This window comes from Lytechinus variegatus, chromosome 9, assembly GCF_018143015.1.
Source record: "Lytechinus variegatus isolate NC3 chromosome 9, Lvar_3.0, whole genome shotgun sequence".
In the NCBI taxonomy this organism is placed as follows: Eukaryota; Metazoa; Echinodermata; class Echinoidea; order Temnopleuroida; family Toxopneustidae; genus Lytechinus; species Lytechinus variegatus.
In genome coordinates, this window is record NC_054748.1 from 28,217,219 (window position 1) to 28,289,307 (window position 72,089).

Genomic DNA, 72,089 nt, shown 5'->3' on the forward strand with positions numbered 1-72,089 from the left:
TATCATAACCAAACTTAGCTATTGAAATGCACTCATTAGAATTTTATGAAAACGTGCATGAAATATGACGAAATGCCTACCTGTTGGAGAATGCCAAGTCAACTGTTAATTCCTCTGGACGAAGGTGAGAAGGAATCCTTCCACTTTGGAAACAATCTTGGTTATGACAGTCGAATTGTCGGCTGCTTGATATATCCTAACTTAGTTTGGACGCACCCGCGCGCGTTAGGTTTGAAATCCGGGTACTATCATACTACGAAATCTACTTGTATACGCCTACGTATGAACAAACAGGCGCGGATCCAGAATTTCGTAGGGAGGGGGGCCCAAATTCGACCTGATTTTGGCGCCCCTGTGTACTTTTCGGAAAAATGGCGGTCCCTCCCTCCCCCAGGCAATCATAAGTGCCTTAAATGCATGTTAAATTATCTTATTTCATAGGCACATGAATCAGGGGCGGATCCAGCCTTCTGAATTTTTTTTCAGCCATATTTTCCCCGATCGGCCGCTCGAAGATGTTTTTTTTTTGTTTGTTTCTTTGAAGGGGGTAGTTCTTAGCTTTATTCTCTAAATCAACATAAATGTATACTATCATAATCCTTATTTTATAATGCCTGCGCGAAGCGCGAGCAATTTTTTTTTGAAATTGTATTTATTTTTTCTTAAAATTTTAACATTCTGAAAAAAGATGTGCCTGCAATAATTACTGCGAACGCGAAGCGCGAGTAGAAATTTTTGATAAACGTTTTGAACTGATCGGAAAGCTAGGCCTAACAGTCCTGTTAAAGATTGCATACAGTTAGCCATGAAGACGTTATATATTTCAACAATCAAAATTTTTTGACATCTCTACATAAAGAATGGAAAACTTTAATCAATGTTTGTAATCATGAACAGGATAGCTATACAGTATAACTAAACAATTTTATGCGAGCGCAAAGTGCTAGCGGAAAAATTCTAGATTTAGACCTAGAACGGGACACTCTATTCATGTTTCCTAAATCATGAAAAAGAGGGGATCTTCCCACATTACTAATGCGAGCGCAAAGCGCGAGCAGAAAATGTTTGTATACGTTTTGAACTGATCGAAAAGTGCCTTTTAAGGACTGCTTGCATTTAGCCATGAAGACATGACATATTTCATCAATCAAATAATGCGAGCGCGAAGCGCGAGCTGAATTTTTTTGACATTTCTACATAAAGAATGGAAAACTTTAATCAGTTTTTGTAATCATGAACAGGATAGCTATACAATATAACTAAACAATTTTATGCGAGCGCAAAGTGCGAGCGGAAAAATTCTAGATTTAGACCTAGAACGGGACACTCTATTCATGTTTCCTAAATCATGAAAAAGAGGGGATCTTCCTACATTACTAATGCGAGCGCAAAGCGCGAGCAGAAAATGTTTGTATACGTTTTGAACTCATATAACTAAACAATTGATGCGAGCGCGAAGTGCGAGCGGAAAAATTCTAGTTTTAGACCTAGAACGGGACACTCTATTCATGTTTCCTAAATCATGAAAAAGAGGGGATCTTCCTACATTAATAATGCGAGCGCAAAGCGCGAGCAGAAAATGTTTATATACGTTTTGAACTGATCGAAAAGTGCCTTTTAAGGACTGCTTACATTTAGCCATGAAGACATTACATATTTCACAATCAAATAATACGAGCGCGAAGCGAGAGCTGAAAATTTTTGACATTTCTACATAAAGAATGGAAAACTTTAATCAGTTTTTGTAATCATGAACAAGGTAGCTATATAACTAAACAATTGATGCGAGCGCGAAGTGCGAGCGGAAAAATTCTAGTTTTAGACCTAGAACGGGACACTCTATTCATGTTTCCTAAATCATGAAAAAGAGGGGATCTTCCTACATTAATAATGCGAGCGCAAAGCGCGAGCAGAAAATGTTTATATACGTTTTGAACTGATCGAAAAGTGCCTTTTAAGGACTGCTTGCATTTAACCATGAAGACTTTACATATTTTACAATCAAATTATGCGAGCGTGAAGCGTGAGCGTAAAAAAAATCGAGATTTCGACCTTGAACGGGATACTCTATTCATATTTTGTAAATCATGAAAGGGATGAGAAAGGGGATCTTCCTACATTAATAATACGAGCACAAAGGGCGAGCAGAATTTTTTGATACTGAGATCTGAAACTGGATAACTGAATGAAAATGCGCGCGCGTGTTTCAGATTTAGACCTAGAATCTAGGCATTCTAAACAATCTTTTATCATGAAAATAAAAGCGAGCGCGAAGCGCGAGCTTAAAATATTTGAAATTCCGATCTGATGTTTCAAACACTTTGTAGGAAACTTGTAAGGTGGATATAAATCGCACTTGATAAAGAGCTGATATGTTTCATTATTACTTTAATTTTGAGACATAGGACCGTGACATCCTTAGGACATGTTATCATATGAATATGATGACTATATATCTTCCTATTCATCTTGCTAAGCGCGAGATAAAACAAAAGTGACAATTTAATTATTAAATTGATATATTAGTATTAATGCATAATGAGGGCGCGGAATCTGATGATATTATGGCCTGAACACTGAACATTTCAAGCACCTTTTTATTTATGAATAGGATGCATCATTAATTAGTTGATATATTTTTAACTATTAATGCGAGCGCAAATCGCGAGCCGAAATTTTTGATAAACTGTCATGAAAAGGGGGATTTTAAGTAGTTTGTTATACAATCAATATTGAGACATTCATAACCCGCCAATCAAAAATGCAAGCATAGCAGCGCTAGCTGATGCGTTTTGACAATCAGACCTGAAAAGGGATATTTTGAAAACTTTATGGAATACATGAAAATAATAGGTACCCGATACATCACAATTCGCGAACGCGCAGCGCAATTGGAAAATTTTAATATTCAGACCATAAAACTGACATTTTTACAGAGCACTTTTTAAAAATCAATATATAAGTCACAAAAATTAATGAAAGTTCGATTTCCAAGGAGAAATATGTTTTGTATACTGACTTCCAAACTTGATATTTAAGCTCCGTGTTGAACAAGATATGTGGATCACTTAACAGGCAATGCGAGCGCTAAGCGCGAGCGAAAATTTTATATAGTGACATAAAATATTTTGTCCAAGTCTTCCTCTCATCTTATTTTATTAATTCGTCTTCCTCCTTTCCTTTTTTCTCTTTTCTTTTCCTTCCTTTTTCTTTCTTTCCCACCTTTTTTTTGCTCTACCCATAGGGGGGTCCGGGCCCCTCGCGTCCCCACCTGGATCCGCCTATGCATGAAGAAGAGGCAATTGAATAATGGTTTTAAAATGATGTGTTCATGAATAAATGTAATATCACTTTAAAAAATAATCAATGCGAGCGGGAAACTCGATCGATTTCTATTTTAACAATTTGATGCTTTCAATTTCGTTTAAATTCTCATCAGAGTAGGCCCTGCTAGAATTATGTTTCAAAATTGAACACTGCGGTTGGGATTCAAAACTGCACCCCTAAATTTCAAATTGAACCCCTAGGGGCGCAATTTTGAACCCGCAGGATGCAAAAATGAACCCCAACCGCAGGGTTCAATTTTTGAACCCATAGGGTGCTGATTTTGCATCAACCTTTCGGGGTTCAATTCTGAACATTTATTTCTTAGTGTGTGCAAGTAAACTTCAAAATTTCTGTAAATAATATCTGTCAATATATCCATCAGTGTTGTAAGTCAAGTCTCAAACCTCCAAGGCCAAGGCTTTAATACCCAAGACCAAGGCTTTAATCCCCAAGGCCAAGACCAAAACATGGAAACCCAAGGCCTAAAAACCTCAAGGCCAAGGCGTTTCAAACTTTCAATATATGGAACAATGAGCCAACAACAAGGCGGCAGTTCGAATATCAGTTCGGCGCCCCTACATGTAGGTCGATCATCAATTTGCCCCCACCCCCGTTCGAACATCAATTCGGCCCCCAGTTCGAACATCATTTTAGCATCCCTTCTAACTCAATTTGCCTTCCCTAGTTCGAATATCATTTCGCCTCCCTAGCTCGAGTATCAATTTTGCGCCCCCTAGTTTGAACATCGATTCGGCGCCCCCTAGTTTGAGTATCAATTTGGCGCCCCCCTACCTCGAACATCGATTCGGCCCCCCTCCCTAGCTCGAGTATCAATTTTGCGCCCCCCAAGTTTGAACATCGATTCGGCGCCCCCTAGTTTGAGTATCAATTTGGCGCCCCCTACCCCGAAAATCGATTCGGCCCCCCTCCCTATAGTTCGAGTATCAATGTAGCGCCCCCACTTCGAACATCATTTCGGCGCCCTCCTAGTTCGAATATCAGTTCGGCGCCCCTACATGTAGGTCAATCATCAATTTGCCCCCCCCCCCCGTTCGAACAATATTCGGCCCCCAGTTCGAACATCATTTTGACATTCCTTCGAACTCAATTTGCCTTTCCTAGTTCGAATATTATTTCGCCCCCCTAGCTCGAGTATCAATTTTGCGCCCCCTAGTTTGAACATCAATTCGGCGCCCCCTAGTTTGAGTATCAATTTGGCGCCCCCCTACCTCGAACATCGATTCGGCCCCCCTCCCTAGTTCGAGTATGAATTTGGCGCCCCCACTTCGAACATCATTTCGGCGCCCTCCTAGTTCGAATATGAATTCGGCGCCCCTACATGTAGGTCCAACATCAATTTGGCGCCCCTACATGTAGGTTGATCATCAATTCGCCCCCCCCCCCGTTCGAACATAAATTCGGCCCCCAGTTCGAACATCATTTTGGCATCCCTTCGAACTCAATTTGCCTTTCCTAGTTCGAATATCATCCCCCCTAGCTCGAGTATCAATTTTGCGCCCCCCTAGTTGGGAACATCGATTCGGCGCCCCCCCCCCTAGTTTGAGTATCAAGTGGCGCCCCCTCCGCAGTGTGAGTATTAATTTGGCGCCCCCCCCAGTTCGAACATCATTTTAACATCCCTTCGAACATCATTTCGGCGCCCTCCTAGTTCGAATATCAATTCGGCGCCCCTACATGTAGGTCTAACATAAATTTGGCGCCCCTAGTTCGAATATCAGTTCGGCGCCCCTACATGTAGATCCAACATCAATTTGGCGCCCCTAGTTCGAATACCATTTGGCCCCCCCCCCTAGCTCGAGTATCAATTTGCCGCCCCAAGTTCCAACATCAATTTGGCGCCCCTACGTCGAACATCAGTTCGCCCCCCCCCCCGTTCAAACATCAATTCTGCCCCCAGTTCGAACAGCATTTTGACATTCCTTCGAACATCATTTCAGCGCCCTTTTGGTTCAAACATTTTCTTTCCTCTTCTTCCTCTTTTTTTCCTTCTCGTCCTTCCCCTCTTCCTCTCATCTTTTCTTCTCTTCTTTCCCCTTTCTCTCTTTCTTTTTTCTTCTCTTCTTTCTTCCCTCTTCCTCCTTTTCCCCTCTTCCTCTCTCTTTTCACCCTCTTCCTCTTTTTTTCTCCCCTCCCCTCCCTTTTCTTCTCTTTCTTCCCCCAATTCCTCTTTTTTTCTCTTTCTTTCCCCCCTTCTTTTCTTCTTTTCTTTCCCCTCTCTTTTTCCCCTCTTCTTTTTTCCCTCTTCCTCTCTTTCCTTTTTTTCTCCTTTTCCTCTCTCTTCCCCCCTCTTCCTCTTTTTTCTTCTCCCTCCCCCTCCCTTTTTCTTCTCTTCCTTCCCCCTCTTCTTTTTTTCTCTTTCTTTCCCCTCTTCTTCTCTCTTTTTTTTTCTTTCCCTTCTTCTTTTCTTTCCCCTCTCTTTTTTCTTCTCTTTTTTTCCTCCCTCTCCCTCCCCCTTTCTTTTCTTCTCTTCCTCCTTTTCTTTCCTCTTTTTCCTCTCTCTCTTTTTTCTTCTCTTCCTTTCCCCTCTTCCCCTCTCTCTCTTTTTTCCTTTTCCTTTCCCTCTCTTTTTCCTTCTCTTTCTTTCCCCTTTCCTCTCTTTTTTCCTTCCTTTCCTTCCCCCTCTTCCCTTTTTCTTCTTTTCTTTCCCCCTCTCCTCTCTCTTTTTCCCCTCTTCCTTCCCCCTCTTCCTCTCTCTTCCTTTTTTCTTTCCCCCCTTTTCCTCTCTTTTTTTCTTCCCTTCTTCTTTTTCTTCTTTTCTTTCCCCTCTTTCCCTTTTTTTCTCTTTTTTTCCTCTCTCTTTTTTTTAGCCGAAGGGGGGGGCCAAGGCCCCCTCGGCCCCCCCATGGATCCGCGCCTGTTAACAAAGACATGACAATGAAAGGTGGCATGCTATTGCACTTCAGTTTTAAGTTTTCTTGTCAGCAAAACGAAGAACCATGAAGCAGTGGCGTACTTAGGATTTTCCACAGGGGGGGGGGGGCAAAAACGTCCGCCAAAAAATTTGAGAAGCAAAAAAAAAAAAGGTCTTCAATCACAAATAAAGGATTTCGTACCAGAACAAAATTGACAAGCAAAAAAAAGGGGGAAAAAAGAACTTCAAGCTCGTCAGGGGGGGGGGGGCAGGGATACGTTCTTTGCATGGTTGGATTGTGGCTCGTCAGGGGGACAGACTGCCCCCCCCGTAGGTACGCTAGTGTCATGAAGATACATCATAACATCTAGAACCATGGTCGAATGATGTAATTCGTTAACTTGTGCGTTCCAGATTCGTACACATACCCCTTTTTACATGTTTAATAATGGAGATGGGGGTTGATTTTTGACACCCTAATTTGGAATGAAAGCCATGAGCATTCTTCCCTGCCACTACACACTGGCTTTGATGAAGACAAATGAAGACAACAAAATCATGCCTCTTATCACATGAAAGATGTTAGCAAAATTAGCCCCTGAATTTCATTTTTTTTGAAATATTGGTAAAATATCCCTGAATAATAAAAATAATTCAGAGAAAATATTTTAAAAATCCCTTTTCTATTTCTTTTTATTTATCATTTTTCATTTATTCATTTCTTTCTTTCTTTCTTATTTATTTATTTATTTATTTATTTATCCATTTATTTATTTACTTATTTATTTATTTATTTTATTTCATTTATTTATTTATTAAAGGGGGATTTCTCTCAAATGAACTCCTAACTATACCCTTAACCGGAAACTCAGAAACACAATTGCAGTTCACATGACCACCTCAGTGTGTGTTCGTGTGGTGGAGTGTATGTATTAGGGCCAAACTATTCCAGTAAAAAAAAAGAAGCTTTCTGGTGAATAAAGCGTTTTGTAGATCCTGTAAGTCACCCGTCACCTTGGCAACCAACACCTTAATAAACATTGACACGCATTTGAATGAACATTCTCAGATTATAGAAAAATGGCAAATCTTGATCACAGGGGGCTAATTATGACTGGATTATAAGATGATCTGCTTTGCGTGGCTTGTATACAATTACGATGAATGTGTTCCTGATTGAAAATAAACTATATGCATGTATTTGAATTCCCAAGCATATGTCATTCTTGTTTAAATATTGCTGTTTGGGCATGTACATGTATTTCGTTTACTCATTATCGGTAATTTTTATTTTGTTTCATTTATTTATTGTTATTATTATCATTATTTTTTACTTTATTTAATTTAATTTTTTATTTATATTATTATTATATTATTATTAGTTATTATTATTATTATCATTATTATTATTATTTTATTTGGGGGGGGACAATGATGATTTCTGCGTTACGTCTGGTGAAAAAAGGTGTTTATATACCTTTCTTGGATCAGTACGTGTTAATCCAATTCATTTTTTCTTTATCTCTCCCACGAGCAGATACATATCTACTTAAGTCAAAACAGAATATGGCCTATTAGGTATGATTTTTCTTTACTAGCTTCCCAATTTAATAATACACATCGTTAAAACAGCATCGCTGTATGTCTGTCAATATCTTATTAGTTTGAGGATGAGAAAACCTCATGAGAAACTCATGAGAAAATAATAAAGATTGTAATAGCTATACAATATATATATTCAGAAATGACACTTGGGCCCCTTCTTACAAAGATTTACGATTGATCCTATCAATCGCAACTATGGACGGCTAGCAACGTCAGCATCTATTATGCACATCTGTTCAAAATATTTTCTAGCTATGATGTATATAGGAGCGCCTTGAGCACCTAACAAGTTGGATATGTGCGCAATATAAATAACCTATATTATTATTCATGCATTCATTGTTTTCTTGAAAATTCACTGCGCTTCTCTTTGCATACTAAGGACATTGTGCAAATTTTTCTTTAAAAAAATTATGACACTGATGGATTTCCATAGAGTTACGATTGATCAGATCAATCATAACTCTTTCTAAGACGGAGCCCTGATTAGCCAGGTTTTGACAAATGAGGGCGGTGAATATTGAAAAAAAGTTGGAAGTGCAGAGTTAACGTGACGGATAGAAACATGAAAATCTTAATATGCCAGTGGGGAAGAAATCTAATATGTAGTTTCCTTTTATCCTACATTCAAATTAATTGAAATGGTTTTGTCATTTTTGTGACTGTTTGTGCCGTAAAGTGAATTTGGGATCCTACAGAGCGTCGGAAACAAAGGAAAGTCTAAATGTACCATTTTTCTTAAGAAAATAAGTGAAAAAAAAGGGTAATAGAAAAGTTGTCATAGGCTAACAGAGATTAGTTCACTGAGTGACTGTAAATTCCCAACAAAAATAATATAGAAAAGGTATATTTGTAAAGATCATTTTTGACACTTTTCATATTTTTTTTTTCAATATCCAAACTTATTTTTGGGTGATATTTGCCACGATACTTCCCGTCATTAAGACGGTTAAAAATAAACTTATCTCTTTATTCGCCTTTAATCCATCATCATCTATTTTTTTCTTTTCCACTTTAACTGTATCAATGTTATGCATTTTCTAAAAAGAACTAAGATTATTATTTTTTTATTTTATTTTGAAAATTATGAATATAAATATCAATATATGATTGACAATAGATATATATTTTTTCGTGTCTGCCTAGGATAGGATGTGTTTATCAAGCTGACTTCCGCATTTTCTGTACCCTGGTAGCCAGTCTCCTGGAAGTTTCTTTTCATATATCTTGTTATTTACCGCTATAACAGGAAACGGAGGAAATAGTGAAATGAAATTTTACAATCACTGTCTTGCATACTTTAGTTAACGCAAGTTAGAATACATGCATTAATAAGATTGTGAAATAGTTCCGCAATAATTTTAGAGTTCACCTAACACCCCCACGCGCCAGCCCAAGCCACTCCCACACTCGCACACTTCAAGCACACGGTCATTCTTTTTTTCTCAAAATATTCATATTGGAGATTTCACTTTAACAGTTACATCCACCGTAATGTAAATGACTCCACGCAAACCAAACAAGAATTTCGTGAAGAATCACAGGCAATTAAACCCGTTCACAGAATTGCGAACAAATAGACTAGTTCGTAGTTACTTCATGGGCAATTTTGGTTAAATGACCTTTCTTTTCTTTCATCATAATAGGCATATTTCAAAGCAAGATATTACGTAAGCTTGCCTTACATAGCAGGATGAAGAAATTGAATAGACCAGGTGACTAGAATAGCACACCAATGAACACTTAATGAAGGTATTTGTGCATTCCTATTTTGAATGCATATCTTAGCATGTTGCACAATGTACTTGACAACTGTGAAATACCAGTCGTTCGTGGAAGCATTGTTGTTTTTTGTGGATGTAAATGAAAACGACGATTCAAAAGAATATATGAATATTCAAGACATCAAAGTTGTTGCTTATCTCATTAGATTTTAAAGCACCATGTCACTTTAGTACAAATGACCTTCTTCTGATCATGCGCAGAAAGGAACTACGCACTGGCTTATTGGAATAGTGAAAGAAATTAAGTAAAATAATGAAACATGAATAGTCCCTCCACATATACACTCCCTTGTTCCTCCTTATACTCTTATATCTTGTTATTCTTTTGTTGAACCCACTTTTATTGCTTGCCCCCTTCTCCTCTCTCTTCCCAAGGCCCACTAGCGTACCTACGGGGGGGGGGGCAGTCTGGCCCCCTGACGAGCCACAACCGATGCAAAGGACACATTCCTGCCCCCCCTGACGAGCTTGAAGACCTTTTTTTTGCTTGTCAAATTTTTTTGGCGGACGTTTTTGCCCCCCCCTGTGGAAAATCCTAGGTACGCCACTGCCAGAGCCGCAGACTGCTTTTGAATTGTGTGTGTGTGTGGGGGGGGGGGGGGGGGGGGGCTAGACTAGAATAAAATGAAGTTAACTCCTTTTTTGCCTCTGATTGAAAAAAGTCATCTTTTTATGTTCCTCAGAATGATGAATACGAATATCAATATATGATTGATATCGATACATTTTGTTTCTTGTCTGCCTAGAAAGACGATATGTTTATATAGCTGACTTCCGCATGCCTGATACCCTGGTAGCAAATCTGGATACTTTTATTTTCTAAATTGTGTTATTACCGCAGATGCAGGAAGCGACGGAAAAGCGAAATCAAATTTTACAAAATAATATTGGCTGGCTTAGGTAGTGCAAGTTCCTGCATTAAAATGACTGCAAAGAATTAAAACAGAAATATATAATTCAGCAATTTATTGTTTAACCTTTCACATGAGATACACACACAAACCCACACCCTGCCCTACAAACACACCCATGCACGCGCACCCACGTACACCAACAAACGTACGCACACATTTCCACCCACCCTTTTCGCCCACAATCATACTTCTTTTTGCCCCCCCCCCAAGTATACATATTCACAACAATAATGTAAACTATTAGATAGCCAAGACAGATAGCCAAGCGCGATTGATCCATAGCGCGTCGAGTGATATTACACTCTAAAAATGAAGTGCTAATTCAGCTCTTAAAGAGCGTGTATAGTGACTGCACTTCGGAGTGCTGATTTGTCTAGTTCAAATTTGAACGAGAAAAATCAGCACTCCGAAGTGCAGTCACTATACACGTTCTTTAAGAGCTGAATTAGCACTTCATTTTTTTAGAGTGTATGATCGAAGTCAATGTATTTTCCCAACCGGTCCACCTTCCATAAATATATTGACCAACCGGTCCATGAATATATTATTCTACTTGTATGGCGCCCTCTTGTGGATTAGATGTTACCATCTACACGGAAATAAAATATGTGAGACTGAAGTAGCGAATCGTTTGCAATCGATCAACACTGGATATCAATTGGTATCAATCAATTCATTTTTTTTTTTTTTTTTTTTTTTTTTTTTTTTTTTCTTTTTTTTATTACCATTATTATTATTCTTTATTTGTAGTTTATGGGGGTAGGGGGGTTAAGTGTAGCTAAGGGTCTGGTTTTAAGTTGTGTGTATGTTTTTTTATTAATATAACTTCCTCATTAATCAGTTTGATTGAAGAGTATGGAGAATTTTGAGTTTTATATACAGATTATAAGTTTATTTCCGTAATTTAGATTTTTGCTGTTGTACCCGGATTCTGTTCTGTATTTATCCCTTCGTGATTATAAGTTGTTAAAAAAATTTGAGCAGATTAATTTTAAGTTTACATTTGAAATTCATATATATTCCTTTTCTCACCATGTTAAAATGTTAATGTGTTAACTTGAAACAATTAAGTTTTAATGTCATGTTATATATATATATATTTTTTTTTGTTTTACATGTGATATGAGGAAGAAATAAATATGATTTAAAACAAAAAAAAAATTCAAGGGGGTACCATTTTTTCCGGTGCGTGTGTATGTGTCACAAGGGCGGATCCGACTTTCGCCAATAGGGGATGGGGCCCGAAATTATTTTAACCTAGTAGGTGGAGATAAGACAATATAGAGTATTTCTAAAGCGCCAAATCCACATTGAGTATGTGCTCAAGCTAGCGCTGAAATATACTTGGTATATTATTACTTTGGCTGTAGCTGAGCGGTCATATAGGCGCTAAAGCATTCAAGGAATAAATCTTAAAAGGGTATCCATTTACCTCACCTTGGTCGAGTGCAGGACAATGTGGATAAATTTCTTGCCGAAGGAAATAACGCCATGGCTGGGATTTTGTTCTGAAAAGTTAATGTGCTTGGCAATGTTATGTGTGATCCTGAATAAGAATCGTATGTAACTAGATGGTTGCTGCGAACGCCAAGCGCGAGTAGAAATTTTTAATAACTGTTCTAGCATTATCGAAAAGGGACCTGTTAAGGACTGCTTATAGTTACCCACGACGACGGTATATATTTCAATAATGCGAGCGCGAAGCGCGAGCAAATTTTTGTTGACATTCCGACCAAAAAATGGTCATTCTAAGCACATTTTGTATTAACAATTGGGATAGGTATGTAACTAAACAATTGATGCGAGCGCGAAGCGCGAGAGGAAGAAAATTGAGATTTTAGACCTAAAAGCGGGACACTCTATTCATATTTTGTAAATCATAAATAGGATATAGTTAATTGGGTATCATTAATAATGCGATAGTGAAGCGTGAGCAGACAATTATTGATATTCTAATTTGAAACCGGATAATTTAAGTACATTTAGAATAAAGAACATGCAGGCTATCGCGCATGCTTTAGATTTAGACCTAGAATCTGGGAATTCTGAATACATTTGTTTAATGGAACATCATGGAATACACGTAGACAATAGGAACTTGGCAAATCAAACAATGTGACCACGCAGCGTGAGCTTAAACATTCTGATATATAGACCACAAAACGGACATTTTACAGAGCACTTACATTTGTAAATGAAAAAAAAATAATGAAAGCTCGATGTCCGAGCTAAAATATGTTTTGTATATTGACTTCAAAACTTGCTCCATATCAGCCTATTGAGCAAGATATGAATCTCATCGAATTGGCAATTCTGGCACGAAGCGCAAGCAAAAATTTCATATAGTAACATGAATTTTTTGGGGGGCAAGTCTACCCCTCACATTTCCTCTTCTTTTTTCTTCTGTCTTTCTTCTTCTTTTCCTTTTTTCTTTTCTTCTCCCTTTTTTCCTTTTTTTTGCTCTGCCATTTTTTTTCAGGGGGGGGGCACTTCATATCATAATTATATACCCCAAATATCAACAACAATATCAAAGAAACAAACAAATAGTGGGCTGTTTGTTTGTTATGTTGATTCGAAATTGTTATTTTTTTAATTTAAGAAAACAAATCTTGATCCTCATTTGTTTTCGCTGGCAAAGCCTGGTATGATTCACAGCATTGTAAAACGAAAATGATTATGATTCCTTTATTCAAGCGGGAGAAGCCTGTTGCAGACATAACAAAACTACAAGTTCTAGAACATAACTACATCACTATAACATTATCGAATGTTTTATAGTAATCAATGTTTTATCCTGAGAACTATTCAACACCGCCCTCTCACGCCGACTAAACCTACCCAAAATCGACTGGACGTTGTGGCGTGCGCCTGTAGTAATCCAAGCTGTGGGGAAGTTACAAATTGATGCAGAAGTTCGAGCCCTGGTCACGTCTTTCGGATGGTGACGTTAAAGGTCGGTCCCAGACGTAAATAATCATATCTGATTGATACACTTCTGACAAACTCAAATACACACACACACACATCGACCAATGGTTTGTCAGTAGACCACTCTATCAGACCAGCAACAGCGGAGCCTCCATGCACTTATCGTATCTTGTATACATGTTTTTTTTTTTCGTTGGACGAATATTTTCCTTTTTCTACCATGAGGAATGCAAAACCAGAAAAATAGCATTCTAGCGGTTGTTGCTGGAAACTTGGCTGGCAAGGGTGCCGGAAGAGGGGAGGAAGGAGGGAGGGGGGTAGAGAGGGCCACCCCCGTCCAATTGTTGATAATTGACTTATACAGAGTGAGAGAGAGAAAAAAAAGGAAGGCATCTTCTCGTCTATACTAACTGGAAAGTGAAAACTATCCTCCCACCTACAAGTACACTTAAATATAAATTTAGTGTATAGATGGTACTAGCATCGTGTACTTTGACAAGTATGACCCATGGCCCCCTTTCATTTTCATTTCCTTCTTAGTTTTCTAGCAATATAATCTTTTCTAAAGGAATTTAAAATATGCTTTTTTTTCAAAGATATCATGATTTTGATAAAGATTTGTTATAAGGGGTTATTCTCACCAGCGAAATGATATAATATTGTATTTGATATTACTACTAATAATAGCTTGATCTATATAGCGCTTTTTGCCTGAGGATACAAAACTGAACTATTATCACCTAAGCCTTTAGCTAGAGCTATCACTTTTTTGACAATCAAGGCACTAATCCTAACTAACATTTATCACCTCACCTTGTGGGTAAATTTCTTACTAAAGCAAGAGCACGCCACATTTTGGTATTCAAACCTATCTCTTCTGCTTAAAAAAAAACAATCGAGAGTAAGAACTACTTTTACTTTTTATGCATCGCATATGAAGAGTTTAGTTGCAAAAGGGACTAGGTCCACTTCTTACCATTCCGAGAAAAAACATGTTTTTTATTCTCACTTAGTGCAATACTCTCATGAGAAACTAAATTGTCGTGATGCACTACCCTATCAGGTGAACATAAAATTGGGTATATAAGAAATCTACCTGTCTTCAATTTTTGTCTATATCTTCTTTTAAAAATTATCATCATGGACCTAACCCCTTTTGCTACTAAACTTGAATGAATCCAATCTATTTTGATTAAAAAGGTGATATTTTTTGCCACTTTTGTCACGCTTTCATGTGAATTTCAAATTTTCGTTGTTTTCATCAGAACGACTAGAAATTTAAGAGATTTGAGACAGAAAATAATAAAAAGTTATGAACAATGGACCTAACCTCTTTTGACAAATGACCTCTTCAGAATAGTTTGTTTGCAAAAGGGGTTTGGTCCACTCCAAAAAAAAAAAAAATGATTTTCCCATATTGCAATATTATTTTGCGAAACTAAATGTTCGTGATACCCTACCATGAGGACATAAAATTGGGTATAAAAGAAATCCACCTGTCATCATATTTTTTTGAATATTCTTTAAAAAAATATTCTGTGTGAACCTAACCCCTTTTGCAACTAAAATGAAATGGACCTAACCCCTTTTAAAAAAGTGATTTCTCTTTGCCATTTTGGATCCCTTTTTAATGGGAATTTCAACTTTTTTTGGTATCATCTTATAGAGCTACTAAAAATCTATACATTGGGACCAAACAATCAAATTTGATGAAAAATGGACGTAACCCCTTTTGCAAGTGAGCTCTTCATATATATATATATATACAGTATATGATCATGTGCACTTGCTTGTAAACAGCCTCCTAGCGATGTTTACTCTTTTTTCCCTTTCTGTAATTTATGTACAACCCGGAGGCGGGGCCACTTCCATTGACGAGTGGATACCATGCGCGACCATGGGGTCTCGAAAAGCACCCTAAACACGTATTTTCCATGCATATTATGAAAATGCACCCCTTAACAAGTATTGGTGTGTGAAACCCTACCCTTAACAATACTGGAAACAAAACGATACCCTTGGCAAGTATTCCCTGAAATGAACCCCTAAACAAGTACAGCGAGTTATGTCACGGGTCCATAGGTCGTCGATTTTACCTTTACACATCAATTCTTTTTATTTCATTTCCATTCAAAACATAATACAAAGTAATATAAAGCAATACAAATCAAGTACAATTTTACAGAAGGGCATTCTTACTTCGTAAACAGGAAAAAACAGTATAATATAGAGCATAAATGGAAATGAGGGGGATCCACTAAAAAGCAAAGCTTGTAAAGTGTGGATCCCCCTTGTCATTTGGTTTAGTACGGCCCCACCTGCCACACCTCGCGCAAATCGACTCTTAACACGTAGTTATGGGGCAAAAAGGACATCCTTTATGAAACATCTAAATTTTGTTTCATCATCCCGCAAATTTGACCTTAAACGTAGCATTCCTAACAAAATAGATACTCTTTTTTCATTATTTTTGTGTTTTTGACACCCTTATCACGTTACGTACGTAACGTGCCCTATCTTGAAAAAGACATCCTTTTTACGTGTTTTTTGGGGTCGCGCATGGTATCCACTCGTCAATGTAAGTGCTCCCCCCACCCTCGGGATGTACACACAGATATGTAATTTGTTCAAAGTAATCAAGATTTTTCATCAAGGCACCTCTGCTAGGTTGTTATCAGTGATTTTATCTGACGTCTATTAAACTTTTTTATTTTATTATTTTTTTTTACATAAGTAAGTAACTTGGACCCATCTTTCAAAGCTTAATATGCAAAAGGGATGGGGGTACTTGGAGAAGGATAGGTGTGTGGCCCCAAAATCTAAAACCATACCCTTAAGAACGTAAATTGCTTATGAAATGAGGCGCTAAAACGTTTGGTGGTCCTCTGTAAATGGCAGGGGGGGCTGGATTCAGTGGCGTACAGGTGGGTGGGGGAGGCTTTGGGGTGCTCTTGCCCCCCAAAAACAATTTACACGAACAAGAAAAAAAGAAAAAGAAATATGATATAATTTTGTAATAAAAACAATAATGATGATGGTAATAGTAATAATAATAATGATAATGAAATAATAATAATGATAATAATAATAAAACTATCCCACCGCTGACACCAGAAAAAATGTAACGTGAAACCCCTTAAAACTCCGGCCACAATGCGGGAGATTATACTGAGGCCGCAACTCAGAATGATTTATTCAAGTAATGGAAATAATAAAACCACGTACTAATACTAAAAAAAACCCTTGATTTTCAGATTATTTTGTGAAAGTATTCCTTTTCTTGAAATCAGTAAATTAGCCAAATGAAATACAATGAGTCTATATCTGAATTATCATCCAACCTCTATTAAGCAAGGAGTTCAACATATGATGGTATTTCTATGCCATTTTTAAGACAAGCGATGACACCCCCCCAAAAAAAAGGATTTTACTCTCAATTTTCATAAAGAAATACCCCCTTTTCATATTTTCCTTCGACGCCGCTTGGGTCCCCCCTCCCTGGCAACAATCCGCTAAAAGAACCAACATGATTTTTTTCGATACGACATAGAATGAGGACGCACCGGTTGATATGGAAGAGTTCATAACAGGAAAAAAAATACTTCTATCTGTCGTCGAATCTGAGTGTTGGGGTAGATTATCCAAAATGATATAGAGAACGTATTCATACGATCGCTTTCAAATTGAATTTTTGATCTCCCAATGGGAAAGTCGCGTTTCGCGCCTCTTCTCAATGTTGGCGCGCTTATTCCACGTGAATGGGCACTCACATGTTGTAATAGTTAGTGTGACGTCATAATATGATAGCAGGGGTGACAGCAAATTGAGAGATTATAAAGACAAGAGAGGAAGGGGGGGGGGGGGGTTGGCAGATAGAAGAGGGTAGAGTTTATGTATTTCATTGACTGGCTAAATCTAAATCATATTAATAGAGGTCAAATTAGGGGGAGGCGGGCAAATCTAAAATTCGTCACCCGGAAATTATACCTTTATACTGCTATATTTCATAATTTCATATTTATATCTTCGCATTCTATTCATATCACCTAGAAAAATGAAAGAATTATTATTATCATTATTGTTATAATTCTCGTTTCTATTATTGTTGTTACTAATGTTGTTGTTATTATTATTACTAATAATGATAACAGCAATAATCAAAACGATAATAATAACAATTACAATAATAATAATAATAATAATAATTCTTATTTTTTACCAGGTGATATGAATAAATATTACTACAAATACTGAAACTGATATTCAATAACTTATCTATATATGTTGTAATCAACTTTTAATAGACTTGAAAAGGTAATTTCGAGCCAAATATTGAAAATGAATGCAAACCTATACATGCGCTAAATATGCTTTGGGAATGCATTTGTGTTTTTCAACGCTTCATAACCTCAAACTTTGACGCCAAGGCATACTTGCAGCCACAGCACAAAAGTTAAAGACAATAGTATTGATTTTTTTTATAGAAAAAACAAACAATAAAAAAAACAAGTAGGCATAATGCGAAGGCCGAGCATAAAGGCAGAACAAGGTTGTCGCATACCCCAAGAACAATGCTTAGGACCCCATTCCACAGAACGGAGATCATTAAAAGACCACTGAAAGACTTAAAATTGGTGAAGTCTTACAGCGGTCTTCAAGTTCACTGAAATATGTCATGTCTGTGGAATGGCTCAAAAAGTCCCCTCCAAGAACTCTGAAAGACTGATGGATATTTCTTGTCTTACTGGTCTTAGACTAGTCCTATAGAGATCTTTCAAGGGTCTTTCAGAGATCTTTTATGCATCAAGTGATCTTTCAGAATACTTTCCATGGACTTTGCCTGGTCTTTCAGTGATCTTTGAATGACCTTAAAATGATCTCTAATGAATCTTACAGTGATCTCCGCAAAAACTATGAAGACCTTTGAAAGTTCATCGAGCGACCGCCGAAAGACTGCTGAAAGACCACTGAAAGACCGTTTTAAGACTGTTTTGAACCGTGTCAAAAAGTCTTGGAGCCCATGACGGTCACGAAGACCACTGAAAGATTGATCAGGACTCGTGTAAGACCTCAAAGACCATTGTAGATTCATTGAGAAACTTGTGAAAGATCTACCAGAATTCATGGTCTTTCAAAGGTCTTTCAGCGGTCTTGTTCTCTGTGGAATGGGGGTTTTACTGTTCATAATCATCCACCACCAAAGCATTCAGTGTGCAAGAAATATAATTATAAAGAAAGGAAACATAACAGCATAGTTCGAAAGGGAAACTATGTTAAACCTACAACTTTCGCAATTTTGCTACCATTAAAATCCTATATTTAGAATAGCTACTGAACACAGCTACAACACTCTTAAAACAAATCAGTCAAATTGAATACAGATCAGTAGTCAGCTGGGTGCAACTGATATATCTTGTCACATTTCTGACGGAGATTCTTGTTAGGAATAATTCTGTTAATTTTGTTGGTAAAAATAAGACTAAAAATAGTCAAATTTGACTAGAATTACAGTTGCATCCAGCTGATACGATTAAGTAGTCATTTTGACTGATTTTCTTTTTAGAGTGTATTGCAGTTGCCATACTGACAAAATTTAAATAGCTGTATTTGTTTATGAAACGGGACGTCCGTGGTCTAAAGAGAAACCTGAATATGTAAGATGCAAATTTGCACCCTCTAATTCAGAAAGGTCACATTTCAACGTGCACCCAGTGTGTCGTTGCTAAATATTAAATGTATATCATTTTGTCTTGAAAGTTGAAGAAATGTTTGTTGTAAAAATGGCACAAAATAATACAAAATATTGGTGAAGATTTTAGCAACATTCTTTAAAGATTAAGAGAGTAATTTTATATATATATATATGTATATATATATTCATATTTATTTATGACGTCATAAACGAGCAGATGCCCCATATGTAAAAATGCAGCAATATCAACTTTTTAATGGTTAAATAACAAAAAAAAAATGTTCTTTCAGCAGCGGGTGTAAGATAATACGTTTGTTGATATACAGAAGATACAATAAGAACCATTTTTCATTTTTCTAAAAAAATAACATTTTTTTTTCTGAATTTATAATACATGGAAAGCTGCTCACATATGAAATCAAAAATAAAAAAATCACAATTCCAATAACTTCTTGAATTTCTAAATGGATTTCCCTCAATCCTTTACCAATATATTTTTATTTGTCTACTATTTTTACAATAAAGTTTTCGTCAGGGTGAACTTCCCCTTTAAAGTGTGGTGGTCAGAGAAACCTCTACTATGACATTCAGTGTTTTACATATTTATTGTGTGGCTATCGGTCTCTCTTAAATTGTGGAAGGATTCCCCTGTACTGTAATTATCAACAAAGAAAGGGTTTGATAATGAAAACCGAAAATAATCATTGATACGAGCTTTGTAATATTAAGATTCGATCACTTGTAAAAGAGTAAAGCATTCTTGGTTTATACTGAAAAACATTAGAAAAAACAGATATACAAATATTATGCCAACTTCCTCATTTATCACCACTGTCTAAAAAAATCATGTTCTGTTTATCAAAATAAGTAAACTATATATATATATATATATATATATATATATATATAAACATTTTATCCGTCACTATCCCAGTACTATTGTCGTCCTTGATCATTTATCCAACTACGGATAACAGAATAAGATTGTAAGCTCCAATTATTGAACTTTCATTATTTTCTGATCTCCCGATAAAGTTATATCATATGATGTTATCTCTCCATCTGACTGCATCATGCCCGATATCATGTCAGGATCTACATGATGCGAGTGAGATGCATGTTTATTGATGCGTTGATTGGTAGGAGAACTTTGGCCAATCAGGGAAGTGCGATACCACTGCCTCGTGCAGCGGTGGTCAGCTGTGAGGTTTAGCTTTCCGAGTGTATATATAGGGTTCACCCAACAGATTTTGGTATCATATTGGTGACAGCAGAAGTCAACGGGCAGACCTAAGAACAAGAGCCAACAGCCATTTCAGAAGACGGCATTGGCTTTAAATTGCAGAGATCAGCAGTTCAAGCAACGTCAGGTGAAGATTTCGATTAAATTTTACCTTTGTTTTTCATCAGAATAGAACAAAAAGAACAACGTGCTAGTCCAAGCTGGAGTTAGTAATTACAGGAAAATTGGTTACTCGGACAGAAAATTGTGACGCAGTAAATTGATAGTGCTGACATCATTTTTGTGATAGCTCCCATTGAATTTTCGAGACCTATTCCGAAAGACGTTGAACTCAAAACAGATCTTCAAGTTGGTAAACGAATATCGTTAATTTACCAAGAAAGAATCATCCGCCTTTCGAATAGACTTTGATATTCGTCAACGATGGCGTGCTGTCAGTGCAGTGTGATATTCAGTGTGATCATGACTGGGACATGGATTGCTCTTTTCGTTGGTACGGTTCACTCGCAGATGGCCAATGGCTACGACGATGTCAACAAGTGGCATCACGACGATGCAATCACCGCAGACCAACAACCCGATTTCTATGCCACCAACGGCGGGCAGGTGGACGAAAAGAGAGCTTCGTTCAACGACAAACTCCGAGGACTCCGCCGACTGAGCAGGATCATCGACGAACTTCGCTTCGAAAGCGCCATCCGCCCGGCAAAGAAGAGCCCCGAGGTAATTGACGAGCTGGACAATGAGAATGGCAACCGCGGGAAGCCGGTATCAACGGGTTACGCGATTCCCCTGTCATCCGATGGGCCGAGAAACCTGGCACCCCCTCAAGGAGTGGACGAAGAGGACATGGAGAGGACCCCAACTGCAGAGGAAGAAGGTTGGAAGCTGAGGCGAGTTCCGGACACCCTGTCTCAGGTCGGGTCTCGTGTTACTGCAAGAGAAGGTGAGGATCACCAACTTGACATGCCGAAGAGGGGTGGAGATGCTGATTCTCTGGTTCTTGAGCCATTCAGGCAGAGGAATCGAGAGAGCCGGAGGAGATGGGGCGGCAAGGCATCTCGTCCACAACCGTTTGGGATTGGGCTGTTCGGGAAGAGAAGTGCTGAAGCTTCAAGAACGGACCAGACAGGGGATCTTGTAGACACCATTAATAGTAAGTACCCATTTACAAGTAGTATTCTATGAAAAAATAAATACTCTAATTGTTTAACGAACCTATAAGGTGGTTCAAATATCGAACCTAATAGTTGGTTAAAACAATATTGCATGCAACATTGATCTGATTTTTAACCAACACATTTTAATGTTTTTTATATCAATATTCTAATAATAGTGGCATTACTGACTCGAAGTAATTTCAATCGTAATTGTCATTAAAACACCATGGACGATTTCAATTATGGTAAAAATATATAATGATTTCTGCATGGTGCAGATAACGATAAAGATAATGATAATTATTATACTACTAATAAGTAACGATGATATAATTTATATTGATGAGAATATAATACATGTTAGGTATTACGATATTTATCATAATGATACTAGCAATAATGGCGATATTATGAAAAATGATCATCAATAATTATAATAATAGGGCCTCATGACAATATTAAAAATTATTTTTATTTCGCACTAAGAAAAAATTCTAACAAAATATAACTAAAAGTGCCAAGATTTTTTTCATAATATTGCCGTGTTTTTTATTTCTTTCCAGAAATGCTCATCGACGTCAACCAACCAGCCAGACAAATGTGAAAAGGTTTGAAGATAAGCCGGAATAACCAGCCTATCGTCAGTATCCATAGCAATCTTTTCAACATCTACTATTCAATAATATGAATTGTGCTAATTTCAATGCTACGTTCATAAATGTATCGTATTTAACCAAATTTTAGGCTTCTTTGGAATTGAAGTTTAGGGTACTTTCAGTAGTTTCTTACATCTCTCTTTCATTATAAGAACCATGATAAAACGCCTAAACATGGTTACTATGGGAGAGCTTTCAAGTAGTGTGGTTTTTCTACGCTGATTTCCCACATTTTGAGAAGGACAAAACATTAGTACACTGCGCAATTTGACAAATGAAAAGAGTTCAACGTAAAGTGCGCGTAATGCATGTAATGTCAGAACTAGTAGTCGACCGCTATTACATTTAGAATAATGATTGAGATAGCGTTTAAGCAATGTCATTTAACGCCGGTTCTGCACAGCTTCGAAATGTTGATTTTTAACGCTTCATGATTATTTTGCATTTTGAAAGACGTAAGTTAGGAAAACCGAAAATCGCTTGAAAATGATTATGTTGTAAACTAAGCGTCTTTAAAAACGCGGTTTTAGGTTTACAGCACTTAAAACACTTCTTGAAGCTGGTTACTATATGAGTCATAAAAAACATGTATTTAAGCAAAATTAAATTAATACTATCTTGGCTGCCACAAGATGAATAGACAACTGGATATGATGCTATCACCGCAAAATACCAGATTTATTTTTTATAAAGCTATTTTGTTGAGAAAGGTGTACATTTTCTATTTTTATGCATGGTTTCATAAATCTGTTCCACCTGACTGTACGAAAGCCAGGTATACACTGCAAAAACTCTGGTGTTGATTTAATACCAGCTCCGAATCTATATATGTCCACACCGGAAAATTTTAAACATCACCAGTTTCGTTTTGGTCTAATACCAGATAGATGTTTATACAACAGCAATTAGTATTAAAACAGCATCGGTTTGATTCCAAACTGATGTTGTTTCAATACTTCTCTATAGTGTGTTAAATCAACGCCGGGGTTTTTGCAAGTGTATAATCAAAGTGCCCCCTAAATACTGTTTGAACCAGAGAAAGCGGTCCCTTGAATTCAGTTGTAACACCTTTACGAAACACCCCAAGAACAACTATTACTCTTATTAAATAAAAAAAAATGAAGCATGCCTTTTCCGAATTTCTTAAAACTGAAAATAAAAATTAACGATTTATTGTTCGATATTGAAATCAGGCACAGAAATACTCCGAAAATTTGCCATGCGACCATTTGTGACCATTATGGTAATAAAATATATTTTGTACACAATCAGAGCAGTCGCAAATAGCCGCTGGATCAATTGCTAAAGATAGTGACATCATTAGAAATTTTGCTTTTTTTTGCTCGTGGCGAAATGTGATAAAATATTATTAGCAGATATACTATAGATATTAAATCATATTTCCTTAGAGTATTGCACATATTTCTTTTAAGAATTAACCTCTTAATGTGCCATTAAACACAATTGCATACCTACAAATACTCACCACACACAAACACTCATATCTTCAATATCGATCTTTCACGCTTTTACAAAAGAAAATAGAGCTACAAGGAAAGAAGATCGCGTTTAATCACATTTTATGCTTATGTGTTTAATAGGATAAGCTGGTACACATTATGGCCCGTATTCTGATAGCAGGTTTAACTTAAACTCAGGATTAAAAGTTGTGGTTTAAGTATGGATAGCCAATTGTTACATACATCACTAACAGCAGACATATCATACTTCAGCTCATTTGGCTCTCAAATCATTCATAATTGTCTAGGAAGTATAAATATATTATACGATTGTATTCACCATCGATGTATCGGGAAAGAGCACAGTAAACATAAGAAACATACGACTCCATAAGAATCTTGATACTTGTGGCTTGCCATACCTAAACCACAACCTTAAACCCGAGTTTAAGTTAAACCCGACTTCAGAATAAGGGCCTATGTGCTTAACAATTTTGCGTAACGCAACACTCCGTAACGGCGCAGTCACATTCCCCCTTTCACATCACAGCCGTACAGCGAGTCGAAAACAGCCGTTTTAACATTTTTGTGTACCAGCTACATATAGGTGGTTTGAATAAAAATGAATAAAACGGCTGTTTTCGACTCGCCGTCCGACCACCGTATGTGACTGCAGCATTAGGTGCCCATGTAAAATCATTATTGGTCACTGATCCGATGGAAGCCAGTTTATTGTAAAGAATAGGTCATGTAGGTGATGATGCTAAGCCTTAACAGAGGATCGTGGGTTCGAATCCCAGCCATGGCGTAATTTCCTTCAGCAAGAAACTGATTCACAGTGTGCTGCACTCAACCAAGGTGAGGTAAATGGGTACCGGTAGGAAGTAATTCCTTAAAGCTGTGTGCGCTATGAACGCCTAGCTTTATAGCCGGGTAATATAGGAGCGCCTTGAGAACCTAAGAAGGTGGATATTTGCGCAATATAAATACCCTATATTATCATTATTATTTATTTGTCGCCTACCAGTATATAGAAGAGTAGCCATACTTGCAAATCATGGTCTATTCTATCTATATTAAAAGAAAAAAATATATATGTGGGAGTTTTCAGAAATACAGTATAACTTGTAAATAGAAGTATGACCTGTTTGATGTGTAATATTGTACCTTGTGAGAGTCAATAAATTTGAATATGAATCAATCAATTAAGCAGTACATGTTTTTTTTTGAACCCGTGGATAAATCTGGAGTGCCAAAAGTCGTGTGAAATTTTATTTTTTTTTTGTGGAAACATTAGATATAGTCGTATTTCAAATAATGTTTTTTTTTCTTCTTAAAATATGTTTTGAAAGTGGGAAAGGTAATCGAGGTGAGCACATTGGAAAGAAACACACAGATGGCTTGCCATACTACTCTCGTTTGTGAAGTCATGTTTAATTTTGTTTGATTTGTGAAAAAGAGTTAAGTATGACTTAAAGGGATAGTCCGGGCTGAAAATATTTATATCTGAATACATAGAGTAGAATTCACTGAGCAAAATGCCGAAAATTTCATCAAAATCAAATAATGAAGTTATTGAAGTTTAAGGTTTTGCAATATTCTGTGAAAACAGTCGTCATGAATATTCATTAGGTGGGCTGATGATGTCACATCTCCACTTTCCGTTTTCTTATGTTATTACATAAAATGATATTTTTTTTTATTATTTCATACTTGTGTGAATAATATGTCTCCCTTATAATGAAATAAGTTGCAGTAATAAATATCTAATGCACTAAATCAGTTGTCAGTCCAATTTTTCTAGTTCTTGGAGGAAAAAAATTTGAATTAACCTAATTTCTTATAATACAATACAAAAGAACAAGTGGAGATGTGACATCATACGCCCACCTAATGAATATTCATGACGACTGTTTTCACAAAATATTGCAAAACTTTTAAATTCAATAACTTTGTTATTTGCTATCTGATTTTGATAAAATTGTTGGCATTTTGCTCCGTGAATTCTACCCTTTTTATTTAGCTATACATACTTTCAGCCCGGACAATCCCTTTAAAGTCATGCTCAATGCTGACGCGCACGTGATTATATTGAACGGGCAATCCTATTGTTTTATCATTATACGCTGTAACGCGCGTCCTCTTATGATTTGACCAATGCGGTCATGCCTTTTACTCGGCACACAGCAGGTCATTTAAGTGCGACTCTAAACTCTGAGAAAACCCCCAGGTAACACTGAAAATTAATAATACATAGCGGACAACGTTTCTTATTAGCTTGTAAAAACAAACACATATACTTGTTTTTTAAACAAGTGCACACCTAGTTACCAATAATGCAAATAGCATTTCCATTTATTTGAAAGCAGGATAAAAGAGCATTGTAGATTAAATGCCTTGCTCACGGGCATAGGAGCCGCGGCCGGGGATCGAACTCCGGACTTTCCATGTATAACCAGGCGCCTTAGACCACTCGGCCACGGCACCTCCACATATACGAACAATTGTTCTGCGAAAGTCCCCCCCCAAAAAAAAATACAACGGGGCCGGTATGATTATGGAGTATATAAGTGAGGGAATATGGGCGTCTGCCAGGGCGTGTGTGACCGAGTAGGGAGAAGAAAAAGAGGATGAGAGAGAGAGAGAGGGAGAGAGAGAGAGAGCATATGAGGGTGAGTGTGTGTATGTAGGGGGGGGGGGGCGCCGAGAACATGATAACACACCGTGTACAGTACATTCACACCGCGGCGCCACGGCGCGGCGCGGTGTATGGAAGTCTTGGCGATGCCGATGCAGTGGCGGGCATACCAAATATTATTATGAAGATTACGGCACACGAATGAAAGGTACATGAATGGAAGAATGTAAACAAACCTTTGCCTCGTTCGGGTCAATGCACTAGTTAATTGAGCGCATGCCCGAAACATAAATGAGAATGTTGATACTTTCTTGATACAGAAGAATAATTTAGCATATATCTATTAACAGGAGTTGATCAAAGATTTTTCTAAAGGGGATGCATTTTCCCCAAAAAACTTCACAAGCTAAAAAAAAAAAAAAGAGGGGGGGGGGGGTCATCAATGACAAATAAAGGTCGTTCTGTCTAAAAATGAAATGGAACACCCCTCTCCCCTTTCATTTTGTCAAAATTATACGTGGTGCGCCCGCACCGACCGCCCCTGGATTACATTCAAACTCTTCGTAGGCAATATCCTCCTTATGAACGCGTGCAGAACACTTACTGTAATGATTCTATCATTTCATTTCATTTTCATTGCAAATAAACATTTATTTTCCTCCATTTTATAAAATGTCTTCATTTTTGTTAACAAAAAGTCATATGAAATCAATTTTCATAAATAATATAAATATATACAACTTATGTGTACAGAGGAAGCCCTAGGTCCCTATAGAAGGACATCACGCCTGTGGACATATAAATATATACAATACACAAAATTTCAACAAAATTTCCACAAATACACAATGTCCACGTTTCTCCTAATCTTTCTATCATTTTCAACTTTTTCTCTATTGTAACTTTATTTTTCTAAACAATAGAATATGCCCCTGACCAGTGTTGTAGTCAAGGTTCAAACCTCCAAGGCCAAGGCCAAGGCTTTAATACCCAAGGCCAAGGCTTCAATAACCAAGGCTGAGGCCAAGGCATGGAAACCCAAGGCTAAGGCCAAGGCCAAGGCATTTTCAAACTTTCAATATATGTAACAATGAGACAACAATTCTTAGGCGGCAGACATGACGCACAAGACAAAGTGTATAAAAGGTGTGAGCGAGGGAAAATTTTGACCCTTGTACATAAATGAAAATAATTTCATGATAGATTTAGACATATTTTATTAAAATAATGATATAGTTACCTTTGTTCATTTAATACATTATTTTTCTAGGCGATTTACATTGCATTGATTATTATTACCAAGGTGATCTGATCCTGGCATGACCAATCTCAACATATGTCTTTCTCTACTCCCTGAGACAGGGGAGGCAGAACATATTTTTGTTTGGGGGAGGGGTCAAAGCTAAAAAATAGCATTTAGTGCAAACAGATATTTTCAAATGAGATTAACAACTGCATGAAGAAGTTGTGTGTTTTGTAGAATTTCAGTTCAGCAAAGCCTTTTTAGGTGATTTCTAATTGATAGGACAGATATTTTGACTTAGGCTTTACTTTTCTGCAAGAAAGCATAGCGAGCAAGCGGTTTTGAAAAAACAAATCAATTCTGAAGTTGTAAAACTCGATTTTTGGTCAATTATTGCGATAATCACTGTTAAAAGGGCAGCCTTGCGAGATGTTGCCAGCACAAATCACAAGCTCAAACTTCTGGACATTTCGTGTAATAAGAAATGAAAATGAAATATTCTGAGCTGTTATTGTAATCATGAAAAAGATGTGCATCTTACTAAAGAATTGAGCGTGAGCTGAAATTTTTAGTGACCAGAAAGGAAGCTGTTCTTGACTACATTCAGTGACTCATCAATAGGATACTTATTTCACCAATCAAATTATGCGAGCTCCAAAATTTACAAATTTGATAATTCCAACCTGAAAACGGACATTCTTAGCATTTTGTGTGTGTGAACGGGAACAGGAAGAGAACCTTACTTAACAATAATTTATGCGTCCGAGCGCGATCCAAAAATTTGGTGATTTTGTAACCTAAAATGTATCATGTTTTACTATAAAAAATGTATTTCTTTTTTAAAAAGGACATATATAATTTGGGAAAAAAGGTATTTTTTATTTTGGAAAACAGGCATTTTTTTCCTACAGACAATTTTTCGGGGGGGGGGGAGGGGGCAGGCAAGAGAGCACAAATGCTGACCTGAAAACGAGTCATTTTTAGGAATCTTGTCAGTTTTGTTTGTTTATTTCCTTGAAACTAGTGAAATGAAATTCACTGTCAAACCATATGATTAAAAATAAGTAGCTTTTCTTTATTATTTTGTTTTGTCAATCTGAGACACTAGACCCAAAACAAAATATAAACAATTCAATTAGATGTACTGCCAATCAACATATTAACTGATTTTGCAGTATTTTCTGCCAAACGAGCCCCCTCCCCTCTATCTCTCTTCCCATTCCTCTTTCTCGCCTGTTTAATAAATAACAGGACCCCCCCCCAGAAAAAAAAGAGCGAGACAAGAAGTTCCACCACCAAGAATTTAAAAAAAAGGAAATTGATATCATTTTCTGAACACATTTTCTCAATATATCACAAAATTAGCTTTTCTAATAGTATAAGGGTGAAAAATTGTGCTCGCTTCAATCGCTTTCAACTTTTTGGGGGCAGAAATTTTGCTCTAGATGCCATGCTTAGCCCCTCAAAATTTTGGCTCATCATGCCATTGACATATCCTATTTGGAAATGACAAAATTGAAGATTGTGTTCAAGTTTACCAAATCTTTTCAGATAATCATTAAGACTTAAAACATTCTTGTTGGTCAAAGAAAATAATACAAGGAAAATCCTAATGGAATAGAAATCAACCTTGTTATCATTCTTTAGAGTTAGCTATTTTTAAAGTCTGAAAATTGTTGTCGAAATTGCAGTCGGATCTGTTACAATTATTCCTGTCATAAAATCACTATAATCTTTATCATAATCATTATCATCATTATTATTGATATTGTCATTATCATCATTAGTCATGATATTACCAATAAATAATGTTATTTTCATCACTTCTCTTTGTTATATAATTATGTGATGATAATTCTTGATAATGGTGATAATCACAATTGATGGCTCTGCTAGTATATTACTACTACAGCTGCTACTACTGCTGACTGGTAGTATTGACCATTTGTTTCATTAGATATACAGAACAATTAAAACATTTATACTTACTTTTATAAAAGCAAATAAAAGTACAAAATACAAAATGCCTTGAAAAAGCCTTGAAAATGCCTTGAAATTTCAAGGCTCAAAATCCTCAAGGCCAAGGCCAAGGCCCTCTCAAGGCCAAGGCTTGAATGTTCAAGGCCAAGGCTTTTAAAAAGTAGGCCTTAAGGCCAAGGCCGAGCATCAAGGCACTACAACACTGCCCCTGACCCTCGACGGAAGCTTACCCTGATCCTCGCGCGTGCGAGCCAATTATTCCACAATTTAGGAACCTTTCGTGTGTACGCACACATGTGGGTCGTGCGCACTCGATGATCCAAAAGAATTTACGAAATGAAGACAGTTTGACGGGTTTGACGGTCACAACCGAGATTTCTTCCAAATCGAAAAGGATTCCTTCTCAGATTCGTCCCGGGGAACAGAGGAATAACGGTTGACTTGGGATAATCTAACAGGTAAGAATTTTCTCTCACATCATTTTATTCACACGTCTTTGATAAAATTAGTATGTATTTTAATCCCTAATTGATTGCTATGTTGCTTCCCGGCTGTCTGCTTTCCGGGTCTGCTTCTGCCTTTCCTTCATCTTCGCCTGCTACACTCTAAAATACAAATCCTTTTCAAATGATTAGATGTAAGCAGTCACATGGGTGCAAATCAGAAGTCTATTCATAATTCCACTTTTTTTATAGTTTGAAATGAGTAATTCTAGTCAAATTTGGCTAGATTATAAAAAAATGAATACTATTTGTCAGTTACACTGTAAAAACTGTGGTGTTAAAACTGACAACAATTGGTGTTAATAGAGGACCAAATCCTGAGGTGTTAAAATAACACCCTAGAGATTGAACATAACACCAAAGAGTGTAAATGTAACAACCATAGGTGTTGTAAGAACACCTATAGGTGTAAAACTAACACCACCAATTTAACAACGGTGTAAAATATCGGATGTGGTCCTCTATGTACACCGGTTAACACCACAGTTTTTGCTGTGTACAGGCATCTAACAAATTTATCTATTGAGTTATAAAAAGAATTCTTGAAAAGGGAACCCACTGGAAAGCAAAGCTTGTTAGAATGGTTTCTCTGCAATAAATAGTTAATTAAAGTATATCTTTGATCAATGAAAATTCAAATCGTAAATTAAAAAAGCTTTGTACAATAAAAAAGAATACCAGTTGGGTCAAGCTTTTTATGCCTACTCACTATGTTACAATTAACAGAAAAAATATATTACATCATGCCCCTGCTGTATGAAAACAAACAAACCCCGAGTTCAGGAGTGTGTGAGAAGACAATCACCTGGATATGTTGGAAATATTGCTGCCCTATGCTCAAATGTTTCAGTGACGGTAATGATTCGATAAGCAACCCATTGTGCACTTAACTTGACGTGTTTAAGGTAGCAGTGGCGTAATGGGTTTAAAAAGGAGGGTGCAAGGGCGTATCGGGGAAAATTCCGATATTTCTATTACAAAAAATAAATTTTTGAAATTAATTTTTGACATAATATTCAGAAAATAATATATTCCACCCTTCTGTATTTCCATTTCTTTCATTTCTCTCTTTTCCCTTGGTCCTTAGCCCCCTATCTTTTTTGATGATCAATATCAATATAGTTGCTCACCTATTAAAGTGTATTGTACAACGCCTACTTAGCTTGTTGTACGCGATCAAATGGGAGGCTGAATGTCACACATTCGTACCGTTGCACACAAGACGTACCATCCTAAATGTACCGTCCAAAATGTACCATTGCACGGCTTTAGGAGGTGACGTCACAATGCGATTTCATTGAATAAGGTGACAATGCGCGTACAGCCCGCTGGCTAAATGCGCAATGCTGTCCAAGATCATGCGCGCTTGTGGGCCCGGCTTGTGGGATTTTGCTTTTCGCTTTCGATATTTTTGCTCCCTTTTCATAGATTACTGCAGGGAAAAACTCTTGTTTTTCATATTTTCGCTAGAAATTACCGAGGCGTTGTACAACACAAATAGCGAATATTCTTATTCGTGCAATGGTGCGAGATTTCGCATTCGGTGAAAGAAAGAAACGCTCTATTCAACTCGGCTAACGCCTCGTTGAATAGAGCAACTTTCTTTCACCTCATGCGAAATCTCGTACCATCGCACTCATGCCTATTCGCTATTTGTATACTATTTCATTCTGCACTTCTAGTTTGCATGTTTGTTGTGCTACTTTGTGCTTTGCTAATTGTGTATTATATTTATCTGTCATTAACTTGTTATTCCATTAATATCTTTGCCAATATTTTTTTACCTTGGATACAGGCCTAGATTACACTTCGTAATTCCGAAACACGTAAATTGCCTATACCTCGATGTTTGTTAATCCGAAAAAGTAAAAGGGTTCGTTAATTCTGATTTTGCTTTTGATTTGATTTTATTTATTTCTGCATTCAAGATAATATATGTAACATATTATGTAGGTGATACATTTATGTTTTACAAAGCAATAAAGCAATGAAATATAAAAATCAACAAAAAGCAATATTCAATTAAAAGAAAATAACATTTAAATGAATGCAGGAGACCACTACGGTTCGTTAATCATTTCGTTTTCGGACTAACGAACCTTCGGAATTACGAACCTCATTTTGTTTTCGGACTAACGAACCTTCGAAATTACGAACCTCACTTTGTTTTCGGACCTACGAACCTCCGGAATTACGAACCACATTTCGTTTTTGGATTAACGAACCTCACTTTGCTTTCGGACTAACGAACCTTCGGAATTGCGAACCTCATTTCGTTTTCGGATTAACGAACCTTAGGAATTACGAAGCTCACTTTGTTTTTGGACTTACGAACCTTCGGAATTACGAACCTCACTTTGTTTTCGGACTAACGATCCTAAGGAATTATGAACATCATTTCGTTTTCGGATTAGCGAACCTTCGGAATTACGAACCTCATTTCGTTTTCGGACTAACGAACCTTAGGAATTACGAACCTCATTTCGTTTTCGGACTAACGAACCTAAGGAATTACGAATATCATTTCGTTTTCGGATTAACGAACCTTAGGAATTACGAACCTCACTTTATTTTCGGACTAACGAACCTCATTCCGTTTTCGGACTAACGAACCTTCGGAATTACGAACCTCATTTTGTTTTCGGATTAACGAACCTTAGGAATTAAGAACCTCACTTTATTTTCGGACTAACGAACCTTCGGAATTACGAACCTCATTTCGTTTTCGGATTAACGAACCTTCGGAATTACGAACATCATTTCGTTTTCGGATTAACGAACCTTATGAATTATGAACCTCACTTTGCTTACGGACTAACGAACCTTCGGAATTACGAACCTCACTTTGTTTTCAGACTAACGAACCTCATTTCGTTTTCGGATTAACGAACCTTCGGAATTACGAACATCATTTCGTTTTCGAATTAACGAACCTTAGGAATTACGAACCTCACTTTGTTTCCGGACCTACGAACCTCCGGAATTACGAACCACATTTCGTTTTCTGATTAACGAACCTCATTTTGCTTTCGGACTAACGAACCTTCGGAATTACGAACCTCATTTCGTTTTCGGATTAACGAACCTTAGGAATTACGAAGCTCACTTTGTTTTTGGACTAACGAACCTTCGGAATTACGAACATCACTTTGTTTTCAGACTAACGAACCTTCGGAGTTATGAACCTCATTTCGTTTTCGGATTAACGAACCTTAGGAATTACGAACCTCACTTTGTTTTCGGACTAACGAACCTTCGGAATTACGAACCTCACTTTGTTTTCGGACTAACGAACCTTCGGAATTACGAACCTCACTTTGTTTTCAGACTAACGAACCTTCGGAATTACGAACCTCACTTTGTTTTCAGACTAACGAACCTTCGGAATTACGAACCTCATTTCGTTTTCGGATTAACGAACCTTCGGAATTACGAACATCATTTCGTTTTCGGATTAACGAACCTTATGAATTATGAACCTCACTTTGCTCTCGGACTAACGAACCTTCGGAATTACGAACCTCACTCTGAATTACGAATGTATGCAGTTAAAAACAGTGGGGAGATAGCAGCATAACGGGTAGAAACAGAAACTCAATTCTTGGTTAAGATAGTGGGGAGTTTCAGCAAAAGTGGTAGAAACAGCAACTGTTCTCGGCATTGCTAAAATAGTGGAGTTAGTAGAATAACTGGTAGAAACTGAAACCCAGTTCTTGGTAATGTTAAAGATTGTAGAGAGTTGGTAGCATAACTGGTAGAAACAGAAACCCAGTTCTTGGTAATGTTAAAGATATGGGAGTTTAAAGTAGCATAACAGGTGGTAACAGAAACCCAGTTCTTTATAAAGATAGTGGGGAGTTAAGACCATAACGGGTAGAAACAAAGACAGTCCTTTGTATTGTTGAAAATAGTGGGGAGTTAATAGCATAAAGTTATGGAAAAAACAGTGTCCTGATCTTGTTATCCTGCTTAAATATATTTGAATGAAATAGATGAAATAAAGGAAATGTCACGACCCTGCGCGATGTACCAATTGCGCCACGTGTTTTTCATGCTTTTTCGCTGTACATGTACTTACCGTTATCATGATACTGATCTATTCAATTTTGATATGTCCTGAAATTGTTTTTAACGTTTCCGATATTAATCAATTGGAATTCCAATACCCCCTTTTTCAACTCCAGTTGCACCAGATCTTTTTATACAAGATTTCTATAAATATTTGAATTTCCAATTTGTATTGATAGTTTATTTAGAATGCTTCTTTCATATTACTGTTCAGCGCCGAGGTGTTGATTTATTCACTAGTTTAATATTTCTAGTTTTGCTAAATGCATCTCTAGGCCAAGTGGCGTACCGTGGGCCACGGCATGGAGGGGGCACAAAAATTTGAGTCAGTTAGCGCGCGTAGTGCGCTCAGTTGCCACGTACACTAACCTAATATACAACTGTATGCATTTTAATGGCAGTGCCATTAAACGGAAATGTAACTCACTGATTAAATAATGCGAACGCGAATCGGGACCATTGACCCGTTAGAGAGGGTCAGCATTGTTGCAATCATGATCTTCGTAGGTGTCTTTGGAGACACTCTAGTCTGCATTGCCGTGATTCTAACCCACAAGCTCCGCACAGTGGCGAATTCCTTCGTGGTCTCCCTGGCCATATCCGACCTTGCTGTCTGTGTCATTGTCCTTCCATTGTGTCTTTACGAACCCATCAATCTCGGTAGCTGGTACCTTGGTGATATCCTCTGCAACACTTGGCTCTCACTGGACATTATCCTTAGTACTGTTTCAGTTTGGAACCTCTGTGCAATTGCAGGAGATCGCTATCTGGCAATCACAAAGCCCATCTGGTATGCGAACAGAAGATCTAGCAAATTAGCTTTCATTACTATTGCAGCGGCTTGGGGCTTACCGGTGCTACTCACGGTTCCCTCTGTTTTTAATGTATCATAACGCCCGTGATTATGAAAATTTTTGCTACCTAAATGTCAATCTTTCGTACGTTATTGTCTATTGCATCCTAGATCTCTTCCTCCCGTGTGTCCTTGTTCTTGGTATGTACGTTCGCATCTTCATGGCAGCTAATTAAGGACCACTTCCTTCATGAACCTTCTGCAGCTCATAACTGGTAGAAGTCCTCGAGCGTTGCTACTGACCGCAGTTTAGACAAAATCGATGACAGCAGAGGTAATGCAAACGCGGGCGTTACTCTCAATGAGTATTCGATGACCGGAAGTGCGGGGAGTGTCCACGCTCCCAACAACGCGGCAAGGACGATCAGTATGCCCGCTTGGACAGGGAACTCCTTGGACCTTCTGGATAATCGCCCACCACTGAAACGACGCACCTCCCGTATTCCTCGCATCTCAGTAATCAGAGAGAAGAAAGCTGCTATAGTCCTTTCCATCGTAATATGTGCCTTCATCATCTGCTGGTTACCATACTTCACTGCTGCTCTCATTTATGCTGCCTCTGGTAGAAGATGAGGTTTTCATCGCATTTTCCTGGTTAGGCTGGTTTATCAGCATCATCAATCCAATCATCTACACTATCTTTACCAAGGATTTCAGGAAAGCTTTCAAATACATCTTAAAATGCGAATGTCCACAATCTTGTAAGTAAGACATTCGACTATTTTATTTCCCACAAATATATTGGACAGGTGTTTCATGATTCTTCTTCAGAGGGAATAAACGATTGACTTGGATACTTATGATAATGACATCATAAAAGAGGAACAATTTTTCTGAGTGAATGTAGACAGACATTAGACCAATAGTATTAAAGCTACACCATTGACCTAATTATGTTAATGGCTATTATATGACAGATAGATCTTTGTGATTTGATTGGTTGTTTGATATCGTTCATTCAGCCCATTTTGCAATGACGTCACCAACCGTGCAATTTGGATCCATTCATCGTGCAATTTTGGATCTATACGATTTTCCATTGCACGCGCGCACCGAGACAGCAGCTGCAGGCACCAGCAGTGCGCATGTTTTAATGACGTAAATCAACAGACCGAATTTGCACTGCATGATCATGTTTTGCATCGAAATTCATAAATTTCTTATGAATTAGTGAAATTGACAGAATACTTCATACGGTGAAAGATGAAACAATGATCCATTCAACTTGGCTACGCCACGTTGAATGGATCATTTCATCTTTCACCTCATGAAGTATTCTGTCCAAAATTATATCCATCCTATGGAAGCCTGAAATCGATGAATTATTTTGTTTAATCAATTGTTCTTGTAAAGTACGATTTTCATTTTATTTATTTACCACAATCAAGTAAAAGAACATGTGTACAATCAATATAACATGATTGAAATATTAAAGTAGGGAAACTATTATACAGATAACAATATAGAAAATAAATCATAGAAACAAGATGTGGATGGGATAACTAAAGTAAATACTATCTATCACGAACTTGTTGACATAGATAGGCTTCGAATGGTGAATATATAAATCAGTTTGAAACGATTTAGACTAGAACTAAAAAAGTTTATGATATTGACTTGTCGTCTGCAACTTACTTCGAAATCATAAATATAACTAATATAATAATTGATAATGTAATATTTCAAAATGTAACATTCTAACATTTTATAATTATGTTTATTTTATGTACAATCCACCGGCATGATGTAAAAGGGTAGTTTGTATTTGAAGCAAAGCTTATCACTTCTAGCTTATATGACACCTTTAATCAAACTTAACTAAACTGCATCTCTTATTCTTATTTTTAACTGATTTACTGCAAAAATCATGTGAGATTTATAGTGCACTTTCCATAAACCCTTATTCATCATTATGTAATCCTCAAATATTGACTTCAAAGAATGCAACGAGTACTAACAGATAAACCCAGGCTTATTGAGTTCGCAACTTACAATACTTGGAGCAATGCTCTTTTCAGAGTTGAAATGTCTCAACTTGTTTTATCGGCACTTACAGAATATTTCGTATATATTTCAAGTAAATTCATTCCACAAACATAGAAAAATAATCTTCCAACACAATATTCGTTATACTGGCCCCAAAATATGGAGCGAAATTCCGGATCATATAAAAAATCTCTAGCTTTAACTATAAATTGAAAAGAAATGCTTATGTCATTTTATAAATGAATATTTTCTATCTTACGTTTCCTTTTGACTTTAAGTTAACATGATAACATGAAGCATGGAGAATTGTTGTTGCGGCATTTGCATTTATATTTTGCCCTCACTGATACATTTGTTGATCTTTCTATTTTATTTAGTATTTCATGCCAGCCTCCCCTCTCACGTCTCCCTCTCTCGTCCCCTTTCCTTCTCTTCTATTCTCTGCCCTTTCCTGTGTATTGCTTTATTGTAAATATTTATTATCTATAGGCGTACACAGCAAAAACTGGTGTTAACCGGTGTACATAGAGGACCACACCAGTTATTTTAAACCGGTGTTAAATTGGTGGTGTTAGTTTTACACCTATAGGTGTTATTACAACATCTTTTGTTGTTACATTTACACTCTTTGGTGTTATGTTTAATCTCTAGGTTGTAATTTTAACACCTCAGGGTGTGGTCCTCTATTGACACCAACCGGTGTCAGTTTTAACACCGCAGTTTTTACAGTGTATCTTGCCATAAGCCTTCTTTAAACAGAACATGTACATATTTGTATTATTCACAACACATTGATTTTGTATGAATGGATGTCTACGAAAAATGTAATGGAATGGAAAAAATACATGTTTATCTGAATTGAATGAATATTAAGTTTATCAATTCATTATAATCCCTCTTTGTTTTATATTTTCCTTGTTTCCTTTTTCATGTTTAATTTGAATTATTTTTACTGTTGAATGTTGCTTTATAATTATGTTGAATGTTGCGTCCATAGTGAGTGTGAACACGATGTGATGTATGTGTTACATAACAATGATTGTCTAGCATTTGTTCAGGTCAGTATGATAACAATGTGATGACTTTCTATTTTGGCCTATTTTTATTATATATTTATAAAAAGGCTCATTCCATATTTTGAGGGGAAAAGGTTTACGGGAATGGTTATTTTTAATATTAAGAATTATATTTTTGAAAGTGAATTATTTCTTTGAAATATCATGGTAATTTTAAATAATATTATATTTCCTAACCAATATACTACATGTACAAACAACGATCTTTATGGTCGATTCGCACACGACGGTCCCACACTGGGCGTTGTGACGTGCGCCTGTAATCTCTTGGGAAATTACAAATGGATGCAGTGGTTCAAGGTTCGAGACCTGGTCATGTCTTTCGGATGGTGACATTAAAGGTCGATCCCAGACGTTAAAATCATATCTGATTGATACAAGTCTGATGAAAAAAAAGCCTCGAATACACACACAAAGAGAAAGAATGTACATTGAAACACAGTGATATGCTCGATGCAATGAAGTGTGGAATGTTAACCTAAAGAAAATGACAGGATTACATGTATGTGCTACTTGTATTCAATGTCTGAGACAAGTTTCAGGAGCATTTATTCTGTCAAAATACTGAACATGATCAATAAGGGTTTTCAAGCATATCCATTAATTCTCTAGACATTAAACAGGTGCGTGTGTAAGGGCGTGTGTCCGAGTAGGTGTGATGAGAGAGAAAGAGAGAGAGGGGGAGGGGGAGGTACTGGAGGAAGTAATAACAAAATAAAGCAAGTGTTAACTATTTTTTTTTCTCGCAAAATAAAAGGTTCACCACTAAGAGACCGACTCCCGTACCCCCCCCCACACACTTCGACTGTAAATCGACCACATTTCATTTTTTTTCCATATAAAATGTATGCAAACGGGCGTTCTTGAAACCACTCTGCTTATTCACGGCTTACTGGACATGCGCAGATCTGTACGAGTTAGTCTTTAGACCTGCTCCTCACTTTTTTTGGATTTTGTGTAGCCCGTCGGTTCCTCGACCAGTTTCCGAGCGGATTCAACCCACGTGTTCCCGCCAAAATCAACAAGTTTCATTGCCACCCTGGTATCAACATATTCGCCGGTTGTAAACCTGATTGGTTTGTTGGGAGCGTCCGTTTCGATGACGTTAAAGATGATGTCACAGATTTCGTTCGTGGTCTGGGCCATATTGTCGAAATGATCCCTGCAGTGCATGAAAAGAATGAGTAAAGAAATTACAATCTTGAGAATAATGATGAAACAATAATTCTATTCTATTCCAATTGTATTCTTACTTTGTGAAAAAATAGTATAAAATTGAGTATAAATGGAAATATGGAAATGTGTGTGTGTGTGTATGGGGGGGGGGGTCCACTGAAAAGCAAAGCTTGTAAAGTATGGACCCCCTTTGAAATGAAGAAAATATTATCGACTCATTCATATATGAGTTTCTATACAGGAAAGAAAAAGAGAAGGAACAAAAAGATCGAAATCATACTGATGTAAACATAATTACAGAACAAGTGCAAAGCTATTCACACAAAGAGGTCTTCGCTTTGAAGGATGTGTTGCGCCATAGGCAGAAGAAAAAGCAGAAAGAGAGAGGGAATTAATGACAAGACAAAACAATACAATGGCAGAATACAAATGCATAAAGTGACTGGGCGGCTTTTGGGATGGGGGGGGGGGGGGGTGGTTAGGGTGCAAAAAGTGCCCCGTATGTTGGCCTCATGATAATAATGACTATGGGGATGATGATGATGATGATAATAATAATAATATTAATAATAATATTAATAATAATAATGATGATGATGATACTACTTCTACTAATAATAATATCTTATATCGCGCCAAATCCACGCTGTAGAGTGCTCAAGGCGCTTTTTTAATAGAAATTATTAAAGAAATTAAGACGAATTGAAGAGAAATGTTTTTAAGTATTGTTTGAAAGTTTTAGCGGTCAAGGACTGTTTAATGTTTTCAGGATGGCTATTCCATAACTTGGAGGATGGGTGAACATATGATCTTCCCCCCATGTTTTGAAAACTTTGGGGTTTACGAGAGAACTAGAAGAGCAGGAAGATAAGGATCTTGAAGGGGTATAACTTTTGATCAGTGAAATGATAACAATAATGATAATAATCATCATAATAACAACAACAACAATAACAATAATTAAAAAAAGGAGCAGAGGGGAGACAAAGGGGAGGGGAAGGTAAGGAAGGGGGGGGGGGGGTTGAGATCTCGGGCATGGATTTCTACAATATTGCTACTATTACTACTAGTATTTAATGGGAGGGGGTGATGGTATAAACTTAACGTTTTCCGAGGGTCTCCCGGGGGTCTCCTGATATTAATGTAACCCTGTAATAGCTTTGAGGTAGGTATAATTAAAAACTATGATAATTACGGTAACTATGTTTCACTGATTGGTCTAAATAAAATCGAATGATTATTAAGTATTTCAGATTAGGGTAATAGCGCCATCTCTAGCGGCTACTAATCCTGCTATATAGAAAATGGCACTATTTTTTAATTCCAACATCAAATATGGCTTGGTTTGATTCGGAGGTATCCTTGTGTAATACGACGAAAATCAACTCTTCAGCTAGAAGGCAGAAAAAGAGGTATGTAAATAATTCATGTGATAAGAGTTCAATTAAATATACATGTAAATACTGTAACGCTCAGAGATTTCACTTGTTCACTGCTACCACCCTGCCTGTGGGGAATCTAGAGGTAGGACTATGGACAGCCAATGTTGTACAGAGCACACTTTAAAAAATCATTAAAATGTCACTTTTGTGACCAAAATTACTAATTTCCATACAGTTGCAATTTATTTTTCATTAGTAAGTTGGGAATAATTTTTTCATTCACCAGAGCGCTCAAAAACTTGAATTTTGGGCATATATCTGTGTACGCCCTCTATTGGTGGAAAGTAATATGGCAAGAAAATTGTCATTTTTTGATCTCTATTTTTAATTAAGAAAAAAATGATTGAAAGAATCAAATTTAAATACGAGCCAAGTTGTATGAATAATAGGTGTAATGGAAACTGTCAGTGTAAAAAAATTAAGCATTTGCCCCAAAGAAAAAGAGAAAATAAGCCAAACATTGCCACCCTTATTTTGCCACACATGGAGATATAACTGAGCACAAGGTTATATTATGACCTTGTTCATTGAATGAGTGAGAGATTTCATGAATAAGAGTATGCAATACGCCCCTGCAATAAGCACAGAACATGATGACTTTTATTTACTTTGTATATAAATGATCTGTGCAATGTATCTTCGAAATTGAAATATATTTTATTTGCCGACGATACTAATGTTTTATGTCACATGATAATATTGATGTTCTGCAAGTGCAATTTAATAATGAATTAAAAAAGGTGACTTCTTGGTTGACCATTAATAAATTATCTGTAAATATTTCTAAAACACAGTATATGGTTTTTACAAATAAAAAAAATATGCATTGACAATCTGCAGTTGCAATTAGCAAATTTTAGTAGCAAAGGCATCGCAAGTCAAATTTCTTGGTATTATAATTGATAGTAAGTTGCTATGGGTTCCTCATATTGATTTGATTTGTAATAGATTTCCAAAATCATAGGCATTTTGTACAGATTACGCAATTTTCCAATTACTGTTTTACGAAATATTTATCACGCACTTGTTGCACCTTTTTTAAGTTACGGTATTCTTGCCTGGGGCAGTGCTTCTTATTCACACCTGGATAGAATTTTTAAACTTCAAAAACGTGCAATAAGAATTGTTAATTATTCGTCTTTTTATGCTCATACAGAACCAATTTTTAAGTCTCAGAGGATTTTGAAATTTTATGACTTTTACAATCATGAGACTGCAATTTTTATGTACAAGTGTTATAAATATTTTTTACCTCAGTCAATATGTAATTATTTTGTTTTAAATTGTAATGTACATAATTATACAACCAGGGGCAATAATGATTTTCATATACCTAAAGTAAGAACAAAATTATTTCAAAACTCAATTTTTTATAGGGGACCATTAATTTGGAATACTTTATCAAAGGATCTTAAGGATAGTTGCTCTCTTAATGTTTTTAGGAGAAATTGTAAATATAAAATCATCACTACTTATTCATTTTTTACTTAATTATTATTCTGATTGTTTGTTTGGGTTAGTTAGGTAATTCTTTCCCCTTTTCTACTTTAATTGTTCAAATAATGTATTATTTTATTTGGGTCGGCCGTACATAAGGTTAACTTCTTTTTGGCTGCTACCCTTTCAGTATAATATTTTATTTATATCCATGTCTGATTTATTTAATGTTTGTACTATATTTGTATTGTTTTTATACTGAGAAAAATAAATTGAATTGAATTGAAATTGAATTGAAATATTTTAATTGGCGCTGATGATCCGAAGAATGTTTAGTTTATGATTTTAAGATATACATTTATAGAAATTATTTATTAATTTATTAATCAATCAATCAATCAATTTATTTATTTATTTATTTATCTATTTATATTTTATAATTATGATTCAAAACAGCTACAAAGCCAAGGATGACATTAGGTGTTGACAGAATGTCTATGATGGAGGATCAGAAACATGATGAATCTCTACTTGATTCATGAAAATACAGAGCAGATTACGGTTTCATGTAAATTATGAAGTTAATAATATGCAGTGAAACATGCACTGTAATATTACGCATAGGAATAAAACACAATAAAAGCGTGCTAGTAGAAGTGAAGTCTACAAAGTTGAGACAAAGGATATAAATAATACAAGCTGCATATTGACTATTATAGTCATTATGGTTTCTATAATACATGCACATTCAATGAACAGTTGATTTATTTTATTCAATTTGCATGCTTTTGCATAAATGATTATGAGGAGCATGTCATTTATTAGATATTTAAAGATAAATGAAACTATAGTTGCAGTAAACACTGATTTCACGAGAGAATCAGTAAAACCAGGCTTAATTGTCACTATATCATCGAGGATCTAGATTTGGTACAGTTACATAAACTGAACTTTGTGAAATCTTGAAATCTACGCTGAAAATGTTCACACTGGAGATCACCAACACAGATAAGCGCGCATGGGACAATGTATTATTATTGCTTTGAACGGTCGGCCCGACGCTTGACCCGAATCCCGTGCTTTTTTGCTAATTTCTCAGCAATTACACAATTTCTTTCAGAATCCTTTGGCACTTGTTTTTTATTTATACAAACAAACACTTTGGTGGTCATTTCATTGGATTCTGTACGAACTCATTTTGAAATCGTCACCACAACTGGCATTTATCTTTAAAATACAGATAAATGATGAAAACATTAACAACGGCGACAACGGTAATATTGATGATAATTACATTACAGTTTAGTTTAGTTAACTCCAACGATGTTGTAGGACTGAGCCTGTTCGTCGATCAAAGTAGAATGTCTATTACTGCTCTCCTTCAGACAAAATTAGATGTGCTACTTATGCTGGCAGGGAGGGGTGGCAGGAGTATCGTAAACAGCAAAAAATTCCATGAAAACACACGAGAATCGAAAATCACTCAAAAATCATAGGCAATCTTCTCCCAGTGCTTATCCAGTCTATTCTTAAATGCAATCACTGAACAAGCAGAAACTACATCTTCTGGGAGACTGTTCCACACTCGGTTAGCAAAGAAAACCTTACGTACATCAAGCATGTCAAGACGTGAATATCTTTTCTCTAGCTTTAAGGAATGACCACGTGTTTTACCATCATTTCTCAGATAGAAAAGCTCAGAACTTGTATCATAGTAACCATACATTTGTACACATCAATCATGTCACCTCTTTTACGTCTGTGACTGACTGATGGCAATTTCAGGAGGCGAAGAGTATGATAGGTGTTTAATACCCGGGATCAAATTAGTAGCTCTACGTTGGACACTCTCTAACCGCCTCTGCTCACCCAGCTTATACGGTGACCACGCAGCCTGGCCATACTCTAAGATTGGGCGAATAATACCCTTAAACAGAAACTTAATAGAGGTCTTATCCAAATGTACAAAAGTTCTTCTTATAGTAATTATAACAACAAAAACGCCACAATCGCCAATAGATGATGATGATGATGATAATGACAATAATAAAAACAACATCATCATTGATGATGATGATAATAATGATAATAATGATAATAATAATAGTAATAATAATAATGATAATAATAATAGTAATGAAAGTGAAAAATTTAACGATGACAATAAATGCCATCGTCATTATACTGACTTTAATTACCTTACATGCGTTCTCAAAACATCGAGTTGTTTTTGTGTAACCTGGTCAACCTCTCCTTTCGCAGGTAGTCTGTTCGATTCCACTATATTGTCATTGATGTTTGTATAGACTGGACCAGGTAATATGCTTGAAAGTCTAAATGCAGCAGAAAAAAACCCAAAGGAATAGACCAGTTCGTAGTTACTTCATGGACAATTTTGGTCGAATGACCTTTCATTTCTTTCATTATGATAGGCAGATTTCGAAGCAAGATATTACGTAAGCTTGCCCTACATAGCAGGATGAAGAAATTGAATAGACCATGTGACTAGAATAGCACACCAATTCCAATTAACACTTTATGAAGGTATTTGTTTCATTCCTACTTTGAATGCATATCATAGCAAGTTGCACAATGTACTTGGCAAACTGAAATACCAGTCGTTCGTGGACGCATTGTTGTTTTTTTGTGGATGTGAATGAAAACCACTTTTCAAAAGAATACATGAATAATCAAGACATCAAAGTTGGTGCTTATCCTATTAGATTTTAAACCACCATGTCACTTTAGTACAAATGACCTTCCTCTGATCATGCGTAGAAACTTTTGATCATTCGCAGAAAGGAACTACGAACTGGCTTATTAGGAAGGGATGATTAGTAGAATGTTTGTGAATTCAGTATTTGAATTCGATATTAAAACAGCTATGTTGAATGGGCTTTCAACCGTGGTGAAATAAATAAATGAAACGAAATCAATATTACAATAAGCCAGTTCGTAGTTCCTTTCTGCGCATGATCAAAATATTCTGCGCATGATCAGAGGAAGGTCATTTGTACTAAAGTGACATGGTGGTTTAAAATCTAATGAGATAAGCACCACCTTTGATGTCTTGCTTATTCATATATTCTTTTGAATTGTGGTTTTCATTTACATCCACAAAAAACAACAATGCGTCCACGAATGACTGGTATTCCACAGTTTGTCAAGTACATTGTACAACATGCTATGATATGCATTCAAAGTAGGAATGCAACAAATACCTTCATAAAGTGTTCATGGGTGTGCTATTCTAGTCACCTGGTCTATTCAATTTCTTCATCCTGCTATGTAAGGCAAGCTTACGTAATATCTTGCTTTGAAAACTGCCTATCATAATGAAAGAAATGAAAGGCCATTTGACCAAAATTGTCCATGAAGTAACTACGAACTGGTCTATTCGGGGATGATGGGGAAGGATGTGTAGTGCCTCTAAAAGCCACCACACACCTTGAAACTGGACCAAATTAATACAGAAACTTTGCATAAGCCTTTATTTTGGAGTAAAATTCAAACTTGTTCCGAATGAAAACCGATTGCTCTTGCGCCATTAACAATTAGATAATGGGTCTGCTTTATTCTATTACGGATATTAACATGTTTAAACATAATTGTTCGAGGATTTAGAACTCTAAAGAGTAAGATATCTCAGTAATGTTATTCGATTCATTTAAAAATCTTGGCACCAAGCCATGGTAAGGTGTGCAAGGCCACCTCGTCACCAAATCCTGACCCCTCCTGTGTTTCGTGCACATCATTTACAAATTACTGAATTCTGTAGATTTTTTATTAACGTAATTCGTGGTTATATGATTGCTTTGTAGAAACCTCACCTAAGATACATATTCTTTTCTTTTACTTGGCTAATTGTGACAGCTCCGAACTACTGAGATCTTACCAAGGAGGTATTCTCAAACTACGGATTACTATTGAATCAGCAACTGCGCCATCTACGATGGATGTGATGAAGCTGGCAGAGCCTCACAGATGGAAAGCTTTGCCAACGCTAACCCCAAAAGGTAACATTTCATGATTGTAAATAAAAGTATGTTTCTTTTGTATTCTTACGCAACATGCTACCGAAATAATATAACAATCATTTCACCCTAAAATGGGAATTTTAGTAAAATTTATTCTATTGTCCGAGTAAATTTGCAGTTTTACTGTAACTATATTCCCATACAGAGCACGGTATTTTTTCACAGAATATAGCTCCATGGACAGGATAGAATTAAGTTTCAACGATACCTACAAGATACCTCAGTATCAAAGCTCAACTACAACGTTACTACAAGGCAATTCATCTTATATAGGTGTAGAAAATATTGTGTTAATTCTTACTTTACATCAAATGATTTCATCCTAATGGCCAATGATTCAGTGAGCCCCTCCATAGCATGTTTAGAAGCACAATACGTCTCATAAAATGGATGACCTAAAGCAAATTAAAAAAAAAAGATGTAGACTTGAAAAAGAACCTCGGTCAATGCTTACCTTTTTGGCAAACATGTGCATGAGTATAGGCTTGAAATTGAGTTATTGGTTGTTCCGGTTCTGATGCAAGTTCTTCTTACAATGATCATTAATGCAAAACGCTGCCTTAATAATAATGCAAAAAAAATTGTATGTACACACACATTGTCAGAACGAATGCCATATTTTTAATGGGGAAAACGTCAAATTATCCAGCGCAAGGAACACCCAATCCCACGGTGAAAACATACGTAAAGACTTCAAAAAGTATATTGACCCGTAAAAAAAAAAATCGGTGGAAAGCCATTGGGCAAGTTGCAAAGAGTTTACCGTAAAAGGAATTATTCCTGGCATCCAGAACGTTATGATGGAAACGAAGATTTTCATGTCTGGTGTGGAGCATTGCTGAAAGGTTGTTTGTATTGTTTGTTTGTGTGTTTGTTAGTATTTATTTCCATTAAAAAATAATGAAATATATACATGTTCAAATTTAACAAATCGTATATTCATATAAAATATGGAGGATGGCCCATTTTAGCGGTATTAAAAATACTACTGTTCTTCCATGGGGCCACTTAAAACGTAAATACATGCATATAAAACAAATATATACAGTGCGTCCCACAAAAAACGAAACCGAGATTTAGCGATGATTTATCATAACTTAATCATATAAAAATAGACAAATGACCTATCATTGTAAAGCACCTCTTCATCTGATATTACTTAGATTCATCATGCACGCATGAGTGAGCAAAAGCAATTTGAAGAAATGAAACCAAAAGCTCATCTGGCGGAGGGTATCTGTATTTCAAAAGGAAATTCGCATGCCTAAAAAGCTCAATATCTGCTCTTTTATTTGATACCTTAATCGCAGAAAATGGTCAAGGAGTAAAAAAAGTTATGTTCCCTCGAATCAATGTGCTTGTATTTTCATAATTTCAGTAAATAAACGTGTTTTCACCGATTTCCCACAGAAGCTATCGCACGGTGAACATGAGAACAATAGACTTGATGCATGTCTGATCGTCAACAAAACGTATTGTCGAGTGAGTTTGAACGCTAGCCTGTAAAACCCCTTCATTTACGAAATTATTGAAATTCAAGCCTTATTTCAAATAACCAGAACTTTGTTATTTCTTGACAATTTTCTGTAATTGAGGTATCACAATAAAGAGCAGATATTAAACTTTTTGAAATTGTGATTTTCTTTTAGAAACCCAGATACAGCCTGCCAAGTGACTTTTTGGTATCCTCTGTTCAAATTGTTTTTGCTCACTCACAGGCGCGCCGGAACACTTTCAGTTTTTTTTTTTTTTTTTTTTTTTTTGGGGGGGGGGGCAAGGTTCCGAAGGGGACACAATATTTTTGACAGCGTGAGATACCGAAGCGATCGAGCAGGAGAGGTTGTGGGACTCCCCCGGTAAGGACTTTGTGTAAAAATGAAGTAAAAGTTTCGTTTCTAAGAGCATTCAAAAATAAATTTCTTGAGAATTAAACAGTCTTGGAGTTCTTTTTGGTCCTTCTGTTTTCTACCTTCTGACCCAGACGGGTGTTTCTTCATGATCAGGGTCGCAGTTCCAGCAAATGACGAGCGTTATTGCAAACGAAATATTTTCAAACCAATGTAATATAGTCCTTTTAACGACTTTAAGATGACAAACATGACCGTAAGCTGCCGGGGGCCGCCGATCGAGAGGGCAAAATTTACAAAATTCACCAAAAGTGTGCACGAAATCCTTCAATTTTATTCTAGAAAATGCAAAAGGTCCCCCATCACAAACCCCCTCGCTCCTAAGTTTCTTCGAAAATTTAGGTCTTGCAGCCCAACCCACCCCGGATCGGTTTTTTTATTTTTGCAAACATCCATGAATAACGAAAGCTGGGATGAACCACAGAACAAAGCATAGCTGCCATCTCGATCTGACTAGTAACAGGTTATGGGAAGAAGTTTTGGAATCTGAAATACATATTAAGTGAATATCATATGAGCTGAAATAGTATCAGACACAACGCCTGCCAATCATGCCAATGAAAAGGAATATGGGAAAATACGGGGCTGTGAAAATATCTTAAGAATTTTTGAATAGTAGAGCAGTACTGTAACGCTTATTTTTCTTTTAATTCTTTTATTCATATCTCGGATAATATGAGTCGGGTCAAGTAGACACTTCCACAGATGATTTTATTTTTTTCATGTCTAAACATTATCTCCAAGTTGCTTTCGAGTGGGATTCACCATTTTCACAAATTTTTAATTATAATCCTCTACACATGATTATCCTGTGTGTAATTTTCTGATAACATGTCTATATTGAGTTGAAATGACCTTTGTATTTTCTTTAGGGCACTGACTTGTTATCATTGTATTAACTCAATTTATATTTAGTTGAAAATGAAATAATGAAACAAGTTTTCATAATTTAAATCTGTCTCTTTATTAAACTATACTTATTATTTCAGGGATGACTTACTCAGGCAACAAGTAAATGAGATAATGACGATCTCGAGATGTTATGGTTTCTGGGCTTGACAGCTATGACATAAATTCCATGTTGCTCGAGTAACTAGTGTTCACGCGCGTTAGTGATATCGGGTCCGGTCTGAGCGACCGCGCGTTTGTTAGCCGACACAGCCAGTATTGGTGGACCACTATCAATTTGCCTTTATTCGGTTTTAGTCTGAAATGTATTCATTAAAAGGTTAAACGTTATCACACTGTAATAAGATGGAAAAGGGGCTTATCAAAGGTATGTTTCACAGCTACAGAGGAACACGTTCGTCAAAAGACGCGAGGCTTACTATGATAATGTATATAATTGCCCCGTCAGGGGCGATTTTTTTCATTTTTGACAATAGAAATGACAATTTTTAGGCAGAAAAGTGCCTTCAGCAATTACTTTTGTCCTTAAATAATTTATAATTTTTATATTTTCAGGGGGGCACATGGGGGGGGGGGGGGAATCTCGTTTTGACCCCAAAAAATTTTTTATGGGGGGGGGAGCAAGTGTCCCCCATGACCCCCGCTTCTGGCGCCCTTGCTCACTCATGCGTGAATGAGAAATAATCTATGGTATGTGATTAAGTTAAGATAAATCATTGATAAATCTCGATTTCGTTTTTTTGTGGGATGCACTGTACAAAGCAAAAAATATACACAAAAATTAATCGAATACATTACAAGAAAGAAAATACAAAGACAATCACCGCAGCAACGCTCCATGAACTTGTCCTCGCTCTAGTCGAAGTGTCAACTCCATTTGCAACTGGCAACTTTAGTTAGAATGAAATCTGTGTAAAACATTTGCCTTGCAGATTATTGAACTATCAAAAACCAAATGCTGTAGAATTTTGGAGCTTATCAGGCACCCCAACATTAAACGCTGATGATATAGTCTTCTGAGCGTTGTTATTCAATTTCATGTAGAAAATACTTGTATAATCCTAACAGATACACAGGTTGTCTCCAGCACATCTCTCTCTTCTTTCAGTGGGGGAATATTAAAACAAAAACTGAATAATAAAGATACAGCTTAGTACTTACCAGCGACCCCTGCAATGGAACTAACGTTGATGACATGACCCGAACGTTGTTCCTTCATGTAAGGTAGAACTGCTCGGATAACCCTAACCGGTCCAAAGAAGTTTGTCTCCAGCACATCTCGAATGTCATGCATTGGGGAATACTCGATTGGGTTGAATGAAGCTATACCAGCGTTGTTAACTGCAATAGTTGTGGAAGATGAAAATGAGGCTTGAGAGTTTGCTCATAGATTTCCTTGTTTTGAAAAATTGGTCAGATGTTTGCAAAGATAAATCGTTCCCCGAATTGTTCTCACTCTTTCCTGTTTTGGGTACCTTTCAACATACACATCCGTATTTCCCATTTTCCTATCGTCATCATCATCATAATCATCATCACCATCATCATCGTCGTCGTCGTCATCATCATCATCATCATCGTCGTCATCATCACCATAATAATTATCGTCGTCGTCGTCATCATCATCGTCATCATCACCATCATCATTATCATCATCATCTTCTTCATCATCATCACCATCATCATAGTCATAAATACCAGTATCATTATTATTATTAGTAGTAGTAGTAGTAGAAGTAGTAGTGGTACCTACGTACATGTAGCAGCAGCAGTAGCCGCCGCAAAGGCAACATCAATAGAAGTATTTTTGGTAGTATTAGCTGTAGCAGCAGTAGAAGAAGAAGAAGAAAGAGACACAGTAACAGCAGCAGCAGAAATCGTAGTAGTAGTAGTAGCAGCAGCAGCAGCAGTAGTAGTAGTAGTAGTAGTAGTAGTAGTAGTAGTAATAGTAGCAGCAGTATTAGCAGTAGTAGTAGCAGCAGTAATAGTAGCAGCAGTAACAGAATGGGGTAGAAGAATGGGCAATAGTGATAATCATGGTAATAGTAGCAGTAATATAACTAGCAATCATATGGTTACCAACAATGTCGATTCGACCATGTTCGTCGATGATTTCGCTGACAGCATTTTTCACCGAGTCATCGCTTTTGACGTCAAGAGGACGAATCAAAATCGTGTCGTTGAGGGCGCTATCCGCCGCTTCCTCGAGAGGCCCTTTCTTCCCAAGGTTTCTCATGGTCGAGTAAACCAAATACTTTTTCGCTGCGTCCTTTCCTAGTTTGACTGCCAAATTGAGACCAATGCCCGATGAACATCCCGTGATCAGCGAAATTTTCTGTGCCATTTCTTATATTTTTTCTTGGTTATCTCTTGGTAGAAAAGAGGAATAATAAATCAATTGTAAATTGTCACAATTTTTTTAAAAACATTTTTAAAGAGGGTTTACAGAAGTATGCAACCACTCTATAGTTTTAAGTAAATAGGTATTGATCAAATCTTCCATTTCAGGTGAAAAAATAAATTAATATAAAAAAACATACAAAAAATATATTGTCTCAGGCGAGCAGGCCTCCTATTTCCCATGTTTAAAGATAAATTCCAGTTCTGGTAACGATCTCAAAATGGCTCTTTACAGAATCTAATATAATGACCACCCAAGGGTCTGTTTGTATGAATAAAAAATATGTGCCAAAGGATTCTGGAAGAAATTGTATAATTGCTGAGAAATAAGCAAAATAAGCGCGGATTCAGTCACTTCCGTCGGGTCTTTATTCCAGCAATAATAATACACTGTCCCACGTGTGCCGATCTGTGTTGGTGATTTTTCAGCATAGATTTCACACAAAGTTCAGTTTATGTAACTGTACCAGATCTAGATCCTCGATGATGTACTGACAATTAAGCCTGGTTTTACAGACTTTCTCATGAAATTAGTATTTACTGCAACTACTGGCATTTCTCTTTAAATGAATTCCACAAAATTAAGTTTTCACGAAAAAAATGATAATAATTTGATCTGTACATTCATTTTATATACCTGTAATAAAATCAGAAAAATCATTGGTTTTCATACTAGCTTATGCAATAAAAATATTTTCAGTCATTATTATTGTGATTGTAGATTTCCTCTTAAATATCACTTAGGGTCCCACATAATAATGGTAGATGACATTGTAGACATTTTCACTTCAGAAGGAGCTATTATAATCCACTCTCAGAAGATGCAAATTCCACTCCAAAATTACTGGTCGCTCGTATCACTCTGAGAGGAGAGTGGTTATAGACCAAGGGCCCGTTTTACAAAGGATTGTGATTGATCTGATCGATCACAACTATGGACGGTCAGCAATGTCAACAACTATGATTATTTATTCGGCAAATAATATTCAAAAATACATTTCAATGTGAACAATGCAAAATAAGAAATATCAACCATTTGAACGCCAGGGCAGAAAAAAGTTAACTTAATTACTATGGCATGAAGCCCCCTGTCCCAATTCCAATGGTTGATTTACAATATATATTAATAACTAAACAATAATAAGATACTCATAATTATAAAGGGGTGTAGCAGGCCATTAATAAAATATATAAATCAATTTAGCTACTTGTACCTGAAAATGAGTGGAAATGACGGGGAAAGAGAATTAAAAAAGCTAAATATAGGTGACAAAAAGAAAGGGAAGGAGAGAGCGGGAGAGGGGGGGGGGGGAAAGAAAAAGTGACACAGGCAAAGGAATTGTAAACGCATCCGAAATGGTACAATAATACTTAAAATAAGACTTAACTTCTAAGGAATTAAACACACATGTTTGTTTAAAATATTAATAATAATCCGCGTTTATATAGCGCTTAATCCATCGGAACGATGTATATTCATGCAGTCATTGTTTTCTTGAAAATTCCCTGTGCTTCTCCTTGTTTACAAAGGACACTATGCAAACTTCCTGTGGAAAAAAAATGAAGACTTTGATGGATTTCCAAAGAGTTACGATTGATTTGATCAATCGTTACTCTTTGTAACACGGGTTCTTGGTTACCTCTTTTGCATTTAGAGTGTATTAGTCGGATAAAACGTCCGACAACTTTGGTGAAACGCTTCCCCAGGCATACGGGCCAATGACTTTTACCAGCGTCAAAACAATCCTTCCGCCATCGCCGCGCCTAGTCAGATTAAACTAATGCACCTCTTCCTATCAAGATGGGTTTTCTTTTTCACGATAAATATGCAATAAAAATCATCTAGAACTAATTGTTGAAAGGTTTCCCAGAATACCGACTGACCTGATAATGACTACACACAAAGTAGTTTCGATCCTGCTTTCCTACACCTCTCGCGGGCAACGTATGCGTTCCTCTGAAATAACTTTTAAGTACTTTGTTAATGCCTGTATAACTTTGCATCGACCAGGGAGCAGATCCACTTTATTTTTAGTGGGGGTATTGTTTCATTGGCGGGGAGGGGGAGGGAGGGGCTCTATTCTCGGTAGAACTATAGTGGAAGACTTAGAGCTTGAACCATGAGCTTTGTTTTGATATAAATTGTCATTTTGCCATCCAAAGTTCAGTATGCACGCAAACAAATCTTCAAGGTTTACAAGGGTCATAAAACGATGTCTTACAGCGATGTTCATTCTATAAATTAAAACTGTAATATACCCAGTATAATGGGAATTACTACTTTTCCCTGGCAATCAGTGATTTTGTAAACATTGTAAAACAAAATAAATCATTTTTTTTCTCTCAATCATTATTGATTTGCAAAGTGTCATTTTCTCTTAAAATAATTAATGAACATTGTACCTATGCAATCAATAATCACAAATATTATATTTTACTCAAGTATCGATATTAACCTTGTTGTGAAGAATCATTTTACATATTAAAAGAATTCCTTTTTTGCTTAAAAAAACTATGATCATTTTTGTGTATTGAAATTGTATATTGTATCACGGCCCCTTTGAAAAACAGCTATGCTGAATGGGATTTTAACCGTGGTGAAAAATATAAATGAAATGAAAAGGCAGCTTTCAGATTTGCGTTCCCACCTGACGAGGTTAGTTGGCACAAACATGAAAACTTTAATGCGTCCTTGTCCTTGCGCAGAACACTTTTCCGTATCTTGCGCATGCGCATTGTAGAATTTTTGGGGCAAGATTATCCTGCATTCGGGTAATCTGCCTCGAAAATCTACATCTTTATGTCCATTACTCATAAGAAAAGCGACACATTTGGGGTATAAAAAAGCATATTACCTAAATGATGGATAGTGTCTTAACACGTAATGTCCAAAATATGACAAATGACCATTATAACCTATTAATAGCTTGGGTAACCCCCAACCCCCCCCCCCAACAAAAAAAACGAGAGAAAAATCATGGCACTATTCATTTTCATTGCTTCATCTCATCAATGCAATTAAGTGCCCCGAAAGGTTGTAATATGAAGGATAATAATAATAACGGTATATACCCAAGGTAGCCACTTCAGTTCCGAAAACTGTTTTCCCAGCGGGCCCTGCTATTATTATTACCCGGCTAAGCTAGGCTACCGATTCAGGTGCACACAGCTTTTTGAGGAATTATTTCCTGCCGGTACCCATTTACCTCACCTTGGTTGAGTGTGCAACACAGTGTGGATAAATTTCTTGCTGACGGAAAACACGCCACGGCTAGGATTCGAACCCACAACCCTTTATTTGAAAGGCGAGAGTCAGAACCACTAGACCACGATGCACCCACATATAAACTAAAAGTGCTATCATTGCAGAAAAAAATATAAGACCCGTCTAACAGAAAAGCTGTATGATTTCTTGACGAACTGTTGGCCGGGAGGGGGGGGGGGGGGTTAGGGGCAGACACGGTTCTACGGGGCGGTTGAAAAAGCGATTGAAAAGTCTGCTATATGAAGTTCAAGATCCTTCAAAATTTGGTTATGAATGATTAACTTTATGTTTCGACAAGTTGGTCACAGTACTTTACGATATCTTCAGTATCTAAATATAAATTAAATCAAACATTGTGAAAGCAATTGTTGACACAATTTTCAAGCAAACAGAAAAAACCCATATCTGTTTAATCAAGGATTGATTAAACTTTTAGCAAATACGATGATAGTGGTGATGAATCATCAATTTGTGTTTTTTAGTGATCATGTTGGTCATATCTTACATAATAATGATATTTAAGATATTATTTAACGACAATTAAAATAAAGACAAATAATATGTATTTCCTGGCTTTTTATGGCCGTTCGTACGTAGACAGGCCATGGACTCCAAACGCCACTGGCGGATCCACTGGGGGCGTAGCCGGGTCGTGCCCCCTTTGAGAGGCACAATTAGAATTTGTAATGTAAAAATGCCGTTAAAACACACAAGCGCCCCCCATCTTTGAAAGGGAGGCCCCTCTTTTTTTGCTTGTCAAATTTTTCATGGGGAAAATGTGACCCACCCCCTTTGAAAAATCCTGGATCCACCACTGCTCAGTGCCATATTTTTTTATGAGCAAGCTTAGCTCAACGTGACTTCCTTAGCCCAGACAACATGGAACACTAGAAAAGTCTACTATCTCAAATTCAAGGTACTTCAAATGTATTAATAAATTGTTAGTGAGCTTTATGTTTCGAAAAGAAGATCACAGCTCTTTCCGATATCTTCGGTTTATTGATATAGGACCTATTTTGAGCAATCCGAAAATAACTACCAGTGGGCCATGCAAACATAATGCTATTATCACTCTTCTCTAATCTAAATGCTGAGTACCTAGCAAGAAGGCACAAGGTCCCGCTTTTGTTTTCATACGTCGTTGGTATGATTCGACCACGGATCGAACCCACGACATCCCGTTCAATGTCAAAGCATGTCTTCTTCTTCTTTTTCTTCCCTTCCTTCTTCCCTTCTTCTTCTTCTTTTATTGAATTTCAGATAATGAAAAAGAACCTTGTTGATATTAAGAAACAAGTGTACACTCAGATGCACTCTCAGACATTGGTAAACCAGTCTGCTATCTCAAGTTTAGGGTACTTCAAATGTATTAATAAATTGTTAATGAGCTCTTTGTTTCGACAAGAAGATCACATCTCTTTCCAATATCTTCGGTATATTGATAAAGGACCTATATATATATATGAGCAATCTTAAAATAACTACAAATGGGCTCTGCAAACATTATGTTATTATCACTCTTCTCTAATCTAAATGCTGAGTACCTAGCAAGAAGGCACAAGGTCCCTCTTTTGTTTTCATACGTCTTTGGTATGATTCGGCCACGGATCGAACCAAGACATCCCGTTCAATGTCAAAGCAAATATCTACAAAATGCAAGTTGTAAATAAAAAAAAAAAGCCCAATTATTTAATACCTTGATAACGAAGAATATATAAAGCTCATGACGAATAATGTAAGATGATAGTGATAATGCTGATGATACAGTTTGGTTGGTTTCAGTGATCATTTCGGTCATAATTATGTTACAATTATGTTACAAAAATGACGTTATTCAAGATGTTATACAATAATGACGTTATTCAAGATGTTATACAACAATCATGAAGATAATGACACCAATTTTTATTCCTCGCTTGTTGCACTATTCTTCTTCTTTTATTGAATTTCAGATAATGAGGAAGAACCTTGTTATTATTATTAAAGAAACGCGTGTACTTTCAGATCCACTCTCAGAAATCTGTAAACCAACAATTTCTTTAATAATGGGCCTCCTTATTCAACGGTGGGCTAAGAAGACAAATTTACCCATATTTTTAACAAAAACTCATTAACAATGCACTCTCAAAAAAATTTTGCAAACCAACATTTTCCTTAGTTATTAAACGGTTGGCGAAGGAGTTGAAACCCGGGGGGGGGGGGCACTTACATTGACGAGTGGATACCATGCGCGACCAAAAGAAACACGTAAAAAGGGTGTTCTTTTCAAGATAGGGCACGTTACGTACATAACGTGACAAGGGTGTCCAAACACAAAAATGATGAAAAAGGGTATCTATTTCGTTAGGACAGCCACATATTTATTGTCAAACTTGCGGGGATGATAAAACAAAATTAACATGTTTTATAAAGGATGTCCTCTTTGCCCCAACACTACGTGTTTAGAGTCCGATTTATGCGACGTGTGGAAGGTGGGGCCGTACTAAACCAAATGATGTGTAAAAGTAAAACCGACGACCGACGGACCCGTGACATATCTCTCCCGGATATCGCTGTACTTGTTTAGGGGTTCATTTCAGGGAATACTTGTCAAGAGTATCGTTTTGCTTCCAATGCTTGTTAAGGGTAGGGTTTTACACGCCAATACTTGTCAAGGGGTGCATTTTCAGAATATGGAAAATACGTGTTTAGGGTGCTTTTCGAGACCCCGTGGTCGCGCATGTTATCCACTCGTCATTAGAAGTGCCCCCCTCCCGGGGTTGAAACCAAGTTATCCTTTCTAACAAAAAGATCTTATAAAAGATTTCTAAGTCTGCATGATTTTAGTCGTTGACACTTTGTATTAAATCTAGTCAATTCAAGTCTGACGTGTACTTGTATCTGCTCGTTCGCAATTGAAACAAGACGATCTGGGCTCCGTAACACAAAGGTTAGCGATGGATTGCAAATAAGAAAGAAGCGCACTGATTGGTCCCTGGTCAGTATCTTAATCCACATACGCATGTAACATTGATATTGATTGGTCAGTTCATTTAGCGATTGATCGCTAATCTTTGTGTTACGGAGCCCAGGATTTCATTTCCAGAACAAAATATCATGGTTGCCACTGTTATTAAAGGTACCCTAATCACTTCCAATCAAGAGCCCCACCTACGCTCAGAATTCAGAAATCTGATATATCTGACAAAAAGTGATAAACATCGATAAATCTTCGGTATTCGGGATTTATGCATTTCAGGATTGGGTGTACCTTTCATTCTATTTGTTTTTCTCAATTATTATTATTATATATTTTTTTATTATACATTAAAATGTTTGTCCTGAAGTATAACATCTGAACATGAAGAGGAGGAAACAGAATTTAGGCCATTTGTTCTTTAAAAGGATTAATGAAGGAAGCCGAACGATTATTCACTATAGATTAAGTTTATAGCTTATCTTTTGTGTTAGTAAATGTAAAAAAAGGTGCATGTCATTATCCTAATTGATTGCTAAATTATATGAATGTGTATGACCTGAAACTATTATAGTGTGAAGTGCATGAAATAAAAAAAGTCTTCTATTGCATAGATTCACGGGTTTACATCATCATTAAATTATCTGGGTAATTTCTGACGGTTGCACTTCGTAATTCCGAAGGTTCGTAATTTCGAAGGTTCTTTATTCCGAATGTTCGTAATTCCGAAACACGTAAATTGCCTATACCTCGATGTTCGTTAATCCAATTATTTGTGGCGTTATTCCGAAGGTTCGATGTTCTGAAGGTTTGTTAGTCCGAAAACGAAATAAGGTTGGTTGTTCCGAAGGTTTGTTAATCCGAAAACTAAATAAGGTTCGATGTTCCGAAGGTTCGTTAGTCCGAAAACAAAATAACGTTCGTTAATGATAACGTTTTCGGACTAACGAACCTTCGGATTTACGAACCTCATTTCGTTTTCGGATTAATGAACCTTTTGAAATACGAACCTCACTTTTTTTTTCGGACAAACGAACCTTCGGAATTACGAACCTCATTTTCTTTTTCGGACTTACGAACCATCGGAATTACGAACTTAGAAAATAAGAACCTTCGGAATAACGAAGCTTCGGAATTACGAATGTATGCGATTTCTGACCCCCCCCCCTTTATCATTATTATTATTATTATTACGATTATAATTTTTATTGTTATTATCATTGTTATTATTACTATTATTATTAATTATCATTATCATCATCATCATCATGATTATTACTAATATCATTCTAGCTTGAAACCTAATTGTTCTCATCTGATGGACTTCTGCAATCAGATAATAAACAGAAAAGGAAAAAAAAAACAGGAAGCGCTTTGCAAAATAAGTGAAAGTGCATCTGGAAACGTCTCCTGTATTACAACGCCCCCTATTAACGAACGGTCTACTCTAACTGAGTGCGATTCAGGCAGGCATTCCCCGAAGGCCATGGAATATTATTTATCCAATATGATTTACTCGGCTTCAAACTCAAAACTTATCCATATTAATGTCGAGACTTATATATGCGGTTGACGAACTTTTATAATGTCTGCAGGGGAAGGGGAGTTGAATCAACGGACGATCTGCCAGAAAACATTATTTCCATCAGAACAGCGAAAGATCAAAGGCAGGGAGCACGGCCGCCCTGGCGCCAGTTGCATAGAGGGATACGATTGAACGCAGCTCATGAAAATCAAACGCATCTCGATTTCAAAGCAATAAGAAATTCGCATTTGGGACTTGCAATTAATGTTTTTGACTTGCGTTTAAAAGTAACGTTTTGTGCAACTGGCCTCTGGTGATGAAAACCATTAGGACAAGATAACAACCTTAGTAACGTCAATTATTGGAATGGCGCGGTCAGTTCCACGAGTTCGGGTTGCCTATGGCGTGTTTGGGGGTTTGCATCCACTGGTCACCATTCCCCATTTAACCTTTCATTAATTCAGCTGCCAAATCTTTCGCACCTTTTCTTCCTTTTCTGAGGAGGGATCGCCAAGTCGACACACGAAAACTTATATGTCAGGATTGGCAAGATTCATTTTCTCGCCAAATCGGCCTAAGAAAAGGTGCATGTCGTCCTTTTCTTAGACCGACTTGGCGAGAAAACGAATCTTGCCAATCTGACGTTCAACATTTCGTGTGTCGACTTGGCGACATAACGCATGTGAAGATACGTAGACATTAAACGTTTTGTATGTCGACTTGGCGGGATAAATAAATCGCCATCTCTACGGTACTTTAAAGCTTCCGTATTTGTGTCGCGCTTTTTAGCTAATAACATTGCATGGGAATTGAAAGAATCGTTCGCTACGTTCATTTTTTTTTTGGTTCGGGGGGGGGGGGGGTAATCACACATTTTATATCCGTTACACTCCCCTTCAATAACGTTGCATGAACTATCAAAAAGTATGAATTTAAGAAATAAATATTTCTTGCTTCTTACAAAAAATGAAATCTTTCAAATCCACGAATCTGTTTTTCCTTAATAGATTTATTCAAACATTCTTGATACGTTTCTTTTTTTTTCTGCTTTTATTTCCAGAGTGAACTTTCCCTTCAAATAAGCTTTCACATTTCGTCCCTTCCTCGGTAAGTGATTCATTCAATTTTCCCAGATTCAGCTTAAGGTGATTTGCTTGTGTTTTCTGAAGTCCATATCAATCCAATCCAATTCCACTCAGGCATGTTATGAATTCATGATGAGTAAATTTGACTAATCGAATCCTCTGAAAATAGCCGCCCTACAACAGGGGTCTGTTTTCAGGAAGAGTTACGTTCAAACGCAAGCTCCAAATGCTTTTTTTTAAATTGATAATCATGTATTATATGATTTTTACCATTGTGTTTGATGGCAACTGTTTTTTGCAACCTGGCCCTAAATAGTGAAATAAAGTAAATCGTATCCCGATCGAGGCATTTATTGAAATCCTACCTGTGTCCTGAGTCTTGGAATAGTTTTTGGAAGGGAATCATTTCTGGAAATAATAATAATAATAATGATAATAATAATACTAATGATAATAATAATACTAGCAATAATAATAGCTGGATTTATAAAGCGCTTTTTGCCTGAGGATACAAAGCGCTGTTATTATTACCCCGGCTTTAGCTCGAGCTGCCATCACCGGCGCTCAGTGCATGCAAGGAATTACTCCTGCCGGGTACCAATTCACCTCACCTGAGTCGAGTGCAGCAAGTGTGGAAAAAATTCTTGCTGAAGGAAAACACGCCAAGGCTAGGATTCGAACCCACGACCCTCTGTTTCAAATGCGAGAGTCAGAGCCACTAGACCACGACGCACCCACTATATGTTGTATATTTAGAATTACTTTTTCCGTGTTGACCAGGTAATATATATGCTTTATTCAAAAAACGTATTTCATCTGGACATTATAAGTAAATTAAGGTACACCTTTAAATTACTTTCCTCAGTGTGATCAAAGAGAATTCCGGTAAGTAGCTGTTCTTGTTGTTGGGATTTTATCTCACATGGACTGGCATTAATTACTAGGAATTATTCTCCAAAAGTATTATGCTATATTTTTATACATGTTAAACAATCAGAATGAATGGATAGTTTTTACTGCGTAGTAACTAACTGTCTTGGTTTATCCCTGATACAATAATTTGCCGATCGTCAATTGCATTAGAGTCACTGGTGTTATTTCTTTCATGAAAATACATCTGACCTACCAGGGCGGGGGAACCTTTAAGTTTATGAGTGTAATAGGCTTTTAAAGTGAAAGGATATTGACAGATATTTATGTACTGCAACATTACTATATTTTGTATTTCAGGGAACACTTCTGACCCTCAGATGACCCATTTATACAAAGTAATTGAATAGTTTTATCGAGAAAGAAACAACGGAGATATATATAGAGAAGATACTTCTATTATTGATAAACCACGGTATCTTTTTTGAACTAGATCGTGTGTGTTTGCGTGTTTGTGTGTGGAGGTGCCGTGGCCGAGTGGTCGAAGGCGCCTGGCTATACATGGAAAGTCCTGGGTTCGATCCTCGGGCGCGGCCCCTATGCCAGTGAGCAAGGCATTTAATCTACAATGCTCTTTTATCCTGCCTTCAAATAAATGGAAATGCTATATGCATTATTGGTAACTAGGTAGGCACTTGTTTAAAAAAGTGTGTGTGTGTGTGTGTGAGGATGGGTGGGTGTGGGGGGATCCCCTTCACTGCTTTAGTGTTTGATACTAAAAGCATTATATGCTGATGAGAATGGTTTTGGTGTGGATTTGAACCTTCTTAAAAGTCAAATCCACCTCAGAAAAATGTTGATTTGAATCAATAGAGAAAAATCAGACAAGCACAATGCTGAAAATTTCATCAAAATCGGATGTAAAATAAGAAAGTTATGACATTTCAAAGTTTCGCTTATTTTCAACAAAATAGTTATACGAACGAGCCAGTTACATCCAAATGAGAGAGTCGATGATGTCACTCATTCACTATTTCTTTTGTTTTTTATTGTTTGAATCATACAATATTTCAATTTTTATGAATTTGACGATTAAGACGTGCTTGCCTGAAGCACAAAATGTTAAAATATTGGAATTCCACGTGTTCACGGAGGAATGAAACTATATTTCACATGACAATGACGAGAAAATAAAAATATTTCATATTTCATATAATAAAATACAAAAGAAAAAGCAGCAGTTACTACAAAGACCATATACTAGTGACACGGAGAGTTCCCTCATTTTGGATGCCCCCATAAATTTCGAATCATCCGAATCTCCACATATCAAATTTTATCTTTTTTCTTTACAAAACAAAACGGACATACATATATTTGATTGGTATATGCGACATCATTTCATAGGAAAAGAATCTTTAACAGTTTATTTCTCTATTTCTTTTCCAAGTTTTCATGAGTATCCCAAAGGCACCGGAGAGAAAGGACAATGTCTGGACGGTGTCGCTAGAAGGGACGGGATCGTGCGGTAACCTGTAAGATACGATAGTCTTTATAATATTGATAATAGTAATTAGAAAAAAAAAGAAAGAAGGAGAGGAACGGTTTTAAAGGACACGTCGAAGAAAAGAAAGAAAATAATAATAGGCCTAACGAGTTGGCGGTAATAGTCAAATATGACTGATCGCCATCAATATCCAACAAACAACAACATCTAACCGTGTTCAATTAAAGCAAATTTTCCCGTTCTTACAGATTGTTTACAATCAAAATAATTATTTTCAATTATTTTTCAGAAATGAAATTAAACTCCAAAGTCGTTCTGCTTAATGGGGTCGGTGTCTCAAACTTTGCTTATGTATCAAACTCCAATAACATACCGGAGATGACGCTTGGCTTATCCAATCCACTTTGAAGAAGAGGGAGGGCAATATTGCACAGTCTCTCGAGTCATATTTGCTTGTATTTGGGGTGACATGTGCGTGTAATTGACAGGCCCAAGCCGTACAGGGGAATAAGATACCGAATGTAAAATAGATGATATTAAATGGGGGCATGATTGCTAAGCAATTATGGATTGCATGATCGATTTATTTTTTTTCATGACAGATTTGTTTGATAGGCCCACCCTCATCAATGGGAGAGCCGCAAGGGAGTACAAACGTTGAAATCATAATGCCCAAGTGATTGACGATGATGCTGCCAAAATAACCCAACGGCTAAGGAGTCTTTGACGAGTACCCCTAGAATATCATTAACTATCTCTTACTGGAGGCGGCGCTTGAAAATTGTCTTGAGGAGGAGGATGGGGGGGGGGGCTTACCTTCTCATGTCTTAACTTTCTTCTCTTCATGAATAAGGTCATAATCATGTATTAACGTGACCATGGAGCTTATATCAAAGGCTGTTTCCCATTATTTTTCTTTCTGCAACCTTTTATATTTTCAATCCTTGACTAATCGGTAATATAAAATACATGAATTCTAATTGTTTTAATGGTTCATGGTGTCTTTCGAGAGCGGGTGTGAAATGATTAGTCTGTTGATATACTGGAGGTATAACAATAACCATTTTCATCTTTTCATTGTAGTACTAAGTAAATGACAACTTATTGAAATCTTTAATTCACAATACATGGAAAGCTACTCGCAAATGACGTCACAAATTGAAGAAAAATATAATAGCATCCTAAATCTTTGATGATTTTTCTTTAAAAAACCTTTACCATTTCTTCTTATTTTAATATAATTGTGTCTGGGTGAACTTCACAATTAAGTGACCGCCGTACTCCACCCTGAATTTACATATTCAGCATGTTCAGAAACGTAGCTCAATGATGAAGAGAGAGGGAGGGAGAGGGGAGGGGTGGGGGTTGGGGAATGAGTGTTTGTATATATAATTATGCTTGCTTATATCATGTATATAGCGCTTAATACTTTACTTTGTCAGAAGTCTCTAAGCGCTCTACAGTCATGACAGTATATGCAGCATAATTACCCTGGCTTTAGCACTGCAGCGGTTACGCGCGCTGCGTTTCAAGGAATAAATTCGTGCCAGGTACCCATTTACCTCACCTGGGTTGAGTGCAGCACATTGTGGATCAATTTCTTGCTGAAGGAAATGGTTGGGATTCGAACCCACGACCCTCTGTTTCAGAGTCCGGAGACTAATCCACTGGGCCACAACGCTATGTATATATGTTATGTGTGTACGCGTGTGAGAGGGAGGATACTCTATGTGCGCGTGTTTCTGGTGTGGGATGAACGTGTGTGGCCAGTGTGTGTGTTTTGGATAGTAAACGCCTAACATGCCTAAAGTACGCCCAACGTTGATCACCTTTGTCGAGTGTAGCCAAAATCTGGACGTCATACCGCACTCTTATATTTTACAATTATCTCTTGAGGGTACATCTGAGCGTGGCCGCGGATATATTGGTATTCATTATAATATTCTGTTGCTGTTCCTTTTTGTTGAATTCGTTTAAAGCAATCATAGGACCACGGACAACCCCCAAAATATCTACAGTCCTATGTTGTAGTTAAAATCACCATTATTTCTAGCGAAGATAAGCAAGTTTTTTTAAAGGCTTTCACCGTTACATTTACCATGTAATGTCCCAAACAATGGTAGACCGGTAAAGAAGCCCCATTTTGACAAGATTTAATTTCACTATGTGCTTTCATGTGAGAGAACAGAAAGAGGCGTAAATAAAGAATAAAATAACAAGAGCAACAATGACAATCATATCTCCCCTTCCAAAATCTCACGCCAAGATCTCGCATTACCTTCAAAGTTTTGAAACCGAAGGTTTCTGTTTTTATGAAATAAATTTGCATTTGAACTTTTAATTCCACATTTGTAAAACTTCCCCTTTTCATTCTTCGTCTCCCACTCCATTAATCTCTTCAGTTAACCTTTTCTCATGTATTTCTTATTACTTCAATAATACTTACACTCGTCAACCGATTAATAATATCTGTTTCTAAGCGCTTTACATTGACATTGTTGTTGTTTTTTTAAGTAGATCTTGCATTCTGATTCTTTTTATGACTTTACCGAAAAATAGGAAAGGAAGGAAAATGACCATCGAATTTTCTCGCTGTTTGTGAGATAATGGGATCTGTCATCTCGACATCTTTTACATGTCATTCATTGTTAACAACAATTTTCTCTTTAGAATCACAAGGTCAATTCGTAATTATTCCATACCCCTTCTGTTCTCCGACTAAAAGCTAAAATGATAAGAGCACAATTCAAAGGTCTTGATCTGTCTTAATGGGTATGGACGGTGATCCTAAATAAAATCGTACATACTTTGGCCTTCGTTTTGTCATACTCTGGCCTTCGTTTTGTAATGTCGTGAGGAATTCGAATAGTTTCATTAATCTTTGTGCTTGAAATCTTATAAACATGTTTTTACCAATACTCCCATGCACTTGTTGAATGTTGGAAATAAAACCTCTTTCAATCACAGAGCCTTTGTGAAGTTTTAAAACAGAATATGGAAATGTCGGACAGACATTATGAATTTTCTACGGACTGTTTCATATTCATTACAAACTGCCATTTCCGGTACTTACGAATAGAATGTCTAGTCGTATAATCATTTGTATCGTTCAGCTTTTTCTTAACTTTTCCTTCTTGGTATCATATTTCTTCGTACTGTCTTTCTTAAAGACGGAAGTTGTCAGCAGCCCCCTCCCCCCCAAAAAAAATCCCGCATGTCCCGCTAGACATGCTAGAAGAACGATAAGCAGAATGAGAGGTGGAATTGAGAGAGTAGACACAGCGAGAGGGAGGGATAAAGAGAGAGGGAGAGAGGGAGAGAGGCGAAGGAGAGGTAAAACGGGGGGGGGGGGGTGAGGATAATTATTCCATAAGCCGAGTTTATACCTGTCGTTATCGTTTATCTCTTGCTCAACGAATTAATTCGTTACTTCACTCCCTCTCTTTTCTGTAATTGTGTGGGTTTTTTTGGGGGGGGGATTCGATAATTCATATCAATTTTGTTCATTTCGTCCATCATGATAGATTAACCAAATCTATGATGACAGTAAAAATGTGAAATCTCATTTTGAAAGCTTGATCTGTTTGAGTTAGAAATTATAATTAAGATTTCGAAAATATGACAGTTTGAAAGCTGCATGATTAATGGCAAAATGAATTAAAGACTCGTATTTTCTAGTCTTTGTGGGTAGAGGTTATTAACCTACTTAGAAAAGACAAAATAAAATAGATGAAAAAAGCGGGGGAAATAATTAAACCATGTTTTCACTGTTAAAGAAAAATAAAACCTTCGAACAAGATAGCTTTTACGAAAGCAAAGAAAATCAAAGAAACAGATCAACGAAAGTTTGAGAAAACCTGAATAAAAGATAACAAACCTATCATGACAATTTGAAGTTACAATTTGTTATAATAAAATGTTAGAATTGATATCATTAATAATCTTGAAGAAATAAGTAAGTACCTTGCCTTAAAATTTGATTCTTCTGAAATATTTTTCACCTATATATAACTTTCTACCCCCACACTGAAAGTCATTGTCACCTTTGAAAAAAGAGATGTCAAATGGCTCAACTTGCCCCATTTGTGGGGTAAGTTGTGCCGCCTTCTGGGATATGTTGAGCCACAAAAACTATGTACAAAGTGTATGGGGAAGAACCGGCATGTCAATTTTTTATTTAAAGTCTTTTCACTTGCTAATTCTATATAAATACTTCTAAAATTTTCTAAAAGGAAAAGAACAGTCATATAAATTTGCTCCTTTCTGCCTACATATCGATGACTTTTTTATGGTTTGATTGATTTTGTTATATACATTACCATAACAATTTCCATGGCTCAACTTGCCCTATGTTAGCTGACTCAACTTACCCCTGTCCGAACTTTATGCGATAATTCCGCATCCACACATTTCTTATTAGTGATCGGAATTTTAAAAATGCTCATAACTTTCTCATTATTTGTCCGATTTTTCTCAAACTTTCTCTGAGCTTATTCTTAGCCTTTTCTGTGTGCACACAGTCCATTTTGTTTTAAAGGTTTTTTCCACCTTTAAACACAGAGATCAATCGACAGTAGTTCGTGAAAACAAAATATGATAACCTAATTTGCTATTATTAAAGTTTTGGTTACACACTGAGGTGCAAATTGACCTATTTTATTTGACAGACCCGGATATATACATCAGACCAAAGCTTTCATATCAGAAATAATAAGTAACCTGACGAAATGAAACAAATACTTTTTAGAATACTTGGAAAGGGCGGAAATTTCTCCCCGAAGGTAGGGGGGGGGGACAGGGGCTAGAAATGTGACAAGCAAAAAGAATTAAAAAAAAAAAAGGTTATCACCCAAAAAGTAAGCTCATCTCGTCCAAAATACATTTTTTATTTCGATTTTGCATGATGTATTTCTTTCCATCATAAAAGACCAAAAATAGTAGGGGCACTTTTGGTATTGTGTTCCCTCCTACTATTTTGGGTAGGGGGGGGGGGGGGGGACGGATTTCTACCCATGTTGGAAATGTACAGATTTGTCCATTCTACCCGTAAACATGCTCACTTTTGAAAACCATATCGATACAAATTACGTTGATTTGTATTTACGATTTGTTTGTTTTTTGTCATAGACTATTTCTTTGGTTCCATGACATTTGCTCCGGCGACAATTGCTCCGATGAAAAATCTGCACATTAAGCATAAAATAAAACCTAACCTTCAAAACTGAATAAACCCTAATCTTAATCTTTACACCATTCTAACCCAAAAATCCATTACACACTAAGAAATAAATGTTCAAAATTGAACCCCAAAAGGTTGATGCAAAATCAGCACCCTATGGGTTCAAAAATTGAACCCCTGGATCGGGGTTCAAAAATTGAACCCTGCGGTTGGGGTTCATTTTTGCACCCTGGGGTTTTAAAACTGCACCCCTAGGGGTTCAATTTAAAATTTAGGGTGCAGTTTTGAACCCGCAGGGTACAAAATGAACCCCAACCGCATGGTTCAATTTTTGAACCCATAGGGTGCTGATTTTTGCATCAACGTTTCGGGGATCATTATTATATTAGTATTTCTTAGTGTGTACAGTCCTATAACTCTAATCTTATGCCTTCTTAGGTTTTAAGACTGGAGAAATCGTCGCAGGAGCAAATGTCGAGTCACCCTTTTAAAAAGTCACCTTATGTTTGTCTAGATCGCATCTGTTTATAATTATTACTAAGGTGACTTTGAAGAAGGGCGGTGCCACACAGAAGGGGTGGGGACATCGGTGCGACAGAGAAAAAAACGAGATTAAAAAAAGAAAGGATAGAAGCAGAAGTAAGAGCAACAAATGAAATATTTGGAGTCGTATAACTTATACCATGGTCAAATTTGCTCTACGGCGGCCGTACGGCGAGTCAAAAACATTCATTTTTTATCCAAATCACCTATATTTAGCAAGTACAAAAACTGTTTAAAAGACTGTTTTTGACTCGCCGTACGGCCGCCGTAGAACAAATGTGACCATGTTATCAGTATTTATTAAATACTCCCAATCATTCAATTTAAAGAGAGAGGAAAAAAAAAACAGGCAGCCTTTAGATCGATTCGCTCCCGCCTTTCGAAATATATGTCTTGCTCGTAAATGACATCTGGTGAGTGTATGAGCACAATATGCCTGATATATTAACTTGAGGTTTGTCATTCTGCTTATTAAGGGAAAGTGCACACATCAAAACTCAGTTTAGACATGTTAGATGCAGAGAAAGAGAGACACATCGTCTTCACACTGGTTTTCAAATTTATCCCGGAGCTGTCGCGGCACGGCGACACCGCAATAGACCCGCTACAAAGGCATTCACAGGAGAATTTTTAGCACAGTTCCGGGATAAATTTTATGTAACCATTCACACTGTGACTAATATGACCTCCGGAACATAAGTCGTGTGTGCTTGTGACCCCGTGAGTGACCCGACTCTGATACACTCGGAAAGGAATGGAACCCCGTTCTTTAGATTTAAAGACGAGAGTCATATAACCACTGCACCAAGACCCCCACATTACAGTTAACATATCACACATGGTTTATCTCAATGTTATAGCGGAGGGCCTTCACACCGAAAGAAATATCGACTATAAAATGTCTTTCCCATGGGAAATTAGAAGTAGAAAATGAGGCACAAGAACGATTTTTTTAAGGGTGAAATTTAAAAATACTTTATTTATCAAAATTCCCTTTAAATTGCAACAATTCCCAATATTCCTTATTTCAACATATACATTTTTTCCCAGAACAGTGCTTTATTTCCTTAACGCGTGAATTCATTAGTACAGTATGTATGAATATAATGTTCTTTCATTTTGAAAGCAAATACGAACATAGAGAACATTAACTCATTTAGCATTCATCTTGGATTATAATTTTTACTCCAATAGACATTTTGTACGCAATCATCATGGATAATATAACTCATATTTAGTATTGTGGTTATTTGGGCAATTAAAATTATGTACGGAAAATACAGACACAGGTAAATTGGGGCATTATAGCTAAGATTAAAAAAATGATTACCTTTGCCTTTCATGTTTACATATCAAATTGTGAAAAATCCCACTTGCACCAGTTCTGTTATAACATAATTGAGTGGAGAGCGGCTTTTCTTTCTTTCTCTCCGTTGCACAAGACATTACACACACCGACACACACGCATCCCTCCTACCCAACACACACATGGCTCCGTTGCAAAAAAAGTAGCGTTTAGACACTGTTAAACGAAATTAGAAAGGACCGAGCACAAATCCCTAAAATACGAATCTCATTGGTTTGAAAAAAACCCTTGATTTTCGACTTGTATTTGATTGCTTCTTTCTCAAGCACGGGCCTCGGGAAACGGCTCGTCGAGAAAAACAACTTCATGCGATGGAAACACATTTACACACGCCAAAACCCACGCCACTGACCTCACCCATAGACACATAGACACAAATATGTGGATATTAGCAATGGTAATTGTGGGAGGAAGTGAGAAAATGCTATGTCAGATTATAAACAAACATAGGACTTATGCGTCACCTGAAATCTTGTCATTCGGGAAATAATAAACGCAACTTCACATATTATACATAAATTTGGACCATTTCCAAAGTGCGACCTGCGATGTCCTCATACCTAGGTTTGTCTTCGTGTTATGTTTGTTTGCAAGTGCTCGTTTGTCAGTGTGAGCAAGTGCGCACCACATGGGATAATCACAACCCTCCCTCACTTATGACACATCCGATCTCTCTCTCGCGCGCGCACACACACAAACACACACACACCCGTACACAAACTCCCTATGCAAAACCCCTTTCAGCGAGTCATGTTTTTTTCTTTATCTGACCAAAGACACAGCACGCCCTCACACATCATCACGCCCACAGACATATCCCGGAAACACACGCAAACCCATCATTTCAAAGCTCTTGAGCAGCACGGAACAGAGACAGAGGAGGACACCAAAGTCTCCAAAACACTATGATACTGCAACAATGACAGGTTGAAACATTTATGCCTACACCTATGGATTCTACCCCCCCCCCCTTTTTCGGGGGAGGGGGCATTTGCTTGAAAGGGATATTTCTTTCTTTCATATCCGCTCACAGCCATATAATTTCTCCAGACCCAAATCTAAATTGAGAATAATTGTCAATGCAAAGTCACGCGGTTGCAAAAATATATTTGTGGTGCTAGAATACACGTTGTCTTTATATACATACAGTTTCCAATTTCTGCTTGCGTTTCACTTTGTCGCAATAAACAAGATTAATCCGAAACCTAAGCGTTTGTGAAGACCAATCCAGTATTTTGTTTCAAATTAAAATGATTAAAGTGATAGTGTCCCACAGTTATCCCGACAATACTTTCACAGTGTGGAACAAAATATGAAATTTCAGTGTGAGTGTCCGCAGTGTGTTCACATAGTGGACTATCCGAAGATTTAATTCATTGAATCTTCACATCACTCTATGTTGACACACCACGGATACACAGGGTGAAGAGGTGTCGACAATGTATAGAACTATCTTCACATCATTAGGATATTGAGAATCTTAATTAACGGTGCGAATCATGTCTTCCCATAGCTCACCAAGTACACGGTTCTTTCTAGCCGAAGAGTGTAGACATAGACATAGATAAATAGAGTTCATGTCAAGGTGTGTTGTTCGAGGAATTGTTTGTCGGACTCAGAACAGTTCCGCGAGCCTCACTACTTATTCGATTCCCTGGGTTACATACCGTGCATACAGAGGAGAACATATTCCTTAGTTCAGTTTGAAAATGCTCGTACTTGAACGCGTAAATAAATGGATTTACACAGAGGTTGCATGCCACCAGACCTTTCACGACGTCATGGATTGCACTTTCGAAGTTGTAGTTATGTCCAAGGTTGTAAGCGAGGTAGGACAACTCCGTTGGCGTCCAGCATACGACGTAGCTTACGAACACGATGCAAAGCGTTGTCGTTACGTTCCGCTTAGCGCGTTGGAACGCGTTGACTTGTACCTTTCCGTGACTCTTGGTGCGATTGCGTAACATGTGTATGATACTGACGTAGGAGAATGTCATGATTACAAGGGGGATAAGGTACTCAAGCGTAAAGAGCAGTACTCCCATGAATATCTGGACGACACGGTTTGGCCAGCTGGGATGGCATCGCCAGTCCTCGGAGAAGGTCTGCACGAGAGGCCAGTAGAGTTGATAGACGGCACCGTAGACCCAGACGCAGAGCATCGCCCACTTCGCCCGGCGGACTGTGAAGAAGTTGCGGTGAATGACGGGACGGCATGTTGCGAAGTAGCGCTCCAAAGACAGGATCACGAGGTTCGCGGTTGAGGCGATGTAAAGCGCCCACAGCGGATACTCCGAGTCCCACATACGGCAGAAGAACTCGGCAAGGCCTCGGCTCGGTAAGGCAGCCGTCTCCGAGATGGGGCCGTTCGGGGATGCATAGTGAATGAGAATAAAAAAGATGGAGTCTACAAGATCTATGATCGATTGGTTCAATATAAGGTAATTTGTAATCGATTGGAATTGCCGCCGTTTAACCGTAAAGACCAGGCAA

At 37.0% G+C, this 72,089-nt stretch overlaps 4 protein-coding genes and 1 pseudogene across 5 annotated transcripts in view; 2 read left to right on the plus strand and 3 right to left on the minus strand.

Annotated features, from left to right (window-relative positions):
- LOC121421635 (5-hydroxytryptamine receptor 1D-like) overlaps positions 1-155 on the minus strand; it is a 5,877-nt gene extending 5,722 nt beyond the window's left edge. Inside the window, exon 1 of the mRNA XM_041616401.1 lies at positions 81-155. The gene's annotated coding sequence lies outside the window, so the exon portion shown is untranslated. The remainder of the gene's footprint in view (positions 1-80) is intronic.
- A 20,228-nt stretch (positions 156-20,383) lies between these two features.
- Positions 20,384-22,819, plus strand: LOC121421594. Its single transcript, XM_041616348.1, has 2 exons — positions 20,384-21,524; positions 22,092-22,819. Exons 1-2 carry the CDS (start codon positions 20,792-20,794, stop codon positions 22,130-22,132), a joined length of 774 nt encoding a protein of 257 aa, XP_041472282.1. The 5' UTR covers positions 20,384-20,791; the 3' UTR covers positions 22,133-22,819.
- Positions 22,820-34,513: 11,694 nt separating this feature from the next.
- Positions 34,514-35,638, plus strand: LOC121421923 (annotated as a pseudogene).
- Positions 35,639-37,644: 2,006 nt separating this feature from the next.
- LOC121420980 (retinol dehydrogenase 8-like) lies at positions 37,645-51,259 on the minus strand. The gene is made up of 5 exons (XM_041615547.1): positions 50,979-51,259; positions 50,061-50,240; positions 46,385-46,478; positions 44,245-44,379; positions 37,645-39,153 (listed from the first exon to the last, which is right to left on the minus strand). The coding sequence occupies exons 1-5, from the start codon at positions 51,241-51,243 to the stop codon at positions 38,916-38,918; spliced, it is 912 nt and encodes a 303-aa protein (XP_041471481.1). The 5' UTR covers positions 51,244-51,259; the 3' UTR covers positions 37,645-38,915.
- Positions 51,260-70,121: 18,862 nt separating this feature from the next.
- The window catches only part of LOC121422107 (galanin receptor type 1-like), a 20,217-nt gene continuing 18,249 nt past the window's right edge, over positions 70,122-72,089 (minus strand). For both annotated transcript variants that reach the window (XM_041616933.1, XM_041616934.1), the window contains exon 2: positions 70,122-72,089. This exon is cut by the window's right edge and continues 223 nt beyond it. In XM_041616933.1, coding sequence (XP_041472867.1) covers positions 71,177-72,089 — 913 coding nt within the window. In that variant the 3' untranslated portion in view covers positions 70,122-71,176.

Excerpts from the sequence above, each read along its gene's own strand:
- LOC121421594 (XM_041616348.1), top strand. The coding sequence starts at position 20,792 with ATGGCGTGCTGTCAGTGCAGTGTGATATTCAGTGTGATCATGACTGGG. Across the intron at positions 21,525-22,091 it reads TCTTGTAGACACCATTAATA|AAATGCTCATCGACGTCAAC; the intron begins GTAAGTACCCAT and ends ATTTCTTTCCAG.
- LOC121420980 (XM_041615547.1), bottom strand. The coding sequence starts at position 51,243 with ATGGCACAGAAAATTTCGCTGATCACGGGATGTTCATCGGGCATTGGT. Across the intron at positions 50,241-50,978 it reads TGGTCGAATCGACATTGTTG|TTAACAACGCTGGTATAGCT; the intron begins GTAACCATATGA and ends CAACTATTGCAG. Across the intron at positions 39,154-44,244 it reads GTTTTGAGAACGCATGTAAG|GGATCATTTCGACAATATGG; the intron begins GTAATTAAAGTC and ends CATGCACTGCAG.